This window comes from Lepus europaeus, chromosome 4, assembly GCF_033115175.1.
Source record: "Lepus europaeus isolate LE1 chromosome 4, mLepTim1.pri, whole genome shotgun sequence".
Lineage (NCBI taxonomy): Eukaryota > Metazoa > Chordata > Mammalia > Lagomorpha > Leporidae > Lepus > Lepus europaeus.
The window spans coordinates 85294106-85366194 of record NC_084830.1 but is presented as its reverse complement, the minus strand read 5'-3'; the positions used below and the strand labels follow the sequence as shown (position 1 = coordinate 85366194).

The window sequence follows — 72089 nt, the reverse complement described above, 5'->3', positions numbered from 1 at the left end:
AAGAGACAAATATCATTTCTTTTCCCTGATCGGCGAGTTTCCAGTCTTTTTGCCTCATTTGTGCAGGCTTTTCACTAGCATGGTTGAGAGCTTGGCTGGAGGGACGCTAAAGGGATTGGTTGGTGGTTGGAGAATGGAGAGGAAGGGAAGTTTGAGGAAAGCGGGATCATTGTAATGCTTCCCATTAAATCATCACAGTGCTCACATTTCAGGCTCAGCACAGTCTACCCAGTAAGCTGGCAATATCCCAATGCTCAGTGCTTCCTGAGGTTTCTCAAGCAATGAAGCAGGCGGCTCTTTCTCCTTTCTGATCGCCATCAAAAGAATAAATTACTAAACAATAGGCAACCCTGCTTTGTTTAGAATATATGAAGTGCTTCGCAATAGTAGTGCCGCCTTTTGTGCTCCAATGGAACAGCTGTTTGAAAGGCATAGCATGAGACTTCAAATATTCCTAACTTAATTTATAATAATTTCAGCCATGAAAATACACATTTCATACTATGGGCAGGCTGTCAAATTCAAGAGAGTGGTAAAATTGCCTACACAATTGGTCATGTAAAAATCTGTGATGTTGTGATGAGATCTTTCTTTCGAATGTCAAAGAATCACTAAAAAACTAAATAGGATTTTTTCAACAGCAAGCATCTTTGTTTTTAAAATAGCAATGACTAGATACTTTCTATAAACACAACCCTACTCTGCATGCTTGTGGGGCTGTGCTCTGAGCCTGTAAAGTTTCTCTCTGCTGGGAAGTGTGTTAAATCACTGCTTGATATTCTCTTTAGTCCTTGTATATTCTTCCAGATATCACTGGGTTGAGCAATTTCTGTGAGCCAGTGCAACATGAGCCAAACTTATCTTTCAGTTTCTGAAGTCATATTTATTTTGCAGCCTCAAAAAAAACAAATAAGGAATTTAACTGATTACTAAGCTGGTGGTTAGCAATTTCTAACAACTTAAAATCCTCTGTTGGAGATGATGGTTTCAAATTCAGATTAATATATAGCCATTGAAGCCACAAAGGAAATAAAGACATCTAATCAGGATATTCTTGAAGTGAGGAGAGCTGTCTGCTTCCAATCAGTAACCCTATACACTGAAACATTTTCTGAGAAGTGCATTTATAGATGTATTTTTGAACTTCCTGTGGGTCTTGCTATGAGAAGAAAAACATCCTTAAAAAGTACAGTCCTGAAAAAAAAGAAAAGAAAAAGGCAAAAGTGTTGTGAAGATGACACATGGTGTTCAAGACCTTCTGGGACTTCCTTTTGGGGACAGTTAGCAATATTATGCCACACATGACCTGGCAAAAGGAAGCAATAATCAAATCTAAGCAAGGTATCAGCAAAGACACCTAAAAAGAAAACAAACAGAAATGAAGGGGTGTGTGTGTGTGTGTGTATGTGTGAAAGGGGGGGGGGAGAAAGAGAGAAAGACACACACACAGAGACAAAACAAAATAAAAGAAACTGTAGCTTATTGGTAAAATTTTTCACTAAAGAACTCTATGATTGGGGGCTGGTGCTGTGGCATAGCAGGTAAAGCCTCCGCCTGCAGTGCCAGCATCCCATTTGGCTGATGGTTCGAGTCCAGCTGTTCTACTTCCAATCCAGCAATCTACTTTGGCCTGGGAAAGCAGCAAAATATGGCCCAAGTTCTTGGGCCCCTGCACCCAAGTGGGAGACCCAGAGGAAGCTCCTGGCTCCTGGCTTCAAATTGGTGCAGCTCTGGCCCAGCCATCTAGGGAGTGAACCAGCGGATGGAAGAGTTTCTCTCTCTCTCTCACTCTCTCTCTCTGCCTCTGCCTCTCTGTAACTCTGCTTTTCAAATAAAATAAATAAATCTTTAAAAAAATTCTTTGATCAAAAGCTACTGCTTCAATCAACTGAAATGCTCATATATTTGTGATGTTTGAGCACCTATTCTGTGTGAAGAGTTGGTATAGGAACAATAAAACAGAGAAGAGCAAGAACTTAACTAGGGACCTGCCTTCAAGGAGATGATCACTTAGTGGTGCCAAAAAGACTAACACAGAGAAAGATGACAACTCTGAGAGGCAGAATATAGATGCCCACGAAGTTACAGCAGCAATAAATGTTGTGCATGAAAGGACCACTTGAACGAGAGACATCAGTAAATACACCAGGACCCTGGCTTTGTCACTTAGATGCAAGTACTTTAATTCTAGTATTTTCTCTGGGAGAATTCTTTGATCATTATTGATCATTTAAAAATCCTCTACTCAAGTGATTTCAAGGGAAAAGGAATAAACTATTTTGATAAAACACAGTATTGATAATTCAGAACAGATGTTGAAATAATAACCCAAAGTGCCTGTTTTGAGCTAAATCCAACAACAAATATAAAACCAACAAAAGTGAATATGCTTAGAAAAACATGAGTTGTGAGTTGTTTTTTTTAAACAAACCAACCAAGATTGCACTAAAATGTTTGCCTCTTCAAGACAAATTGCAGAAGAACAGGAAATGAGTGAAGATGGACCCCTCAGTAGAACAATAGGAAAGGTAAACTGGCAAAAACAAGTCAACTTTCAGGTAAATGACATGAGCAGAAGATGGTCATGGCTAGGGGAGGAGAGAGAGGGGGAGAATGGTGCAGTCTAACCACTAACTAATAATTGAGATACCAGAGGAAATGGAAAGAGTCAGAAATACTAACACAATTCTCAACACAATCAAGTTCAACTGGACAGAAAGAGAATCCTAGTATAGACATTATAGAAGAACCACCACTGTGACAACAGTCCGGCCCTAAGATAATAGGTGGTGGGGATAATCATCTGCATGTACTTCTACAAGCAAGCAAATAAAGCAAAGCCAATAAAGAAAAAATGATTGGCAATGAATGAAATGCTTAGATTGTAACATATTTGTCTGAAGAAAAATTAGACCCCGAAGTCACATCAAAAACCACAATAAATTCAAAATGAGTTAAAGGATAAAACATATACTAAAAATTATACATGCTTGAAAAATAGAAAACTACATTTGTGAAATGGAAAAGACAAATAATTATGAAAAGAGATCAATGAGATCCTCAAATTGACAACTAATAAAAGTGTCATAATCTGAACGTACAAAGAACTGATGAAAATAATGTCAGTGCTTAAATTTCACTGGAGATAAGAAATATAAATCAGATTTTGGTTACCACCACACATCTCTGAAACTAACAAATACAGATAATATGACTCAATATAATAATTGTGCAGGAACAGAAAGATGGTCATAACAAGCTACTTGACTTAGTGACAAACAATATTCACAAAGCCATAATAATAAAGGGCCTATTGATAAAATGGGAGAATGTGGGGGCGAGTGTGAAAAGAGGACAAAACCTAAGAGTTTGTCACTCATTAATTTCCAAACTATTAACTAAAGAAATAGCCACTGAAGTAAATTTTCAAGTGACCTGGACCTAATTACCTGAAAAAAAAAAGACAAAAAAGTGCTGCAAGTCATTGTTCTGGAGGTAGGATTTGTGGAACAGAAATTATGTAGTAGAAGACTTGTTTTTAATAAACCTTTTAATACTATCATCGGTGCTGTGATAACACTTGCTTGGAAAATTGAGTTTGTTCTACCACAATTAATTAACTTATTTATTTGGGAACAATTTGAGCATGACTACAATTTCCCATTTTCTTGTGCATGATTTTATCTGTCAGAATCAGTAGAGAATACTGCAGACCAGCTGAGCTGAGTAGTAGGAATCTACAAAACAGACACTCTCTTCCAATGCTTGCTGCCTCCCTCCAGTCACCACGTGTGAGCCACACCCAGCCACAGCCCTTTCGAAGGACCTCCTGTGCCCATCAAGATAAGCAGCAATGAGCAAGGACTCTGTTCTTTGTCTCACCAACATGGGTAGTTTTAGAGTTTAGTTTCAATTTACTCTTAACCATTTTAAAAACATTTCTTGTGTAATCACTATGATTCAAACCAAGTGGTTTTTGTTGAACTATTGGAGCGTCATACCTCAGTCTCATTTTTGTGATGTTCATTTGCTTGTTGCTGATTTTCTTTCATTGTAGTTTTTTTTTTTTTAATTAATGGGCTTTATTTTTTTACAAAGTTTTAGGTTTACAAAAAAATTACATGGAAAATACAGAGTTCCCAAATACAGTTTTCTTAGTACCAGTGAACATATTACCTGAGTGATGGACATTTGTTACTTGCACTATCGCTGATGCCCCCCAGGCTCTGCATTGGTGGGAAGCTGGAGTGGAGAGCAGGAGGCCAGGGGTGGAACCCAGGCACTCCGCCGATGTGGAACATGGGCATGTTAACCACTAGGCTAAATGCCTACTCCTTATTGTTAAGGTTTAAGAGTTCTTTGTATAGCTTCAATGACAGCCCTATATCAGATGTACATTTTTAATATATTGTCATGAAGTCTAGTTTGCCCTTTCATTCTCTAAACAATGTCTTGGCAGAGTAGAAGTTTTTAATTTTTAACAAAATACAACTTTTTATGCTTTATACTACACAATTTTTCACAGCTCAGTGAGCTTTAGGAATTAATCCAGTATGTGTAATGGCCTCCAACAACCTTTTATCTTTTTCAGCCATTAATTTATTTTGCCAGAAAGGTCTATTTTGGATAAACTTTCCAAATAATTGGTATAAAATATTAAGTAGCATAATTTATTGTGGTGAAAAATTGAGGACTTAGTGTCAAGCAGTTAAGAATGGGTAAGTAATACAAGAGAATATCACATGCTAATATACTAACATAGGTTGTAAAAATTGTGCACATATCAACATTCTTTATGATCAAGAGAAGAAAGGATCATGCAAAACATAAACTTCTACTTAGAACAAAGTGTATTTTTACAAAATAGGAATAAAAATCCAGTCACATGTAGCAGGATTAAATAACACCAGTGACAAGGAAACAAATCTCAAGATTTCATAGTAAAGGTCTACTTTTTGCTGAGGCAAAGTTGAACACAAATGGCGAAGGTGAACAGCAGCTAAGGGACCCAGGTCTCTTTTCTCTGTGGCTCTATTCTCCTGTAGGTCCCTGGAATCCAGATCAATTACTGTGCATGGAACCAGGAGACGGAAGAAAAAAAACAGGAGGTGTTTATGAGCTAGGCTCTGAGGGCAAACCCCACTTGTAACCCCATGGCCGTATTGGAACAAGCTGGGAGAAGTGGGCCTGTAGTGTGTCCAGCAGAGCCAGGAAGCACTTTGACCCTTACAAAATGCTTGCTGCACTTGGCAAAACAAACTTTGGTGTTCTCTGGCTCTTGTCTTTTAAATGAGCTTAAATCCATCATCATATATATATGCATCCTTTTTATCTTAATATGTTCAGTTCCTGAGTCTGGATTATTGGAGTTTTGATACCACTGTTCAAGTGTATTAGATTTCTATGTTCAGCTCATAAGAGTCTTAATAACTAGGATTTATTCATTCTTTCTAGAAAGAGAGATGAAGGAAGGAAGGAAGGAAGGAAGGAAGGAAGAAAGGAAGGAAGGGAGGGAGGGAAAGAAATAAAGAAAAAGAAAGAAAGGAAGGAAGAGAGAGAGAGAGGAGGGAGGGAGCAAATAATTGCAGGATTGCTTGGATCCCTGCCACCCACATTGTAGTCACGGACTGAGTTTCCAGCTCCCCTGGCCTCCACCTGTTTTGAGCATTTGGGGAACGAATAATTGGATGAAAGATGTCCCTCTCTCTCACACACCCTCTTTCTCATCTTTTCAAATAAATGAAAATCAATAATTTGATAAAAAAAGAAGAACCAGTGTTTGTATTATGCACTCATCAGTGGCATTCATTGGGGTCAATTCTTGTAAGTGTCTTATATAAATATCAATATGTTATCTGTAAATGACATAAGCACCAGTAAGTATGTTATATTTAAGGAGTGAAATATATTTTTCTTAACAATCAATTCCTGATTGTTTTTAATTTCCATGATCACTTTTAACATTGTTCTCTGGAGTAAGTCAATCTTTGTCAACATAAAAAATTATGTTCTTCACTTGTTTACTGTTTTTTCCAGAAAAGTTTTACAATTTACAGCTTATATGAAATAGTCCATATGGGGCTCTCAATGAATATTTATAGTCGATCTATAACTTAAATAGTATTTTCATTTTTACTATATTGAATCACTGTAAGTATAAGTTTTTTTGTTTTTTGTTTTTGACAGGCAGAGTGGACAGTGAGAGAGAGAGACAGAGAGAAAGGTCTTCCTTTTGCCGTTGGTTCACCCTCCAATGGCCACTGCGGCCGGCGCACCGTGCTGATCCAAAGGCAGGAGCCAGGTGCTTCTCCTGGTCTCCCATGGGTGCAGGGCCCAAGCACTCCCAGGCCATAGCAAAGAGCTGGCCTTGGAAGAGGGGCAACCAGGACAGAATCCGGCACCCCAATCAGGACTAGAACCTGGTGTGCTGGCGCCGCTAGGCAGAGGATTAGCCTGTTGAGCCACAGCGCTGGCCTGTAAGTATTAGTTTTTTCTTTAACTTTTCCTACCAATGTATTATCATACTCTGTTAAAATATATTTTAAGAGTAATCTATCCATTTATGGCATGTTGCTATATTATTACATTTATTTGTTTAACTTTAATTACATATTAATATAAGCATATAATAATTTTTAAAGATTACTTGCACCGTTTTGTGACTTTCCAATTTCTTGGTGGCTGTTCTTGATTTTCTGTATAATTATACAATTGGTGAAAGTTGATTTTCTAACAAGATCGTTGAGGACCTTTTCTGAGGCACTCCTCCAACTATTTATACAGCATTCTTAAAGTTTCGGTAAAATAAAAAAGTCAAATTTGGTTCCACTTTTAGTCCTATAATTAATACCTGAAGTGAAATTATTTATTAAATAAACAGAATTAAGAAATTAGACAGACTGAAAAATCACACTATCTGAAGTTATCAATTAGATTTGGAATTCTGTTTCTATGGACATGAAAAGAAAATGAATTAACAATCAATTGATACCCTAATCGAGAATATTAAATATAATGCAATAAATTTTAGAAGAGCATTCTTTGCATAACATTAAAATTTTGCCACAGTAGCAAAAATATTTCTAAAATGAATCCTGAGAGAAGACTCCTATCCAAGTTACTAGATCAATAGCTATTTTTGGTGTAATAATATCACCACCTACTGGGGAACTAGAATTTGAAGGTTTTTGTTTTGAAAATCCTTATCAACACCAATGTTTATTGAATTTAGACATTCCTTGATTAATACAGTTGCTTAACAGGCTGAGGTCTTAACGCTTTCCTTTACACATATCAGAAAATAGACACAGAAGGCTAGACAGGGTCTAATGCTTTGCTCAAAATCACATCACCAGTTGGACAAAGAGTTTTCAAAAGTTCATGAACAGGTGGGCACCGCGGCTCAATAGGCTAATCCTCCGCCTTGTGGCGCTGGCACACCAGGTTCTAGTCCCAGTCGGGGCACCAGATTCTGTCCCGGTTGCCCCTCTTCCAGGCCAGCTCTCTGCTGTGGCCAGGGAGTGAAGTGGAGGATGGCCCAAGTGCTTGGGCCCTGTACCCCATGGGAGACCAGGAGAAGCACCTGGCTCCTGCCTTTGGATCGGCGCAGCGCACCAGTGGTAGCAGCTATTTGAGGGGTGAACCAATGGAAGGAAGACCTTTCTCTCTGTCTCTCTCTCTCTTACTGTCCACTCTGCCTGTCAGAAAAAAAAAAAAAAGTTCATGAACCATGAAAAAATCAGAAGTGCATTTTGAATTATTTTGCACCAAAATCAGCTTATCTTTTAATCCCATTTTCCACGAACATTTTTAAGTCCCCTCATTTATAAGACTACCATGTAAGACTAATTATATATAAGACGCCAATCCCAGTCTCCTGGTTCTCACTCCTAGAAACTGCTCCAATTAGCTTTCCAACATGCTAGACACTGTTAGAGGTGAGTCTATTTTAATAACAGCTGAAACATTTTTTTTTTGACAGGCATAATTAGACAGTGAGAGAGAGAGAGACAGAAAGCAAGGTCTTCCTTCTGTTGGTTCACCCCCTAAATGGCCGCTACGGCCGGCACGCTGTGCCGATCCAAAGCCAGGAGCCAGGTGCTTCTCCTGGTCTCCCATGCGGGTGCAGAGCCCAAGCACTTGGGCCATCCTCCACTGCGCTCCCGGGCCACAGCAGAGAGCTGGACTGGAAGAGGAGCAACCGGGACCAATCTGGCGCCCCAACTGGGACTAGAACCCAGTGTGCAGGCGCCGCAGGCAGAGGATTAGCCAAGTGAGCCACAGCGCCGGCCTGAAACACTCTTGAAGTGAAAATAAAATTGCTTTTCCTATAAAATTTATCTATCATACTGATAGCTTTCCCTTAGGTTTATTTTTTTTTTATCTTAGAATAATTAAAAGCTGAGTTTCTATTTGTTCTTAAGCTTTCTCCTGCAGGTAACTGCTTTTGATTGAATTATTTAGTACGAGTAATGTGTGTTTCCCATCACATCTTGCTTGTATTTTCTCACGTATAATTAAAGAAAGGAGGGAAGTAGCACCTTCCAATTCTCTGACTGACAATCTAAGTCCATGAGAAATAGTGTGGGGAAGCAGGCTCCCTTATAAACTGTGAGAGAGTAAGTTGGTGCTCAGGTCTGCTAGAAATTAACACTACCCATCAAACACTTAGATTGCTGTGGGCATCCTGGGACAGCAGGCTAAGCTGTTGCTTGGGGTCCCAGTCATTCCACTCAAATCCAGCTTGCTGCTGATGCGTCCTGGAAGTTAGCAGATGATGGCTCAATGGCTCATGTCTCTGCTTGGACCCGTGTGGGGGATCCAGATTCAGTTCCTGGCTCCAAGCATGCCTCTTGAGGGCACTTGGGGAGTGAATTTGTGCATGGAAGATCTCTCTCTGTGTGGGTATCTCTCTCTCTCTCTCTCTCTCTCCCTCCCTCCTTCGCCCTCACTCTGTTGCTCTTCCTTTCAAGTAAATGAAAAATAATTAAGTATTAAAAAAAAAAAAAAAACTCATAGTCCTTGACACTGAGATTCCACGTTTGGAATCTGTTCCCCAGAAACCTTTGCCTTGGAGGTGGGTTTAATAAAAACCATGATGTTTTCTCAGTACTTGAAAAGACATTGCATATAAACATAAGCTTCTGAAAGATATTTCAAATGATTAATGTGTTTATAAGTTTGCTATACCCAGGGAGTAGGAACTTGAGGCTACCTGTGTCTCTCCTGAGATGTTCACTGATTATCACCAAGGTGAAGATCAGCAAGTCCTGCACAGTGAGTGCCATAGTTTGAACCTGATTGGCCTTCTGAGTTCATGCAGTGAAGTCCAAAGTCATGGAAGATGATACTAACAGGGTGGAAACCTAATCCAGTTATGGTGTTTAGAAGCTGGACCCAAGGGAAAGTGCTTTGGTAACTGGAGGCATGGCCTGGGAAGTGGTTCTCCTGAGCGGTTTGGTTCCATAAGCCTCAGTCAGGCCTACCAGCTCTGTGTTCACCATGCGTCCTGGTTCGCCCTGTGATCCTTACCCTGCACCTGCTCTGTCATCCACTGCCCTCGCTAGATGCCAGACAAATGCGCCACCTGATTGTGGACTGTGAACCTCCAAAACCAAGAGCCAAAATCAGCCTCTGTCCTTTGTAAGTAGACTGTTTGGGGGTGAAATTTTATGCATGACTTTCTTGTTTTTCATATCCACTTCCCTAATTCTGGATGGTCCTTCCTGCTGGGAACAGAGAGTGTGTTTGTGTTGGCCTGAGGATACAGGTGTGGGGTAGTAGGTGAAGAGGCCTGTGGGAAGAAGAGAAGAATAATGGGCTTGTCTATTAAATCTCCAGAGTTTCCACAAAAAGATGAAGACTGGAGGAAGTACATCTTGAAATTTTTCCATCAAACCAATTAATAAAATAAAAATCTGGCTACGCTATAAGCCTTCCCTCCCAGGCTGTTAGGAAATAAGTGGGTACAGCAGCTATGAATTCCACACCAGCAGTTCACCTCTTTTTCTTTTTAACCAAGCTCAACTTAGCAGTTCTACATAGTAACAGTTACAGTAAAATATCTAAACCTCTCTTACTGTGATATTGTGTAGTACTGCATTCCTGAAGATTTTATCTTCTGTTCGATTAAGATGAGGCGGATTGGAGCTGGGCTGGATTAAGCACAGCTACGGTGGAAGTCTGTGGTCTTGGACTCCCTCTGGTGGCCACTTGTCATATTGTTCATATCTTAGGGATTGTTTTTAATGTGGATTCTTTACATGAATAGGCCAAGAAACACTTCTTAAAGCCAAGAGAGATCAGGAAATAATCTCAGAATCACCCCCCCATGTGATCAAAAATTCTTGTACCCAATGATATGGAGCTCATAGTGTTCACCAGAACTCTCAGTGAGTTATTTATAAAGAAATGGATTGGAGTAACTTGGCCTAGTAGTTAAGACCCCTGGGTCCCATGACAGATTACCTGGGTTCAAGTCCCAGATCTGGCTCCCAATTCCTGCTTCCAGCTAATGTGGGATTTAGGAAGCAGCAGTGATGGTCCATATACTCAGGCACATGCCACCTACACGTTACCTGGGTTTATTTACTGCTGCCAGCTTTGGCCCTGGCAACAGCTGTGAGAATCTGGGGAGTGGGTCATTGAATGGGAGATCAGTTTTTCCTGCAGTGGAAAACCAGGAGTAAATAATCTATTTGCCTCACTCTATCTCTCTGCCTGTCAAACAGCTACATTTTTTTTTTTTCTTCCATTCTGCTGGTTCATTCCCCAAATGACCACAGTGGCCATAGCTGAGATGATCCAAAACCAGGAGCAGGAACTTCCTCCAGGTCTCCCAAGTGAATGCAGGGGCCCAAGGACTTGGGCCATCTTCTGCTGCTTTCCCAGGCCATAGCGGAGAGCTGGATTGGAAGTGGAGCAGCCGGGACTCGAACTGGCACCTATCACTGCAGGCTGGGGCTTTAACCCACGCACCACAGCACCAGCCCCAAACAGCTACTCTTTTAATGAATTATGAATTGAAGTTAGCCTTCAGTGGGGAATAAAGCTGCAAAGGACAGCTTACTAGTAATTGGTTTTCTTTTTTCTTTTTAATGTTTGCTCTGATTGATAAAGGATGGGGAATTTGGACTTTGGAGTTCAGCAAGGGGAGAAATTCCTCCCTCACCCTGAACTGTGCAGCACAATAGCACAGGAAACATGGAAACCCCAGGTTAAACAGGACGCACACAGTGAAGCACCTGTGCCATGTGAGATGCTGAAGCTTCCTGCCACAGACTTCTGGGTCTCACAGAAAAAGTGAAGGGGCTGAATTCTACATCCTGGGGGAATTGGGAATGCTACAGACAGAGCTGTGTTCCCCAGATTCGGCAAGTTCCATGTATGAAGCCCTGATCCTTAAGATGATGCCATGAGGAAGTGGGGTTTGGGTGGTGTTCAGGCATTAAGGGTGGGGTCTCATGATCAGATTAGTGCCCTTACAGAAAGAGGCACCAGACAGCCTCTCCCCTAACCCCCATCACTGTCTGCTCTTCCAGGTGAAGGCAGCCATCCCTCAGCCAAGAGGAGGGTCCTCATCCCCCACCTCGCTAGCACCCTGACCTTGGATGTGCAGCCTCCAGAACTGTAAGACAATAAAATGCCTGTGGTTTAAGCCCTCTAGTTTCTGGCACTTTGTTCTGGCAGCTGATGGATATGAGGGCTACAGCCAGAGTCTAGAGGTACAGCAGAATGTAGGCATCCAATGCCATTGAACAAGGCACTATGGTCTGGAGCTGACACTAGGCAGAGTGGGTAAAGCTGCCACCTGAGGTGCCGGCATCCCATGAGGGTGCCAGTTCAAATCCTGGCTCCTCCACTTCCGATCCAGCTCTCTGCTGTGACCTGGGAAAGCAGCAGAAGATGGCCCAAGTCCTTGGGCCCCTGCACCCAGGTAGGAGACCTTGAAGAAGCTTCTGGCTTCGGATCAGTACAGCTCCAGCTGTTGCAGCCATCTGGGGAGTGAACCAGCAGATGGAAGATCTTTTCTCTCTCTCTCTTTCTCTCTGCCTCTGTTCTATGTTACTCTGCCTTTCAAATAAATAAATAAATATATTTTTTTAGAAAGTCACCATGGTCCTCCTTTTGGAGGACCTGTAAACGAACACACTCAAGACATCTCTGGTTCAAGACTCCTGCAAGTGGTTGACAAGAGGGAACAGCAACGCTGTGGGGAATTATTCCCTAATCTTTTTCACAAGCCCACACAGGAAATGATGGCCATGTGTATAGCTTGCTGGGAGAGGTGCTTGTTCAAGGCTTTTGGACACCCCAGGACTTGCACAGCTTCCCCGTGGTTCATCATGTCAGGTGTGGCACAGTGGGTTAAGCCCACACTTGCTTTCAACACCAGGATCCCCTATGAGAGTGCTGGCTTGAGTCCTGGCTGCTCCACTTCCAATCCAGCTTCCTATCAATGCACCTAGAAGGCAATGAAAGGTGGCCCAAGTGCTTGGGGCCCTGCCACCCAAGTGGGAGACCTGGAGAGAGTTCTTGGCTCCTGGCTTTGGCCTGGCCCAGTCACCAGTGGAAGGTCATGCTGTAAAAGGACAGTGTTGGGGCAGGTGAGAGGGCAGAGATTGGTGAGAAGAAGCAGTAATTAACCGCTGGACAGGATCTCTGTCTCGGGCCTGTGCTGGTCTTGCAGACCTTCTAGAACTGGCCTCGGGGCCCTCATGTCTGGTGGCAAACCCAGTCCTTCACTGTACTCTGCCTGGCTACCTTCAGCAGGGCCTTTGAGTTCCCTGTGCACTTATTCAGCATCTCTTTCTTGGATCCTGGTACAGAAATGTGTTGGTGCAGTTGTCGTGGTTGCTACCCTATTTGTCACCTGTTATATCTGGTCATTTTCTCTGTGTCACACGTTGTACAACTGAGAACGGAGAAGAATGCACAAAGGGAAAATGCCTCTGAATGGCCAAAATAGACAAAGTCTCCATGATGCTGGCATCATTCTGAAACTGCCGAGAGGTATTCTCGGTCCTGTTGTTACAATGGAGGGAAGACATCAGTGTTAGAGACAAAAAGAACAGTTTTCTGGGAATCCCATGATGCCATGATGATTATTGTCCCAATGACCTAAAAGCCCTTTTTCTTAGTTGCATTTCTTATTCCACCATGAAGTATTCTATCACAACTTCAGAATAGGATGGACGGGGTTGCCTACTCCAAGGACCACTACAGGAAAAGCTATTAACGCTTCCTTGCTCTAAATTCCTGGAATGAAGAGAAGTAGCAGGTGCCACTCTGGGTCCAAAATGAGGCATGCCTTACCCATGTTTCTTCCCTGTGTTGTTCCAGGGGATAGAAGTGGCATCAGGCTCTGAGGACAATGTGAGGCAGAGGCTTTTACCATCTCATCTTCTTCTCTGTTGCTTGTGAATCACAAAGATTCAGGGCTAACTTCTTACCACAGCATGGTCTTCCTGCCTGAAGAGCCCCCAATCATTCCTTGATTTGTGTTCTTACACAGGTCATTAAAACCTGCATTCTGTAATATTCTAAGTTAAAGTCTCTTATTTCTATATGTGGATCAATTAATTGTCTTTTAAAGAAACAGCTGCATGCCACCCATTGCTTGCCTCTGTAACAGAACACCTGGCACTCAGTAATTTATAAAGGGTGGAAATATATTGACTCTGGGAGGCTGGGAAGCCCCCAGATTGAGGAGCTGCATCTGGTAAACATCTCTGGCTGGGTCATAACATGGACGAGGGTATCACAGGGCAAGACAGAATAAGAGAGGCCTGAATTCACTTTTAGGACAAGCCCACTCTTGCAATTAAAGCATTAATCCATTTATGAGGGCAGAGCTTTTGTGGTCTAATAACCTGTTAAAGATCTCACCTCTCTGCACTGGTGCTTTGAGGGTTCAGTTTCCAACACATGAACTTTGGGGGACACATTCACACGGTAGCAAGCTGGTAGCCAGGAGGGACACATATAGGCTGTAATAATCAGATGCAAAGCAAGTGCATCAGCTTGGTGTTATTTAATAGACAGCCAACCCACATAGCTGCTTTAGTAGACTCTGATGTTGCTGATAATGTCATTGTTGTGGTCCTTGAACTTCAAATATCCCTGCAGTCGAAATTTTAGTAGAGGTGGTTTTACTTCTGTATTCCTTTATGTCAACCACAAGATATCTAGACTGCAGTGTTCTCATAGAAATGTCTACTCACGCTTATTGCAGGTGCCTTTAAGACAGTAGCACTAGGGGGCAGTGTTGTGGCACAGAGGGTTAGGCCACTACCTGCCTTGTCAGGGAGTCTCATCTGCTCCACTTGCAAGTCAGATTCCTGCTAGTGCACCTGGAAAGTCAGTGGACTACAGCCCAAGTATTTGGGCTGCTGCCACCTGTGTGAGTTCAGGGAGTTGGGTGGGGGTGTGGCACCAGGAAGGAGTTCCTGGCTCCTGGCTTCAGTCTGGCCCAGACCTAGCTGTTGTAGTCATTTGGGAAGTGAACACAGGGATAGAAGCTCGCGCGCTCACTCTCTCTCTCTCTCTGCCGTTCAACTAAATAAATGATCTTTAAAAAAAAATAGAAGGTGGGGCCAGCCTATGGTAGTTGTGATGTAGCAGGTAAAGCTGCCGCCTGCAGTGCAGGCATTCCATGTGGGTACGGGTTCGAGTCCCGGATTCTCCACTTCTGATAAAATTCTCTGCTATGATCTGGGAAAGCTATAGAAGATGGCCCAAGTCCTTGAGCCCTGGAGCCCATGTGGGAGCCCCAGAAGAAGCTCCTGACTCCTGGCTTCGGATCGGCACAGCTCTGGCTGTTGGGACCATCTAGGGAGTGAACCAGCAGATGGAAAACCTTTCTGACTCTGCCTCTGCCTCTCTGTAACTCTGCTTTTCAAATGAATAATGATAAATATATCTTTTTTTTAAAATAGAAGATAATGCCAGACAATGGGAATAGAAATGTAAAGCAAAACAAATCAAATAGCAAAAGAACAGCTGTATTTGCAGTTAACCTAAGGAAGCATAAGAGACCTTTCCTTAGAGCTTACATCTGAACCCTTCTGAAATTTCAGAGAGGAGGGTCAGGTGCACACAAAACAGGATAACATGGTTTGCTTTGAAATGAAGTTATTGTGAAAAATAGGGCAAATATGTTGTGTGTATAGGGAATTTTCTGACTACATTTTGTTTTAAACTTTGGGTCCTAGGCTAACAGCATTGCTTGACAAGTTAATTTCCAACTGTGTAGATGGTGAAAGAACTCCAGAGAGGGGCCAGGGGGCCAGCGTTGTGTTGCAATAGGTTAAACCACCACCTGTGTTGCTAGCATCCTGTATAAACATCAGTATGAGTCCTGGCTGCTGCACTTCTACTTTTTTTAAGATTTTATTTATTTATTTGAGAGGTAGAGTTACAGACAGTGAGAGGGAGAGACAGAGAGAAAGGTCCTCATTCTGCTGGTTCACTCCCCAGATGGCCTCAATGGCCAGAACTGTGCCAATCCAAAGCCAGGAGCCATGAGCTTCCTCCTGGTCTCCCACATGGGTGCCAGGGCCCAACCACTTGGGCCATCTTCTACTGCTTTGCCAAACTAGAGCAGAGAGCTGGACTGGAAGTGGAGCAGCCAGGACTCGAACCGGTGCCCATATGGGATGCCGGTGCCACAGGTGGAGGATTAACCTTCTGTAACACAGCGCCAGCCCCTGCTTCACTTCTGATCCAATTCCTGGCTAATGTACAAAGGAAGGCAGCAGAAGATGGCCCAAGTGCTTAGGCCCTTGCTACCCACGTGGGAAACCCAGATGGAATTCCAGGCTCCTGGCTCTGGACTGGCCTAGTCCCAGACATTGTGACCATGTGGGGAGCAGACCAGCAGATGGACATTCTCTGTCTCTCCCTCTTTATATCTAACTTTGCTTTCAAATAAATAAATGATGGAGAGAGAGAGAGAAGGAGCGATAGAGGGAGAGGGAGAGACAGAGAGAGAGACAGAGACACAGAGAGAGAGAGAGAACCACCAAGGTTCTCAAAGGAAGAGCTCACATTCCATAGGAAAATGATGCTGAGGATGGAGTAGATACCTGTGGGTGGTAAAAGCCCTCGGGGCTCATGTGGCCCTCAAGTGAGATATCCAATACAAAAGGTGAGGGTGAACCCAGAGTCATTTCCACCTCCTCTCAGAGAAGCAAAGGTTTGTCTCCTCCTCTTCTCCTTTCCTCATCTGTAGAGCAGCTCCAGTCATGTGCCATCCCAGGGGTAAACACTGGGGCAAAGGAGATGACACAGTTGTCACAGCATAAGTAATAATTATTATCCTACCTCTGATCCGGTACACTTCATGTCTGCACTCAGGACAAAAGTCATGGAGATGGACATTAAGAACCCCATACTTGGTGCAAACTGTTGAAATCTTTATTTAGCATATACTAAATTGATCTTCTGTATATAAAGAGAATTGAAAATGAATCTTGATGTGAATGGGATGGGAGAGGGAGTGGGAGATGGGATGGTTGCGGGTGGGAGGGAGGTTATGGCAGGAAAAAGCCACTGTAATCCAGAAGTTGTACTTTGGAAATTTATATTTATTAAATAAAAGTTATAAAAAAAAAAAGAATCCCATACTTGTTTTAGCCAAGCTAAGACAAACATCCCAAATCCTATACAGGGTCTTTGGTTTTCTAAAGTCTTGACATATGTAAAACTTTAAACCTTATACTTTTGAAAATTAAGGATTTTGTGAACAACCTGAATGGGACGTGGGGTTGTCTTGACAAGTGGGAAAAGGAGGCTACCTGTGGGATTTGAGGTTGGCTAGGGGGTTGGGTTTGGATGAGGGTTCCCGTACATGGAGCTTGCATGTTTTAAACTTTCCACCAACACGAAAGGAGAGAGCACAAAGAAATGGGGCAGAAGGAGAAGAATGGCAAGGATAGAAATATGTCAGCAGTCAGACATAAAAAATTAGTCTGGGGGCCAGCACTGTGGAGTAGTGGGTAAAGCTTCTGCCTGCAGTGCCAGCATCCCATTTGGGTGCCGGTTCGAGTCCCCCTTTACTCCACTTCCAATCCAGCTCTCTGCTATGGCCTGGGAAAGCAGTAGAGGTTGGCCCAAGTCCTTGGGTCTCTGCACCCATGTGGGAGAAAGAAGTTCCTGGTTCCTGGCTTCAGATCGGCATAGTTCTGGCCGTTGCGGCCAATTGGGGAGTGAACCATCGAATGGAAGACCTCTCTCTCTCTCCTCTCTCTCTCTCTCTCTCTCTGCATTTTCTCTCTCTGTGTAACTCTGACTTTCAAATAAATAAATAAATCTTTAAAAAATGAGTTTGACTCTTTATTTTAGAAAGTTTGGTTTATTTACATCATGCAAGGCTGGTTAAATAGCCAAAGGTCAATCACACAATTCAGTAGCACAAGGAGGATTTGTGAACAACAGAAATAATTACTTGATCAAATCAACATTCACTCATAATAAAATTGCTTAGTGAGCAGAATAAAAGAGAACTTTCTTAATCTGACAAAGGGTGAATACAGAACTCCTACAGCAAATATCACATGCAAAGAAAAAGTACCAAAAACTAGAAGAGAAGCAAATAATACCACCAGTTTGCTTCGGCAGTGGATGTATGAAAGTCCCAGTTTCTCCACATGCTCACCAACACCTGGCAATCTAAAGGTCTTAATTCTAGCAATTCTGGCAGATGGACGATAGTATTTCCTTGCTGATTAGCTTTGCATTTTCCTGATGACTAATGATGTCGAGCAACTTTCATGTGCTTATTAACCATTCACATGCTTTTTAATAAAGTATTCTTTCAGATTTTTGGCCTACTTAAACTCAGTGTTGTGTCTTCATTACTGAGCAAGGCACTGTAATGTGCTTTATCTAGATGCAACTATGATAACAATCCTTTAAGATGGTTGTTAAGTTTTCCATCTTTGATGGAGAAACTGAAGCTTGCTTTAAAGTCAAAGAACTGCCGGCACCGTGGCTCAACAGGCTAATCCTCCGCCTAGACAGCGGTTCTAGTCCCGGTCGGGGCGCTGGATTCTGTCCCGGTTGCCCCTCTTCCAGGCCAGCTCTCTGCTATGGCCCAGGAGTGCAGTGGAGGATGGCCCAAGTGCTTGGGCCCTGCACCCGCATGGGAGACCAGGAGAAGCACCTGGCTCCTGCCTTTGGATCAGCGCGGTGCGCCGGCCACAGCACGCCGGCCGCGGCAGCCACTGAAGGGTGAACCACCAGCAAAAGGAAGACCTTTCTCTCTGTCTCTCTCTCTCTCACTGTCCACTCTGCCTGTCAAAAAAAAAAAAAAAGTCAAGAACTAATAAGTTGCAGATCAGGATTTGAGATGTCTTTCCAAAAGGTCTGCTCTTACATGATTGCCACATATGTTCAATAAATGAGGTGCTAATTTATAAATAATTGGCAATGAGATGGCCTCTTCTGTCTCAGGTGAAGACAGAAGAGGTTCCAGAAATGGTCACTTGATTTTTTTTTATGAATACCAAAATATTTCAAAAATAAAACAAAATTTTAGGATTTTTCTGGGCCCCAAAAGTGAAAACAACATTTTCTGATATCCTGAAGCTCAGGATAGCTGCAGAGGTTACCTCTCTCTCCTCCTTTTCTTTATTTTAGTTGTAATTCTTTAAAAATAAAGTAAAGCTTGCAAGACATGCACTTCAATGAATTCAGTTTGGCTTCAAATCATGTACTATAAAGCCACAAGCCATTATTGTTCATTTGAGCATAAGCAATGAAAAATTACTTTAGGAAGCATTGACTGGAGGATGTGTTCATAAAAATTACTTGTTTACCCATAATCAAAAAAAAAAAAAAAAACCAAAAAACCTCAATGTTTCTGGTGCCTCTCAATAAGACTGACCAAAGCGCTATCTCATGTGTGTCTTCTTAAAACCTAGAAAAAACTTAATAAATAGTAAAGTTTAAATTATAGAGAGAATAATACAGTGATTCCTAGGCAATATATGAGAATGTATGGATATAAAGGTATTCTGATGGATTAAACCCTGATACGAGGAAATAAATCATGCAGGAATGCTGTAGGCTTACTTTATCATCAGTGGAAGCTCTGAGTCAAGAATATGTAAGAATACAGAAAGGCTTATTTGTAGAAACAAGATATGAAAACACAAGATTTAATGAGAATGTCCACAAGAGCCAAAGACAGAAAATAACTTGACACAAAATAATTCAGGAGTAGGGCTGGCCTACTTCATCTGAAGCCTGAAGCCGCTTCTCTCCTCCACACACACTGTCACTGGGCTTCTTCCTGGCCTCGTACATTCCATCCAGAAGATGCCTCAGAAATGTTCCGCTGGCGTCGCCTCTGACTTCTAGTCTCACACATTCCCAACCATGGGTCCAACATAGCATGTGTCAATACTAAAATATGGTCAGATCATGGCATCCTCACCAAAAGGCTTTCTTTTTTTTAATCGTACAGAAATAAAGGCCAAATTCCTTAACACTGCAGTTGCTACCATACTTCCTGATCATTTCCAGTCCCCTTTTCCTCCTTGCAGATCCCCCATTCAAGGCAGATTTCTCACCATCCCTGAACGATCTAGGAATTCTACCTTTGAATCTTTGCTCTTGTCCTCCTACGTGGAAGCTCTGTCTGTCACCAGCATTTATTGGAAATCTCCCTACCCTTTAACGCTCAGTTCTGACGGCTCTTCTCTGCTACCCCAAATCCTCCAATCAGAATTCATGTCTCCCTTTTTGCATCCACAATTTTTAAAATAATTTCAAAATTAAACTTTTATCAGTATTATTGTGTACAGTGAAATTCAAAGCATGAGAACAAAGGCTAGCTTATTCATTTTTGAGTCCTCTGTGGCACATATTCTATTTCTCTATGCAGACTATTGATCAAAATTGTTAAAGTTTTCATGCTTAATTAAATTTTATACAGTAAATGTCTAATCAGATGGGAAAGCCAGTCCTTTTGATCCAAGTATAAATTCCCTAAAGGCTTTTATACCAGCAAATTTGAAGAAGAGTAATTAATTCCACTTAGCCAGGAGGGGCCCATTTCTACTTAGGCACCACAAATAATGAACACACTGTTGATATATTCCATAGGAATTTAGGTGTGCCAATTACAACCCATACATTTTTAACATGGAAATAATCAAACAAATTTGAGAAAAATAATAAGAAATTTACAAATAATTTAAATAAACTAAATATACTGAATTTTGAAAAGAAGCACATCTAACTAATTATAATTGTGTGTGTTAGTTATTCAGTCATAACACTCACTTTCTAAGCCAAGAAATAAAAGAGAACAGAATACAATCCTTGCTCTTTGAGGATGTCATAGTTTAGAAACACAATAATACACTTTTAAAATATCTCATGAACCAATTGTATATATTCTGCCTCAGGAAAATAATAAAGATTTACCAAAAATAGGTCACATTCTAGTGAATGATTTTGAAAGATGAATATATGTTTATCAGGTATAAAGAGGACAAAAAAATCATGCAAAAGAAATGGTAAGGAAGTACAAAGTAATAGAGGATGTGCAAATCAATTAGTGCTTTGGAACGGCTAAAGGAGGTATATGAGGAAAGAGTGAAGTAACATTAGAACAACAGAAAGTTTCTTATTTTGTAAATGAGAAGAGTTTTATATCCCATGGTAAGGAATGGCATTTTTTCTTCTACTTGGTGGTGGGCTTTAGTTAGAGGAGCAACATGATTATCCTATTCTTTTGAAAAATAATTCTGGGCTCAATGTGCAGGGCAGGGGAAAACCCAGAGCCCAGTTGAGAAGCTGCTCTGACAGCCTAGGCAAAAAACTAAGAATCTGGACTGTGTCTATTGAGCTCAAGGTGATTTTGGAGAAGAGAACGAAAAATGTGGTAAACAATAAATTGTGAGGTTAATGGAAGAAGAGACATTAAAATGATTTTGAACTGAAGCTGGAAGATAATATAATAATAAATGATAATATAATAGATCATAAATAATATATTGAGATACTCAGATAAAAGTTGAAAGCAATTGGAAATGTAAGACTGAAGTAATAAAGAGACCGAATACTGTAAAAAAAAAAAAAAGATCTGGAAACTTCCATATAGTTGATCCTCAATATCTGCTGATTCCATTTTTGCAAATTCATCTACTCACTAAAATTTATTTGTAACCCCCAAACCATTACTTGTGCTGCTTTTGTGGTCAGTTGCAGACATGCAAAGAGAAAAAGAAAATACTGAGTCACTCAATCAACAAGCATTTTCCTAGTTCTTATCCTGTGAACAAAGGTCCTTTTTGAAGTCTAGCTAGTGCCATGTTTTTCACATTGTTAATGGGTTTTTGTTTTTCGTGATGATTTTGCTGTTTAAAAGGGCTCCCAAGAATAGTGCCTGGGCCAAGCCGAGTCAGGAGCCAGGAGCTATCTCCAGGTTTCCCACGTGGGTGCAGGCGCCCAAGCACTTGGACTGTCCTCCACTGCTTTCTCAGGCACATTAGCAGGAAGCCAAATGAGAAGTAGAGCAGCCGGGACTCAAACCAGTGCCCATATGGGATGCAAGCTCAGCAGGTGACGGTCCCTCTATCATCTGATTTATACATATAAGCTGAATAGCTCTTATCCAAAAGCTTAGGACCAAAAGTGTTTCAGATTTCTTAATATTTTGGAATATTTCCATGGACTTTATAGGTTGAAGATCCCCAATGTGAAAATTTGAGATCTGAAGTGTTTCAAAAACTGAAACTTTTTGAGCATTGTATTGTACTGAGTGTTCTCTTCTAGTGTGTATACAAAGACACAGGAAGGTAATGTTCTGAGCTGAAAGTAGAAATGAGTTTTAGTGAGTTGCACAAGCCAGAAGTAAGGTAAACTAACAGGAAAAAAAAAAAAACTGGCTCTCTAAGTAACAAAGAGTCAGTTGTGTTGCACAGTATAATTTCAGGGAGGCCATAGATATTCATTAGGTTGCAAGGAAGTACTGGTAAAAGATAGCATATTCATAAGGGGCAGGCACACATGCCCAGTAACTTATCATGTATGTTACATGCATACTACATTCAACTAAGAAGGAGATTTAGCATTATAATGGGGGAGAGAGGTTGGGGGTAGGGGGTGTTAGATTCCTGTGTCAAAAGGAATCCCAAGAACACCAGGATTGCTGCTTATGCACAGAGTCCTTAACCTGGTTTCTCCTGTGTTGGAGCTCATGGTTTTTTATCAAGGGAAATTCACCACTGGGATGCATTATCACCCCAGTTGTGACCTTATCTGTCCACTTGCAAGGACATCTGGCTGATTTTAACTAAGATTAAAAGAGAGTTGAGGCCAGCGCCGTGGCTCAACAGGCTAATCCTCCACCTTGCGGTGCCGGCACACTGGGTTCTAGTTCCGGTCGGGGCGCCGGATTCTGTCCCAGTTGCCCCTCTTCCAGGCCAGCTCTCTGCTGTGGCCCGGGAGTGCAGTGGAGGATGGCCCAAGTGCTTGGGCCCTGCACCCCATGGGAGACCAGGAGAAGCACCTGGCTCCTGCCTTCGGATCAGCGCGGTGCGCCCGCCACGGCAGCCATTGGAGGGTGAACCAACGGCAAAGGAAGACCTTTCTCTCTGTCTCTCTCACTGTCCACTCTGCCTGTCCAAAAAAAAAAAAAAATTAAAAAAAAAAGAGAGTTGAGTCGTTTTCTCTTGACGGGGGGGGGGGGGGGTTGTTAACGTCAGTGCTCAAAAGTTCAGATTTTGGATTTGGGATTTTTTGGATGAGGGATGTTCAACATGTAATAATACTTCCCTGAGAAAAGGACAGATGAGATTACACATGGAATACACTAATGGGAAGGAAAAATGTTTGCTTCACTTCTCGAGCTAGGCCTAAGAATTAAACTGACATAAATGAGATTAACAAGAGGAAAACATGCAAATTTTATTTAATGAAGTTTTACATGTACATTGGCATCCTCACAGGAAAATGAAGACCCAAAGAAGTGGCCAGGTCTAAGTGCTTACAAAGTAGGTTGAACAAAAAGTAGCAATCATGGAAAAGTTAGGAAGATTTGAGCCTGATTAACAAGAGCATTTGTACAGATTTCTCTTGACCTCAGCTTCCCATCTCTGGTAGTAAGAGTTGTTTTTCCTGGGGCTGGCACTGTGGCATACTAAGCTAAGCCTCTGCCTGCCATGGTGGCATCCGATATGGCTGCTGGTTCATGTCCTGGATGCTCCTCTTACTATCCAGCCCTCTGCTAATGGCCTGGAAAAGCAGTAGAAGATGGCCCAATTGCTTGGACCCCTGCACTCAAGTGGGAGACTTGGAGGAAGTTCCTGGCTCCTGGCTTCGGCCTAGCCCAGCTCCAGCTGTTGCGGCCATTTCGGGGAGGGAACCAGCAGATAGATCTCTCTCCCTCTCTCGTGCACACACTCTCTCTCTCTGCCTCTGCCTCTCCTTCTCTGTACTCTTTGAAATAACTAATAAATAAATCACAAACATAGTTTGGTTAGTTGCAGGAGGCCCTGTAGCCAGTTATCTAGTTACGCTGTAATCAATCGGCTGATTGATTGACTAAGCTGTAGCCATATGGGCACCAGTTCATGGCCCTGCTGCTCCACTTCCAATCCAGTTCCCTGCTAATGGGAAAGCAGAGGAAAACAGCGAAGTCCTTGGGCCCCTGCACCTGTGTGGGAGACCTGCGAGAAGCTCCAGACTCCTGGCTTCAAATCTGCTCAGCTTCAGCCAATAAGGCCATTTGGAGAGTGAACCAGTGGATGGAAGATCTCTCTCTCTCTCTGTGTGTAACTACCTCTCAAGTAAATAAACACAAATTTTTTAAAATTTCTTTTCTCCTGGAGCTGGGAGGGCATCTTCACCTATGAGTTCTGCTTTTACTTTCTGGAAGAAAAAGGAAGGTCAGTGGGCTCTTACACCTATTCTTTCTTAAATGCCTTTAGCCTTAAGTAATCATTGTGCCAAAAATAGCTTATTTTGGGGTGGTATGCTCTGAGCTCCAGCACCTAGCGGGGTGTATACAGCAAGCACCAGAATTCCCCTTGACAGCCCACATTCCTCTCATGACACTTCCTGCAAAGCTTGGTTGCAAATTACATTGTATTATCTATACTTTCCTTTTCCTCCCTTAAATTATGAGTTTTATAACTAGGCCTATTTCTTTTTACATTTGCTTCTGTGGGGGCAAACAAGTGTTTGGAATAAGACAGGAGTTTAATCAATCTCAGTTGAATGCAAAGGTTTAATAGTTTTCGTCCTGATGGTAAGGTTTCCGCTGTGGGGAGCAACGTACCACACCGTCCTTGATAGCCAAGGTAAGGCAATCTGACAATCCCAAGGTGAAGTTGCAATTTTCATCAGATAAAGCCTCATTGCTGAGTTAAATGAACCTGTAAGTCAATGCTGTTCTCTAGGGACATCTATGGAGTCTTCAAGAGTGCAGCAGCCTCCTCTGAGGGGAAATTCTCTGTGCCAATACATCCAACGAAAAATGCCAGACCCGACAGGTTTGCCCGCACGCACCTCTCATGACTCCGCCCCTCCTGCGGGCCCCGCGGTGGCTCCGCCCCTTCCCGCGGTTGCCCGGCAACAAGTCCCGGAAGTCGCGGAAGCGAAGTCGCGGAAGCGCCACCGCGGCCTGCGCCGAGAATTAGCGGAAGATGGCGGAGGGCGGAGGCCCCGAGGCGGGCGAGCAGAAGAGGAGGTCTTCCGGCCCACGGCCCCCGAGCGCGCGGGATTTACAGGTGCAGCGAGCGGTCGAGGGAGGGAGCGCGGCGGCGGGCGCAGGCGCGGGCTGGCGGCCGCGCGGCCGAGGACGGCTCTGGCCGTGGCCGGGGCTGAGGGCGGAATTGTGTCTGGTCTTGCCCGGTGGTTTGGGAAACAGGTGTGGAGGCTCCAGCGCCGCCGGCCGGTGCGCAGTGTGAGAAGCAACGCTCCGCTGAGAATGGCATTTTGTCGGTCTAGTTGTGGGGGTGGCCGGGTTTTGCTTCTACAGAAGAAAGCTTTACTGTGGCCATTGGGACATCAGCAAGTGCTTAGAAAGTAATAACGTGTGTTCTGATTTGTTCTTGTCTTGAATGCCGTGAACCATAAAAAATGGTTCCTTTATTATCACATAGCTTTCCCCTTTTGAAAGGATGAACTAAAGCAATTCAGTCCACAGCTATTATGGCACGGGCGTAAAAGCTGCTGTGAAACGTTGTATTTAACAAACGGGGAAATATAACTTTGTTATTCGTTTGGAAGACTGACATTCATTCCTGAATCCTGTTTTATCGGGTGCTGACACCACTTTGCTCATCTTCGGCGTTTTTGTTTGTCTCTATAAGGTCGCTGTTAAATTCAACAAGTAAACAACTATACAGAGTTACAATTTAAAATAAATGGGACTGAATCGCCAGGTTTTGGTGGGACAACAGTATTACTGTGTGGCCACACTTAACATTCTACACGTTAAGCGGACATTGACGCCCGGCCATAAGCTCTGGAGAGTGCAGAGGTTAATAGGATAGCAGATCCACCACGGCGCTGGACAGTATTAAGGGTACTGCTGAATAAAATTTGTGAGAGGCCATGAATTTGGACTGGCCCCGTAGAGCAAACCAATGTAGAGTTAATCACATACACAGCTTTGGTTATTTGCAAGAGGCCCTGTAGTCAATTAGTTCAGCTGTAACTAGTTGGCTGAGTGATTGACTAAGCGACAGCCAATTAGGTTGTTTTCTGTGCCTTACTCCCCTTTTTGTATAAATGGTGTCAGATGGTGGTGTTGGTTTGCGCTCTCCTTCTCACTGGTTTCTCTGATTCTGGGAGCTGCCTGCTTTCCCAATTTTTTTTTTTTCTTTGTTCAGATAAACACTGCTAATTGTAATTGGTTTAAGGAACTCTCTTTTAACAGTATAGAAGTGTAAATGACATCTCAACCTTTTTGAAACCTTTTTTGGAGAATAGGATATAATAGATTTAGCATATTTTAAAAAATTTTATATAAGGTAAACAAGTTTCATGTATTTCAAATATGCCAATTTAGGAGCATAGTGATACTTCTTACTCTACCCTCCCTCCTCCTCCTTTTCTTATTTTTCTTTTAATTTTCACAGTGATAGGCTTTCAGTTTATCATAAGCTTAACCCTCCAGTATGTATAGAATTTAACACAGTAAGAAGAAAAAAATAATAAAACACTATTCCTTAACAGTAGAAACAAGGGCTGTAAACAATAATCTCAAAATGTCAATTTTGCTCATATATATTATATTTTTTGTACTCTATTACTGCAGATTAGGGAAAACATATTTGTCTTTTTGGGACTGGGTTATTTCACTAGTATAGTGGTTTCCAGTTGCATCCATTTTGTTGTAGAAGATAGGATTTCATTTTTTTTATGGCCAAGTAGGTATATAGTCCATATTTTATTTATCCATTCATCGGTTGTTGGACATCTGGGTTGATTCATTTCATTTCGTTTGGGTAAATTTCCAGGAGCAGGATGGGTGGCTCATATGGGAGGTCCATATTGCGATTTCTGAGAAACCTCCATGCTGTCTTCCACAGTGGCTGTGCTAGCTTACATTCCTACCAACAGTGGGATAGGGTACTGTCTCCCTCACATCCTTGCCAGCATTTCCTGTTTTTTGATTTGTGGATGATAGCCATTTTAACTGGGGTGAGGTGGAACTTCATTGTGATTGTTATTTGCATTTCTGTGATGGCTAGTGTTTCTGAGCATTTTTTCATGTGTATATTGGCCATTTGAATTTCATCCTTTGAAAAATACCTATTCAAGTCCTTTACTCATTTCCCAACTGAATTGTTTGTCTGAGTTTCTTGAGCTCTTTATAGATTCTGGGTATCAATCTTTTATCAATTGCAATGTTTCAAATATTTTCTCCCACTGTGTCAGTTGCCACTTGATTTTGCTAAGTATTTCCTTTGCAGTGCAGAAAACCCATTGATTGCTATGAATTTCCTTTATACTTTTACTCTGAGATTTTCAGTATTTACATCTTTTTTCTTTTTTTTAAAGATTTGTCTTTTTTTTTTTTTTTTTTTTTTTTGAAAGGCAGGAATGGAGGGAGACAAAGAAATCTTCCATCTGCTGGTTTACTCCTCAGTTAGTCGCAACAGCCAGAGCTGGGCTGACCCAGAGCCAGGAGGCAAGAGCTTCCTCTAGGTCTCCTACTTGGGTGCAGAGGCCTAAGCAAGGAGCTAGATCAGAGATGGAGCAGCCATGGCTCAGATGTCACCTGTTTGGGTTGGCTGTGCAGCAGTTGGTGGCTTGACCTGTCAGCCTCCTTCACATTCTTCCATAATGATGACTATTTTTCTGTGTTCTTGTGTGTAGCACATCCTTAAGCATCAGTTGTAAGGCTGGATTGGTGGTGATAAATTCCTTCAATTTCTGTTTGTTATGCAAAGCCTTTATTTCACCTTCATTCATAAGTGAGAGCCTTGCAGGGTATAGTAATCTGGGTTCGCAGTCTTTTAAGACTTGGACTATGTCTCTGCATTCTGCCTTAGCCTGTAGGGTTTATGCTGAGAAATCAGCTGTGAGACTAATTAGAGATCCTCAGAAGGTAATGTGGCATTTTTTCGTGTGCACATTTTAGAACCTTTTCTTTAACTGTGAAAATTTGACTATAATGTGCCGTGGTGAAGATCTTTTCTAGTTTATGTCTATTAGGTATTCTATGTGCTTTGTGTACTTGGGTGTACCTTTCTTTCTCCAAGTTGGGGAAGTTTTCTGTTATTGTTTCACTGAATAGGCCTTCTAGTCCATTCTCTTTCCAAACCTTTAGGAACTCCTAAGACCCATTTGTTGGGTTGTTTGATAGTATCCCATAAATCTCAAACATTGTTTTTAGTTTTTCTAATTTTTCTTCCATTTTTCGGCCTGAGATATTTCCAAAGATTTAACTTGTAGCTCAAGTACTCTTTCTTTTGCCTCAAGTCTGTTGTTAAGGCTTTCCACTGTGTTTTTTACTAGACATAATGAAGTCTTCATTTCTAACACTTAGTTTGGTTTCTCTTCAGCAATGCTATCTCCGGGAAAATTTTTCTTCCATGTCATCTATGGATTTTTTTAACTCATGAATTTGCTTCTCATTGCTTTTCAGTAATTTTATCATCAGTTTTTCATATTCCTTTTCAGGCATTTTATCAATCTCTTCATCTTCATATTTTAAAATTGGAGTGTTTTCTTCCTTTGGGAGGGAATCATATCATCGTCCTTGTTCATGTTTCTACATTTAGTTTTAGGCTTTTGTGGAAACACTTATTTTCTCCTTTGATGGCTTTTATCTTAGAACTATGCCTTGTGGCTTAGTGGAGTGTCTGCTCCTTCAGTGGATAATCAGAGATGTTTGCTGGGTGGGGTTAGGTAGCTCTGCTCAGAACATGGGTATGGTGCAAGAGTCCAGGGTGACACCTGCATTGGGTGTGGTAGATCTCCTCCTCTGTTGTCAGCAAGGGGGAGGGTATGATCATTTAGCTGGTGTAATCACTGCCTCACCACCTCTATGCCAAGGTGATTTATGCCCAGAGTGAGTCCACAGTGGCTACACACTCACCCATGCAGGTGCGTGAACCACACAAAGGATTTGTGAACCACACAAAAGATTTTAGACAGTGTCACTAGTGACTTAGGCTGCTGCAGTATCTTCTCATTTCTCTTTAAGAAGATGACATCTCCTCCTGATATCATAAAATATTTTTAAGAGGTAGTATGATTGCCAAAATAAGCAGTCCATAAGATGGAGAACTTGGAGAATGTAGACATTAGTGTAAGGTTATGAATTGACACCCTCCAATGGCCGCCGTGGCCAGTGCGCTGTGGCTGGTGCACTGCACTGATCCAAAGACAGGAGCCAGGTGCTTCTCCTGGTCTCCCATGGGGTGCAGGGCCCAGGCACTTGGGCCATCCTCCACTGCACTCCCTGGCCACAGCAGAGAGCTGGCCTGGAAGAGGGGCAACCAGGACAGAATCCGGTGCCCCGACCAGGCATGGCTAGTACTCTTATTCACTGTACTACCAAAAGGAATCCTCCAGAGGCCATTGGCAATATTCACATCTGTGGCAACAGTATGTACCATAACCCCAGCCAGCTGCCCCTTGGAAATATACCAATGCTTTCAAAGAGCTCGGAAGGGGCCGGCACTGTGGCACAGTGGGTTAACGCCCTAGCCTGCAGTGCCAGCATCCCATATGGGCACTGGTTCAAGACCCAGCTGCTCCACTTCCAATCCAGCTCTCTGCTGTGGCCTGGGAAAGCAGTGGAGGATGGCCCAGGTGCTTGGGCCCCTGCACCCATGTGGGAGACCCGGAGGAAGCTCCTGGCTCCTGGTTTCAGATCGGCTCAGCTCCAGCCATTGCAGCCAATTGGGGATGGAAGACCTCTCTCTCTCTCTGCCTCTCCTCTCTCTGTGTAACTTTGACTTTCAAATAAATAAATATATCTTAAAAAAAAAAAGGGTTATAAATTGAACTCATTGTAGAATAGTTCCAGTGCCCATAGTAAGTCAGGCTATTACATAGACTCAAGGAATAGGAAGTTACCAGCATAATATACCTTATCTTTTTAAATAGACATAAGCATCCACGAGGCAGTATGAGAAGTTGGGAAAAATGGATTAGTGACCAGAGCAATATTGGTTTCCAACATGGTCTTGTTCCTTAGATAGTGTGTGAAATTAGGAGAAATGTCTTAACTTTATGATTCTCCGTGCCTTCATTTATAAACAATGGTAGTGGTGCTACTGTAAAGATTAAATAATGTCTGAAAGACCAGTGCAAAATAAACTTAGAATTCTGACTCAGGCAGATGAGCTATAACTTACTAATTACTCCATTCTTCTACCATTTAAATTAAAAATATAACTTTTCTTTAAATCCATTTCTTTTTATTTGAAAAGTGAGAATAGCTTGATTCATGACTACCTGATACTTAACAACTTGTCTATAGAATTAATAGTAGATTCAGATACTCTGGTAGATGTTGCTGCTTGTGAGAATGCCTTTGTTTCCACCATAAACAGGAGATAAGGATTTCTGTGTCTATCTCCTGTCTACTCTCTGATAGGTCAGTAGGAAGAGAACTGATTTTGTTATGAACAGAATTTGGTTTGTCAATTACAGCATATCATCTTTTTTAAGAATTTATTGAGACTGAAGAATTTGTAAACCCCTTGAAAACAACCAAAATGGTGATGTGTCAATAAAGTTTGTATCAAAGATTTAAAAGAATCGGATAATGTTCTCCCCAACTGGTTTCTTGGAAATTGATGAATTATGTTACTTTTAACATGGCTGTGCTTATTTTAAAAGTGATTCTAAGAGTCTTTCAGGGTAAGATAAAGGATGATATATTACTAATTGAAACTGACACAAGTAATTAGTGTATGTTCACTGCCATGCAGTGCAGTTCGTCAGGATCTCAGTCACTTGGGAGCATTTCAGGTGCCGTTAGGGGAAAGCGGCATAGTTGCCTCCCTGACTCCAGCACTGGGAGCCGCTGACTTGCACATTTGTGAATCACTGTTGGTTATCAACCCAAGAGCAGCTTTTCTTGACCCCTTCATCCCCCATGGGAAGTGGTCAGTGGGAAAGTTTGTGGTGAGATGAGTTAATGACAAGATTAAGCCTAAAAGCCTGCTCAGTGTTGATTAGTATTTCCGAATGTTTGTCTTTTCTGGTGAGCCTCAGTTCATCTATGCACAGTGCTTTAACAGCTGGTTAAGGTATTCAGTTGTATACTTCCGTCCCGGATCTCCCCCAGCATATGATCGAAAGAAAAAGGCTTTCTGTTTTCCAGTCTGTGCTTCCATATAAGTTGGAAGTTGGTGGAGAGGAGAATAGGAGAAATTAAGGATAACTTCAGGCCAGCACTGATCCCACCTGGTAGCAGTGGATATATGTTATGGTCCATGAGCTCAGCTGGGTGGTGCCCTTGGCAGCTAGTTGGTCCCTCAGTAGTGGGCCAGAGTGGTGCTCAGTGAGCAGTGGTCCATTGCACTACATGCTCAGGATGAAAGAATTGTTCTGGGGCTACAACAAGATGCAAAAGTTCCCCCATGCGCAGCACCAAGGTGTATTCAGTAGCCTGGAGCTGTGACAAGTGTCCCTTAACCTCAAGGTCCTTCAATAAGATAGCCACCAAGGACTAAGTTGATGAAAGAAAACAGTTGTCAGTGCCAGCATTGTGGTCTGGTGGTTTGAGTTTCTGCTTGTGTGACTCTGGCATCTGTATGGGAGTGCAAATCCTGACTACTCCACTTCCAGCCACCTCTTTGCTAATGTGCCTGAGAAAGCAGAAGATGGCCCAAATGCTTGGGCCTGACAACCTACTTGGGAGACCCAAATGGGGTTCTGGGCTCTTGGCTCTGCCCTGGTCCTTTGAGTCATTTACGGAGTGAACCAGTGGATTGAAGACCTGTTTATCTCCCTCTGTTACTCTTCCTTTCAAATAAATAAATAAATGTTAAAAGAAAATTATCAGGGCCAGCGCTGTGGCACAGCAGGTTAAAGCCCTGGCCTGAAGTGCCGGCATCCCATATGGGGCACTGGTTCTAGTCCCAGCTGCTCCTCTTACCATCCAGCTCTCTGCTATGGCCTGGGATAGCAGTAGAAGATGGCCCAAGTCCTTGGGTCCCTGCACCCACGTAAGATACCCGGAAGAAGCTCCTGGCTCCTGGCTGCAGATTGGCATAGCTCCGGCCATTGCAGCCATCTGGGGAGTGAACCAGCGGATGGAAGACCTCTCTCTCTGTCTCTACCTCTTTCTGTAACTCTTTCAAATAAATAAAAACAAATCTTTAAAAAAAAGAAAGAAAATTATCAGGGAGATGGGTATAGTGTTGACCAGCTTTGTTATGAACCAAGTAATCATTGTTATAGCATTTGGAGAAAACACATCTGAGATGTGAGGACTACAGAATGTATTGCTACCATGAACACTAAAGGGGAGAACATTAATACTTGCTGGAGCCTACACAGACCATGGCTGTCAGGAACAAGGATAATGTGGTAACCTTTATTGATGCCAAAATACATTGTGCCAAAGCAGAGGAGCCATTCAAGTTTGAGGTCAACTAAATCTGGTTTAGTGATAGTAACATGTTCTTGACAAGTAGCAATGGTTGTGTCAGTATCCGCAGCTACTGAGAACTGAGTCAGTGCAGTCTATCAACACATATCTTTCCACCTGCATCTGTGTGGAGTTTGACCCCATGGGAAAGTATACTTTGCTCCAGGGAGTACAATGCTTTGGTCAGCCTCTGGGATGTGGACTACTTAGTGTGTTCTGATGCTTTTCCAGGCTGGATTGGCCTGTGTGGACCCTGTTAGCCAGGATGGGAAAATGCATCAGTATCAGATGATCATTTTGTTGACACTGCTGAAGTAGAGACATGAGACAAGACAAGCTAAGGGAGGTACAGTGTGAGTTCCCAGTAATCCCCTTGGCTTGACATCTCAAAATGCTTCTGTTGGTTTTGCCTGTGATGGACAAGATGGCAAATATGACAGTGGCTGGGAAGCCAGAACTGGGAAGCTGTTGGGGCTACTTAATGATTCCGGAGAGGAGACATTAGCAGAGGCCTGCCTATGTGTTGTTTGACATGATCCCTTAGAGTTAGTGAATTCCCTAAATATTTGTAAGTAGGTAAAAATTTTAAAAATCTCCTGTCCTGCTGCCCAGTGCCATTCTGTTCCTGTGTGTGTGTGTACTCAGACAGGAACTGTTTTTATTCCTTCCCCCCAGAATCGCTTAGCTAGCAAAGACTCTGCAGGATGGGTAATGATCCCAGTGTTCCTTGTCCTCTGGGGACTTCTTGGGGTATATGGTGGAGTTCGTTAAGCTTGACACTGCTTGAAATATACCTACTTTGAAGGGAGGGGTAAGAAAGGGTAGAATGGGGATGGAGGTTTTTAAATGAATAATATGTCTGATTTGGAGACTGGAGAAAAAAAATAACTTCAATACTTACTAGGTTAAAGATTCAGCTTGATAGTGGATATTGTGTATGAACAAAGAATGTCTGATACTGTGTTATAATTGCCACAAGTATCCTAATCCTGTTGGGTATCATTAGTTCATATCATCTGGTCTCAGCTTGAGTTGTGATTAGAATCACCCAGAAGGCTTGTTGAACCACAGATTTCTGTTGCTTATAATCTTTATAATGAATCCTTACTGTAGCTTTAAGAACTTGTCACTGTAACGGTGATAATTCCAGTACTTGTAATCTTTTGCCATATTCTCAATATTCTCACTCATTACTTTGTTTTTTCAGATTTCTATTTTTTTTTTTTTTGACAGGCAGAGTTAGACAGTGAGAGAGAGAGAGAGAGAGAGAGAGAGACAGAGAGAAAGGTCTTCCTTTTCCCTTGGCTCACCCCCCAAATGGTCGCTATGGCTGGCGTGCTGCGCTGATCCGAAGCCAGGAGCCAGGTGCTTCCTCCTGGTCTCCCATGCGGGTGCAGGACCCAAGCACTTGGGCCATCCTCCACTGCACTCCTGGGCCACAGCAGAGAACTGGACTGGAAGAGGAGCAACTGGGACAGAACCGGCGCCCCAACCGGGACTAGAACCCGAGTACTGGCACCTCAGGCGGGGGATTAGCCAAGTGAGCCATGGCACTGGCCTCAGATTTCTATTTAAGCTCTTCACATATCAAACTCTAGAGAAAAGATCCTTACATACTTTATTCTCTCTGTATCATTGAAACATCTTCATACTCAAATTTTGGGATTTTGAAATGCTATTGACTTTGACCAGTGGTTACTGATTTAATGTCATTTGACATAAAAAATTTTATTTGTTTAGTTAGTTGAAAGGCAAAGTGACAGAAGGAGAGAGACAGAGATCTTCCATCTTCTGATTCACTCCCTAAATGTCCACAACATTCAGGGCTGGGCCAGGGTAAAGCCAGGATCTTTAAACTCCATCCGGATCTCCCAGATGGGTGGCAGGGTCCCAGGTACTCCAGCCATCATCTGCCTCCAAGGATGTGCATTGGTAGGAAGCTGGGTTAGAAGCAGGGGATGGAACTCGAACCGAGGCACTCAGATATGGGTATCCCAAGTGTCAGCTTATTCCACCATACTACAATGTCTGCTTCTGTGCTACTGTCTTTACATAATTTGATGTGAATTCATTGCATACCTTTTAAGTAACATACGTATTAGAAATAGAAACAATTTAGGAAAGTTAAAATCTAGTACAGAAGATAAAATAACAAAATATACAAATAATGACAATGCAGTGCTTAATACATGAGGGACTTTAGCAAGTGTATGAAATATGTGTATTCTGAAAAAAGTGCATGGATTTTAAAATGTTAAGAAAATTAGAAATCTCTCAAATACAGATAAGGTTTCCATTGATCAGAATAGGAATAACATAGAACTGAATTCATAGAATTTAAATGATACTGGCTCAGGTGGAAATTCATAAAATAGTACTTCTTGAAGAGATTTCAAAGAAGTAAAATTTCTGAAAACTTTGACCCAAGTCATCAATCTTTCTAACTTCTCTTCCTTTCTAACCACATCTGCCTTTTGTGTTATTATTTGGAGGAAATGGGGTAACAGTGGACCATTAAGCAGGTACTAATAACACTGCAGGAATAAAAGAAACCCTGGGGAAAATGAAATGCTGCTTCAGTAAGTGTTTAACATTTTCTGATATCTCCTAGTGATGCAGCACAGGACTTGTGCTATCCCATATATTGTTTAAACCCTGAAGGTGATTGTTTAATGGACATTTAGAACATGCTAACTAAGGCTCCGAAGTTAAGTAACTTATCCAAGATCACACACAGAATGTGCCTAAGCTAGGATTTGAAAAGTCAGATTTTAGATAACAAAGCACTTTTATAATTTGGATTTCTTGCAAAATTGCCATATTGGAGATATAACTGTTGATACATATGTGTGAAGGCAAAAAAAAAAAAAAAAATCCAAAAGGAGAAAAGTCGTTCAACTTTGTTGTATGTATATTTTAAGAGTTGACAATAGAATCTTCAATTAACTGCCCCAATGAGCTTGTTTTCCTACTGAGAAAAGCATTTGTGATGGTACTTTTCTTATCTCTTATGCTTCTAAAGAACATTTGTTCTGTAAAAAGGGAAGACAGACCAAAGATTGTAGTCAAGCCTGTTGTTGTAAGTGAATAGCCACAAGGAGTATTAAGGAAAGTTTTTGAGCTAATTGTCCTAAGATGTCAAAAATGGGAAAAAAGTAATACAGAACTGTTTGGATTACTTTTCAAAATCCTACTTACAAAACAATATAGTTTTATTTTGAAGATACTTAGATGTGTTACATAAAATATAATTTGGTACTATTCTTTTCCAACTCACACGTAAACCATATATACATATATATACACATATACATATATCTATACACACACACACACATATATATATATATAATTCATTGTTTCATTTCTCAGGAACTAAATTTGATGAAATTTATATGGTAGATTTTAAACATTACTTGTGAAATTGTTTTATGTGCTTGGATTTTGAAAACTTCTAACAGTTGAATGAAGTTATTGTATGAGATCCTCATGAAAGAAGCTGATATTAGTGTGAAACGTCTTCAAGCATTAGTAAAAGAATTGTAGGAGAGTTAATTGGTCCAAATTTTAAAATGGCTTGTTGCCTAATGCAGATTTTGCAACTGTTGAATGGTTAGCTGAAAATAATTAAACAATTACTTTTACGACTTCAACTTATTCTGGTATATAATGGCATTTTGGTTCTCTAAATGGAGAGATACAATGAGTTTATTTTTGGGAAAGTCATCCTCAGAAGTAGCAGCCTTAACATAACTTATAAGAAATCTGTAGTGCTCATTTTCAAGTTAATAGTATAGTCATAACTTAAAGCTGCATAGAAGAGCTTATTTCTGGTATTCTACTGTATAACAAGCCTGTTACTATGTAGTTGGCTTTGGCAGAATTATATGAAGATGAAGTGAAATGCAAATCTTCCAAGTCTGATAGACCTAAAACTACAGTCTTCAAGAGTCCACGAACACCGCCTCAACGGTAAGTTTTTTTGTAAAAAATCAAATATCTCTTTTTAGTTCACCAATCCCAAGTTAAAGTAAATGCTCCTAGGGATTTTTTTTTAATTATATTTTCTCAAGTGTTATTTAGGTACCAGGTCTAAAATTTCTATAGACAAAAAGCAAAGACCTTTATGGAAAACTTATCTTAAATACCTGATATTTTTGTTGGCATTATATGAGATTATATCTGAATACTATTTGTCTTGGACAGAATGGTTCTTTGATATTTTAAGCCATGAGACTCATTGAGGATCTTAGGAAACCTACAGACCCTTTTGCAAAGACACATTCTTGCACAAGTTTGTCAGTTATTTTCAAGTATCTGTGTGGTTCTTTAAAGTCCCTCCCTGGAGTCTCTTGAGATTTTTTTTTCCCTTTCATTTGAAAATCTATAGCTTCTGGACCCTGTCTCTGCTGCTGTCTGGTGATGAATCATCTAATAAGTGACCTCCTGGGTAGTATTTGCTGTTGTTAAAATTCCTGAACTATAAAATGAAACAATCTTGAAGATTTAATAGATGAGAACCAGCTATATTTTGTCACCATGAGTAATTTCATTAACATCTTTTTAGTTTTGCAAATATCATCCCTGGGTAGAAACATCTCTTCTGATTATATCTCATTCTCAGAAAGGGTATAATTTTCCAAAAATTGAAAAATTCACATTATTTTCTATTACATTGTTACTATGTCATAGCTTTTTGTAGGGGGAATAAAGATAGCACATCTTTCTAGAACTGAATGAAAAGAAAAACATAGTTTCCCTGATTTTTATTTTATACATTTTCAGACCCTTAGAAAATCAAAAGATTAGTACAGCGGGTAAATACTGTATATGCTTCCACCTGTATGTTCCAGTTGTTAACATGCTGTAACATTGCCCTTGTGTACACTCTTCACTCAACTATGTGAAAAGAAATTGTGGCCATCATGACACTTCAACATGCAGAATTAAGCAAATGCTCCTTTATCACCTTCATAACATGTTACAACTTAAAAACTTAATAGTAAGTCCACAATATCACTTAATACATAGTCTGTGGTCAGATATCTCTTAGGGATTTAAAGTCTAACCAAAGACTGTGCACTGCATTAAAATAATCTTGTTTTGGATTTATAAATCTAGACCATTCTTTCTACCTTTTTGTCCCTTTTTCAGTTCTGCATAATATCAAATTTATTACATTGACTTAGAACTTTTATGGTCTAGGCCAGATGTCTTATAAAATGTCCCACATTCTAGATCATTGTTTCCTTATGATTAGATTTTCTTGCTGCGCATTTTTGTCAGGATTACTAGATAAGTCTGATAATGTCTGGTATTTATTATATCACATCAGGAGCCATGTGATTTCAGGTTTTTCCACTATTGGTGATATGTTCACTTGGTTAAGGTGCTGAAAACCACATCACTCCATTGTAAGGTACAGTTTTACCTTTGTAATAAGCAGGTTGGTATCTTGACACTGTTTGAATATCTTATCTCTTCATTTAGCTCTTATTTGATTATTTATATATATAATATATTTGTTCACTGCTTCTTTAAATTATTCCTCCATCCACATTTTGAAAGTGCTTAAGGTATATTTCTGTAGCTAAGATTTACTCATTCACTATTTGGCCATTGTTCCTCAGTTTGAGCATATTTGGAAGGACTTAATCTGCTTTTTATGTAGCAAATCAGAATATTTGAGTTCTTAGAATAATATGTTATATTAATATTTTCTTTGCTATTCAGATATAATCAAGATATTTTTAATGGATGGATTTCTTTTATACCATCTGAAACAATGTTGTTATTAATCATCATAATTTGGTAATGCAGTTCTTAGGACCTTGTCCCTCAGATTTGATCTCTAGGATTATTTAGATGTTCAAAAGGAGGAACTTCCTTAAAAGATGCTGCTTGAGACTTAAACCATGTTTAATCTACTTGAGATATAATATAAATTATTGGCAATCTCTTTGTAATCACTGTTTTCTAACACTACACACATAGTTCCTTTGATTTCACATTCAGTATCAACATTTGCCCAGTTTCCTTGCATTTCTACTTTTTATTTAGTTCGGAAAATTATGCTTATTGTTGTATCTACCTCTTTGGACAGTGCTAGAAATCACATCAGGAAAGAAACCAGAACTTTGGTAGATTAGTGTGGCAAATAAGGTTGGATAAGTCAGGGTGCAACAAGGACACAAAAGACAGCACCCCCATTTTAAAAAGACCTCATGCTAGACATCGTGCTTGGCTATTACTGTCTTGAAACCCTTAGTATATTTTGAACAAGAGGGTTCACATTTTTATTTTGCAATGGACCCCACAAGTTATGTAGCAAGTCTTGGATGCTGCCACATTGTGGACAGCTTTGAGAACCATTTGTGTAGAAGGCACTGAAAAGCAAATAGGTTTGGTTTATTTAATGTAAATTTAATGATGAAAACTAATTTAGTGATAATAGCTTTGACACACCTTAGTACTAATTTTTTTTTCTCTCTGTTCTAATAGATTTTGCTAATTGGCAAGTTATTTAAACTTGCAGTTCCAGTTTTCTCACCTGTAAGGTGAGGACAATACCATTATTATGAGGATTAAATAAATAACCATAGTTACTCCCTGATAAATTCTAGCTGTTGTTGGCAAGTTCTGGATTTAGGTTTTATCAGTGGGATGGTAAAGAAAGGGTGAAATTGATATAAGATACTTTGAAGGAATTTGTTATAGAAACTTAATGATGGCATGGGATATAGGGAGCAAGTAAATGAAGACTTACAGATTCTTTTTCTCAGATGCCAAAAAATATGATTATAAATGGGAGGATTAATATGTAGAACATAGATTTAGTTTTGGAGATGATGAGTTGGATTCAAGTAGAACTATCCAATAGGGGCTTTTAAATGAGAACTGTGCCAATAGTAAGGGGTTACAAAAAACATAATATTTGAGAATATTTTGTATAGAGTTGGAAGTTATCTTTGAGAGTGACTTAATATTTTGATGATCAGATGAATTTAAGTACAGGAGAATGGGATTCAAGGAACCAGGTATACTTAGTTATGAAAGAGAAGGAGAAAGAAAATAAGACAGAGGAGATGTTGAACCCCACTGGACAAAGGAACAAACAATTTTGGTATCATGAAAGTCCAGGGAAGATGGATTTCAAACATGAATTGAGGAAAGGAAGAAGGGTTCAAACACTTTTACAGTAAGTAATAACCAAGAATGTCTTTTGGGTTTGACTATAGGAAAGTAACATAGAACTTTTAAATAAAATAAATTCAGAAACAAAATCTTACCCCAGGATATGAGTACATGAGAAGGGTGGCTCCCAAGTACAGATAATGTTGTTCAGGATTTGGAGGTAAAGAGATTGGCAAAGGAGATATATACTTCAACAATTTATATTTATTTTCAGTTATTTTTAAAAAAATGTTTGTGAAAAGACTATCCTTTTTCTCTTAGAACTATTCCTCTGAATAGTTCCTGTATTAATTGATGGTCAATAGAAATACTTGTACTTACTGGAGTGATAGAACAGCCTTATCATGACTGAATTGAAGTAATTAATGAAACATTAAAAACTTTTAAGATTTTTTACTAGTGTAAGAAACAACTCCTTTGGAAGCTTGAGAGAGCCAGAAAAAAAGTTCAGATGAAAATAAAACCACAAATTTCAAAACAGTTTATGAATCTATCAGTTTAATTTTGCCTGTATATTCCTCTTTTTTGGATAAAAATGTAGCTAGATAAGAGAAATAAATAATAGGTGTAAAATTATCCTATTATCCTATTTATACCCCATAGTGGCTTTACCTTTACTATTAACATTACAATTTATTTTATATATTTTGAGTTCTTTTTCATTGGAAGTGAGGAAAGTATAATAATCTACGTTAGTCTTTAATAAGTAAATATTTCATGTTGTAATCTTTGGTAAAATCTAAAAGAAATGTACAATATGTAACTAGTTATTAAGGAAAATAAAACCATTATGTGATTCAATAGAAGACAAGTATAAAGCCTAAATATAAATACAAACTGAAACATATCAATAGTTACGTTAAATATAGTCTAAATAGTCTACTTAAAGGACAAAAGCAGATTGAAAGGCAAATACAACTGCATGCAGCTTATGAAAGGTAAATATAAAGACCTAGAGAAATTGGAAGGAAAGGAATGATCTGTGTGAACACTAAACAAAGCGGCTCTTAAAGCGAGAAGCACTACTGAAGTTAAAGAGGAGACATTTCATAGTGATAAAGTGTCAGTCCCTCCAGAAGATGGAACAGTCCTACATTTGATAACATGGGTTTAAAATATGTAAAGCTAAACTCACAACATTTATCGTTTTAAGAAAACATACAGCAGGGACATCTTTGTGGCAGTGAGCCAAGCTGCTCCCTGCAACTGGCATCCCATATTAGAGCATTCTATCCAGCTATTGTGGCCATTTGCAGAGTGAACCAGCAGATGGAAGATGGATGTCTCTCCCAGGCCTTGACCCTCCCCTTCCCTCTTTCTCTCTCTCCCATCTCTCCCCATACCCCTTCACTCTGCTATTCAAATCTTTATAAAACACACACACTTACACATGCAACAGAGTAAAAGGGTTAAATAATCTGATTTTGAAAGATCTACAGACAACCTAACTTGTGGAAAATAAAACATTCAACAGTGAAATAGTGAGACTTTCTTCTAAAGTTGGGAATACATCACAAAGTAACCTCTTTCACCATTTTCATTTAAATTGTTCTAGAGGTTTTAGCACAATGGCATAAGAACAAAAATACACAATTGGAAAGATAGAAAGTTCATTATTTGCACACAGAGAAAACTACAAAAGACCGTATTGAAACTGTTTGATTTAATAGGTTTAGTAAGATCTGACCCTGAATTCAAGATCAAAATTGAGAAGTCAATTTTATTTCTATATTCAAGTAAGAAATAATTAGAAAGTACATTTTTAAAAGATAACATTATATTCAGAAATATCAGATGCTTAGGAATAAATCTAACAAAAACTGTAAAACCAGAACTAGAAAACTATAACTTATATTATTAATAAAGTATCCAAATAAGATGTGACATACCAAATTTTAATATCTAGTATTGACCCATATTGTATAAATAGCAGGAGTTGGCTTTTAATGATATTTGATAGGCAAATTTTAAAAGTTTTACAAAAATACAAAGCTTCAGGAATAGCTTTATTCATGAATAATGAATCATCTACCTGAATATAGGCTACAAAAAGATGAAAAGCATTTTACCCAATGCTGTGTCCTTGGTACAAACAACAGTGGCTTTGCATATAGCAAGCACTCAACAAGTATTTGTTGGATTAACAATATTACCTTGTAGAAATCCCAAATTTTGGAGACTTGTAGTTGGTAAAGGATTACCGACTGCTTTAGGAACCAAAAATTGTGTTTTATTCTTGGTCCTTCTGCTAATTAAGTGAAAAATTTTTAAATGTTTATTTATTTGAATGGCAGAGATTTAGTAAGAGAAGGGGAGAGAGAAAGATCTCTTCCATCCTTTGGTTCACCACCCAAATGTGCCAGGGCTGGGCCAGATGGAAGCCAGGAGCTTCTTTCAGGTCTCCTAATTAGGTGCAAAGGACCCAAGGACTTAGGCCATCTTCCACTGCTTTCTCAGGCGTATTAGCAGGGAGCCGGTTGGGAAGAGAGCAGTTGGGAGTCACACTGGTGCCCATATATAGAATGCTGGCACTGCAGGTAGAGGCTAGTAAGTTGGTGTTAGCATAAAATCATTACATCAATGGTCAGTAAAAATTAACATTCCTCTCCCTTGCAAAAAAAGATAGAACATTCATGAAGAATTAAAGTAGAAGACTTACACTACAGGATAAAAAGACTTAGGTAAAAGCTGCAGTGATTAAGAGTAAGGACTGAGAGTAGGCAATGGACCAAAATGGAGAACTCAGAATCATAGATGACCATGTGATTTAAGACAGAGATGACACGGCCGGCGCCATGGCTTAACAGGCTAATCTTCCTCCTTGCGGCGCCGGCACACCGGGTTCTAGTCCCGGTTGGGGCGCTGGATTCTATCCCGGTTGCCCCTCTTTCAGGCCAGCTCTCTGCTGTGGCCCGGGAAGGCAGTGGAGGATGGCCCAAGTCCTTGGGCCCTGCACCCGCATGGGAGACCGGGAGAAGTACCTGGCTCCTGGCTTCGGATCAGCAAGATGCGCTGGCCGCAGCAGCCATTGGAGGGTGAACCAACAGCAAAAAAAAAGGAAGATCTGTCTCTCTCTCTCACTATCCACTCTGCCTGTCAAAAAAAAAAAAAAAAGATGACACTACAGAGCAGTGAAGAGAGATTTTTTTTTTTGGCATGGCTCTGAGCAAAATAAACATTTATATATGGGGAATAATTTTGACCTCCCCTTTACACCACATGCAAACATCAGTTCCAGGTAGATTGTGAATGAAAACATAAAAATTAAAACAAAGTTTCTGGAAAGTAGAGTATCTTCCTGATTTGGGGACAGGCAAAGATTTCTTAAGTAATAAAAACCATTATCCATGACTAAAAATTACTAGTAAGTACTTCCTATGGCTGACTTCCAGTAATATCTTTCTCATCAAGACAGTTGGGACAGGCATTGGGTACAGTAGTTAAATGCTGCTTTAGGATGCCCACATTCCATATCAGAGTGCCTGGTTTATGTCCTGGCTCTGGTCTCATTTCCAGCTTCCTGTGAGGCAGCAGATGATGGCTCAAGAACTTGGGTCTCTGCTACCCACACTGAAGACTTGGATTGACTCTCTGTTTCATGCTGGCCCAGCTCTAGTTTTTATAACATTTGAGGAGTGAACCAGGGGATGGAAGATCTCTATATCTCTGCCTTTCAAATAAAAATGAAAGATAAATTAAAAAAATTAAGACTAGTGTAAATGATATTTACTTTGCCAGATTAGACAGTTATATCAGGGAGTAAAGAAGCTTACAATAGAAGACAGTCACAGCAGGAAGCTTTCCAGTTCTGTGTTTGTCATTGCTATCTAAAATCATCTGCTCTTGAGCTCCTTCTCTTTAAAACTAACAGTTGTCACTTTTTATAAGTTTAAAATTATTTTTTCCTTTTTTCTTTGTATGTTTTAAGGTGAAGAAATTTCATGTCATTATACAGATTTAGGAGCATAGTGATAACTCCCACCACACCCTACCCGCCCTCCCACCCATGATCACACCCTCACTCCTCCACCTTTCTTATTCTTTCTTTTAATTTTTTACGATTATCTACTTTATTTATTTTATACTCATAAGATTAACTGCACTAAGTAAAGAATTCAACAAATCATAAGAAGAAAAAAACACTGTTCCTCAACAGTAGAGTCAAGGGCTGTAAACAATCATCAAATCTCAAAATGCCAATTTTACTCATATATTACTTTTTTTGTACTCTATTAGTTACCATAGATCAAGGAAAACATATGGTATTTGTCTTTTTGGGACTGGTTTATTTCACTAAGTATATTGGTTTCCAGTAGCATACATTTTATTGCAAAAGACAAGATTTCATTGTTTTTTATTGGCTGAGTAGCATTCCATAGTGTCTATATACCACATTTTCTTTGTCCAGTCATCAGTTGATGGGCATCTGGGTTGAGTCCATATCTTAGGTTTTGTGAATTGAGCTGCAATAAACATGGGGGTACAGATAACTTTCATGTGCTGATTTCATTTCATTTGGGTAAATTCCCAGGAGTGGGTCTCAAGACCCAAAGGGGGTACTGTGTTCAACCTTGCAGAACTGGACCCTGCAGATATAAGCTTGGAAGGAAGCCTTCCATAGGTTCCTGCACTGGTTAAACTTAGACCCCAGTGTTTCCAGAGCCCTTGCAGGATGAAGCCCACCCCTGTCCTTAGGCAGTTAGTGAGTATTGTTCTACTGATAGCCACTTTTGTTCTCCAGTTGGATTTTCTCTTTCACTAGAGTGAATTGAAAACTGTTCTGCTCATGCAAAAAGGGCTCTTTTATATTAACTAGGAGTATGTATGAAGTTGGAGTGAGAGTAGAAATTAATTATCACATAGCTAATTCACTGCAAAGAATTGTGATCTACATTGCTTTAATACAAGAGAGTATGATAGAGCAAGTCTTTTTTTCCAATCCAAAAGTATCGAAGGAGTAAAACTTGTATGTGTAGCCCTACAGTCTAGAATTTGATATTTATGCTGTATAAGTATAGAGGTCTCTTTATTAACTAGATCTGTGCTGCCAGTGGATTTCTTATGCGGATGAGACTATCACTTTTCTCCCACTTTATCCAAAGAAGCGAATTTGAATTTGATAAACAATCACAAGGGACTAAGGAAGGAAAGTAGTAACCCAGGTATTGTGCTGAACTTGGTATCAGAATCTCTGCAAACTTAGTGAGAAAGTACATGAATTATTTCTTATTTAATCTTTTCTGTAATTTCATTTTAAGAATTAAATATTTCCATAGAAGTTACAGGAATTCCTCTTTTCACTTAAGCTCAGTTTCATTTATTTGAAAAGCAGAGGGAGGTCAGGAGAGAGAGATTGATCTTCTATCTGCCAGTTCACTCTCCAAATGCCCACTGGAGCCAGCGTGGGACCAGATTGAAACCAAGAGTTCAGAATTCCATCTAGGACTCCCATGTGAGTGGCAGACTCAAGTACTTAAGAGAATCTGCTGCTTTGCAGGGTGAGCATTAACAGGCAGCTGGATGGGAAATGGAGGCAGGACTTGAACCCAGGCACTCCATCCGATACAGGATGTGGCTGTCCCATGCAGTGACTTAACCTTCCTGCCACAGTGTCCACCCAAAGAATACATCTTTTTAAATAAAAGTGATTTCATAAGACTCTAACTTTTTACTTTAGTTTCCATATGTTATTCTGAGTTTGTTTTTTCATGAGCCATAATGTTTAAAGGTTTTATTCAGGTGAACATGAATACAGTGGATTACATATAGTTCGACCTTCAACTGGGAAAATTGTGAATGAACTTTTCAAAGAGGCAAGGGAGCATGGGGCTGTCCCTCTGAATGAAGCTACAAGATCTTCAAGTGATGACAAATCTAAGGTCAGTGTGCTGTTTCAAAACTAAACTTACTATTTCTATATCTGGTCTCCTATTCTTTTATAAGCAAACTTTGGTTTTCTGAGTGTATATTTTAATATTTCATGTTTATAGGATTATTGCCTGTCTGTTAATTGACAGAAATTTGCAAAAAGTATAGACAGAAGTCTCATATACTGTTCACCTATTTCACATAGTTTCCCCAAATGGTTCCACTTTGCATGATTATAAAAGAGAGGACTTCATGAAATTTGTGGAAAATTAAATTAAAAGATAAATTTATTTCAAAAGGGTAAATTTAATTCAGAGTACTTTGAAATCTCTTCATAGTTTTTTTATCATATGCATTTCTACATACCTTTTAAAGAAACCCTATGTACATGAATTTTGATATTTTTCTGCATGAAAATTTATCAATTAATTCCATTTTTCACAAACTTCTTGAACTTTGTAGGACAATATTTAAGCCATGAATTTGCCATTAATACAGTCTGTGTCAAAAAATTTTATCTTGTAGATTTATATAACTCAATCATGATATCATTCTATCATTACAAAGCTACTCATGTTGTACCCCTTTGTAGTCACGCCCACTATCTTCTCCTACACTAACTCTAACCTCTGGACAACACTACTCTCTTTTTCCATCTCTGTGATTTTGTAACATTAGAAATGTTATAAAAATGGTATCACGCAATAGGTAATCTTTTGGGAGTAGTTTTTTCAGCTGGCATAATGCCCTTGAGGTACTTCAAAGTTATCTTATGTATCAAGACTGTTCTTTCTCTAAGTTGCATTTATGGTATGAATGTACCACAGGTTTAACCATTCATTTATTCAGGGCCATTCTAGTTGTTTCTAGATGCTGATTATCACAAATAAAACTGCTGTGAACAATCATACATAGGTCTGTGTACAGATGAAGTCTAGTTTTTAGAGCATAAATGCCCAGGTGTGTAGTTACTGAGTCATATGATAAGTCCGTGTTGAGTTTAAAGAACCTGCCAAACTGTGTTCCAGAATGGTAGTACCATTCTATATTCTCAATGTATGAGAGACTGTTTCTCTTTATCCTATAAGCATTTGCTATTGTCGCTATTTTCGATTTTAGCCATGTTGATAGTTGTATAGTGATAACACACTGTAGTTTGAATTTACATTTCCCCAATGAGTGATAATGTTAATTTGCTTTTTCTTAATCATTAGTGGTGTTGAACATCATTTCATGTGCTCATTTGCCATATTTTTTACTATTTTCAGTGAAATATCTCTTTCTGACTTTTGCCCATTGGTTATTATTGAGTCTTGAGAGTTTTTAATTTATTGTAATAAATATGGGTCCTTCTTCAAATGATATGGTTTACAGATAATCTCAGACTATAATTTATATTTTCATCCTCTTAATTGGAATTTTGCAGAGCAAAAGTTTTAAACTTTAATACAGTCCAATTTTTCTGTTTTTTTTTTTTTCTTTTGTGGATCATGCTTCTGGTATTGTCTAAGAACTTTCACCAAACCTTAGAACCACTTACTCTTGCCCATGTTATCAAAAAAAGTTACATAGTCTGCATTTTACACTTAAGCTCATGATGCATTATGAGTTAGTTTTATGTAAAATGTGACATTTATATTAAGTTTACTTTTTTCGCTTATAGATGGCCAGTTGCCCCAACGTATTTGTTGAAAAGGTTCACGGTTCTTTGTGGAAGTGCTTTTGTACCTTATTAAATTTCTGTTGAACATTTATATAGCTTTTATATCAGCCATCTCAGTATTGGAGTATCGAAGACTTCAAGTGTCTTTATGTCTAATTGTCATTCATTCCCATAATCAGCATTCTCAGCCTGGAATTCTCCAATCACAGTCACTCGGTGAGGTCTTCTAAACTCCCACCTGACCTCGCATACGATGGCTTAGAAGGTTGGAGGTGTTCCTAGATGTGTGTCTGCTGAAAAAGCCTCTCTTCTCCATACTGATTTTGACATCAATATGGAGAACCACTATTCTGAATGAAACAAATTTTAGTTTTTATTATCTGTCAACAGCTTGAAATGCTTTCTCAGTCAAGTCTTTTTTTTTTTTTTAAGATTTATTTATTTATTTGAAAGGCAAAGTTACAGAGAAAGAGGGAAAAACAGACAGATCTTCATCTGCTGGTTCACTCCCCACATTGCAGGGGCTAGGCTAGACCAATGCCAGGAAGCAGGAGCTTCATCTGGATCTCGCACATGGGTGGCCAGGGACCAGGCACTTGGGCCATCTTCTCTTGCTTTCCCAGGTGCATTAGCAGGGAGCTGGATCAGAAGTAGAGCAGCCAGGACTCGAACCAGCATGCATATAGGGTGCTGGTGCTACAGGCAGTGGCTTAACCCGCTATGCCACAGCACCAACCCCTCAGTCAAGTCTTAAAGTCATTTTTGGTTCTTGCAAGCTCTCTGCTTCCATTTTAAAAAAATGTAGAACTGATGATTTAGTCTGTATGGACAAAAAAAATTTTGACAGTTAGATCATTGAGGATATTAGGAGTGATTAGAACAGTATTTTTACCTTAGAATCCGCCTTACCTGTTGAATGGAAGAATTTGTGATTAGTATAGTAAAATAAAAACTCTAATCATAGCTGACTTGTTACAGTTGAATCCAAATAGCTTATAAAATAAGCTTAAAGCTTTTCTTCAGGGTCATTTAGACTCATTGATAAAATTCTTCCTTTACTCTTAGACTTGTCATAACATTGTAATGGTAGCTTAAAAATACCTTACCTACACTTGAAAATACCCATTCCAGTGCATAAATGCTCATATTAGTTTGATTATCTAGTTTATAGTACATCACAATTTGTAATTACATTTTACTTAATAAACCTTCAACTCAATTTTTATCTTACTTTGTATTGTAGTCTTTTACAGGTGGAGGATACAGGTTGGGAAATTCCTTTTGTAAGCGGTCTGAATACATCTATGGAGAAAATCAGCTGCAAGATGTAGGTATAGTACTCAAAATGAAAATTTATAGATATTTTCCTTTGGTTACTACTTTTAATTTTGAAATTTAAAATCAAGAATATAAATTTCTTTGTTACTTTTGAAGCTTTAGTCAAAGGATCAGTGTGTAAGGTCTCAGTGTAAATTTTTGTATCATGTATCTCATTCATACCTTACACTTAGAGGTACATAACTGATTGTTGAAAGAATGTGTGGGTGACTGTCAGAATGGGCTTACAGGCCAAGTGTCTGGCCTACTGGCTAAGCCCCTGGTTAGGATACCTGCTTCTCACATTTGAGTGCCTGGGTTACATACCAGGCTCTGGCTTCTGATTCCAGTTTCCTGCCAGTGCAGACCCTGGGAGTCAAGGGTGATGTTTAAAATAGTTGACTTCCTGTGACCCATGGAGGAGATGTGGATTGGGTTCTCAGCTTCTGACTGTGGTCTCCGCAGCCATTGCAGGCATTTGGGAGTGAGCCACCGGATAGTAGCTCACTCAGTCTCTCTCCCTGTATGTCTCAATCTCTCTGTCTCTCAAAATTGTTTTTAAAGCTATCATATATTGTAATAATGATTATAGTTGTAAACATAGACACTAAAGTCATTCTTTCTTTCTCTTGCCTTTTAAAATGTTGGAATTATAGTTTCATTTTCAGCATTTATAATTTTCATAGAAGGACACTGGGACTTCTCTTGCCCTTTATCATGAGTATTTAAGCTGTGTAGCAGAGAAGAGGAAGGGTGGGAGTAGTGGGATCATAGCTGGGTGCTGTCTTCTTGCTTTGTCTTACTGGTAGTTGTATTTCGGGGTCAGGGTCGAGCTGTGGAACCTTTGATGTTGGTAGCCATTATCATTTGTTCAGTGGAATGCTAATCTGCTAAGCAAACTGGATAAAGCATAATAGGGATAAATTCCCATTTTAAATTTAGGTAGCAGTGTAGTGTGCTGTGAGACACCACATTTGAAAACTTAGCCTTGTTTGATGGAAATGGTTTCTCCCCTACTCCTTATCTCACAGGTTCAGGTTTTGCTTAAACTATGGAGCAATGGTTTCAGCTTAGATGATGGAGAATTGAGACCTTACAGTGACCCAACAAATGCTCAATTTTTGGAGTCTGTTAAGAGAGGGTAAGATATATTATTTGTATTCTGTTATTTGGAATGAGGCTTTTTTTTTCCCCATTAACCAGATTACTATTTAGTAGTGCGCCCTTCTGCTTTTCAAGAGTTGATTACTAGACAGTATTATGTAAGTGACTGCTGGGGGAATGGGCCTTTTTCCCAAGTATGTAAAGGCTGTATTGCTGTCTCAGTCACTACTTCTGGCTTTGAAGAGAAGGGACATGGGACATTGGATATTGGCCCCGTTTTAAAAATCGTGATGAAACCATGACCCAACTCCAAGCAGAAACATCTTAACGTAAGAGATCAGGGAATTGGTTAGCATGTAGCTGCCCGTCCAGTATAGCATTGTCCTGCTTACTGATGACAGGGTGATACTTGCCTGAAATTCAGCAGCTTATATGAGAACTCTTTAAAGTGTCATTACTACTGGCAGATAATTCAGTTAATTTAAAGTGATAATTTGTGAAAGTAGTCCAGAGAGATAGTACTCTAACCCAACTGAAAAATAATATTAACTCATCAGTCCCTATTGCTAAAGGATGAAGAATCAAGTGAGTTTTGATTTGATGATAAAAACTAAAAACTTTTCTGTGATACAGATTTCACTAGCTGACATGGAATTATTCCTAAGTAGCAGTGCAACCAAGGAGATAAGGATGACAATAAGCTGGAAGATGTAGTAATAGGAAGGGACCAGATGGCTTAGCATGAATTTTTGATGTAAATTTTGCACAAATGATGTCAGGATACCAAACAAAGGCAAGTAGTGCTATAAGCAGTATGCTGAAGACCTCAAGAAAGTTGAGAAGCTATCCTAGGAGGCAGTGTGTGGTAGTGGCAAATACAAGGATATAATAATTTGAATCAATGCTATGGATATGGGAACCTGAGGAATCAGTGAGAAGAGGTAGGAGCATTTGAGGGGCAGAGATGTTCCTCTGTGATGAAATCCAGCATTACTATTTCTATGATGCTGATTTTACAATGGCGGAAGAAAAAATACTGATGATCACAGTACAGTGATATATACCAAGACTAATTTATTGTTAAGTAAAAACCTATAAACTTTGTAGGCTAATATTGAAACAAATGTGGCATATTGAAAGGATTTTTAAATTTAAGCCACACCCATGTCCTCAAGTACAAATTATGAATCAGGAGGAATTTTAGAAAAGACTGAAGAAAATGAATGGTGTCAGATAGTGGTTCTACTATATGTGTCAAACACATCATCTCTTTTTACAGTAAATATTTGGTAGCGCCATCTTTTTAAATAATACAAATTTCATGTATTTCATATATACAGATTCAGGGGCATAATGATACATCTTTACTATCTCAAAGAAGAACCCACAGATAAGATAATCACCTGTGGATGTTATTTACTGCAGTATTGATGACTACTCTACCTTAAAATGTTGAAGAAATAAAAGTAATTCATTGTAAAATAGTAGCTACTTTAATATAAAAATGTCCAGATTTGACCCCACCAGCAGACAGAAGGAGCCAGACAGTTTGTACCTCTGTGCAGACTGGCACTTCCTATGTAAATGTGACAGGTATAAAAATGGAATAATGAGGTATGTGAGGTTGTTAATTACTGTAAGTGGAAGTGCACTCAAGGACTTCATAGAATTCCAAACAAAATATAATCTTCTGACAGTTTATATGATAGATACATTCCTGGAAATTTCAAAGTATGTTATGTAATGTCTCCCAAAATGTTTTTTGTTTATATGATTGTAAGACCCCATTAGGTTTTAGGCTGAGATACTAAAAACAGTGATGTTATCAACGTGAACCTCTGCCAGAGCACTCGGTGGATCTGGAATCCAAGACAAGTCTTCATTGTGCAAGATGAGTCCCCCATGCCATTCATCTCCCCCTTCTCTGACACTGGTAACAGCAGTGCTCAGGAATCACCCACAATCAAAACCATCCCTATCAGTTTTCCAAACTGTCCAAGAGTTTAGAAATAAATATCCACATTAACCATTTATCCTCATAGGTATAAATCTAGCTATAAATTTCATCTTACAATTTAACTTTCTAAATGCCAGAAGCACACTAAGATCACTGGGACAGTGATATTTTGTGTTGAGATATGAAGTATCTTAAAGATTTATGTAAACTAAATTATCATGGAAATTTCTATGCATATTGAATATCCCTAATCTAAAAATCTGAAATCCAGAATTCTCCAAAATCTGAAACTTTTTTTCTTTTTTTTTTTAAATCTTTTATTTAATGAATGCATTTTTTGTAGGTACAACTTTAGGAATATAGTGGTTCTTTCCCCCATACACACCCTCCCACCCTGACTCCCATCACACTTCCTTCTCCTTCTCTCATCCCATTCTTCATTATGGTTCATTTTTAATTTAACTTTATATACAGAGGACCAACTTATGCTAAGTAAAGATTTCAACAGTTTGTACTCACACACACACACACACACAACATATAAAGTACAGTTTGAGAACAAAAGTTTTGCAGTTAATTCTCATAGTACAACTCATTAAGGACAGAGGTCCTACATGGGGAGTAAGTGCACAGTGACTCCTGTTGTTGATTTAACAATTAACACTCTTATTTATGACATCAGTGCGCCTAAGCTCTTGCCATGAGCTGCCAAGGCTATGGAAGGAAGCCTTTTGTGACCACAGACTCAGTATTTGGACAAGGCCATAAGCAAAGTGGAAGCTCTCTCCTCCCTTCAGAGAAAAGTGCATTCTTCTTTGATGGTCCCTTCTTTCCACTGGGGTCTCATTCAGAGATCCTTCATGTAGGACATTTTTTGCCAGTCTTGGCTTTCCATGCCTGAAAGGCTCTCATAGGCCTTTCAGCCAGACCAGGAAGCCTTAAGGGTTGCTTCTGAGGTCCAAAATATGAAACTTTTTTTTTTAAAGATTTATTTTATTTTATTTTATTTTATTTTATTTTGAAAGAGTTAGAGGCAGAGACAGAGAGAAAGGTCTTCCATCCATTGGTTCACTCCCCAGATGGCTGCAATGGCTGGAACTGCCAATCTGAATCCAGGAGCCAGGAGCTTCTTCTGGGTCTCCCATGTAGGTGCAGGGGCCCAAGGACTTGGGTCATCTTCTGTTATCCCAGGCCATAGCAGAGAGCTGGATCAGAAGAGGATCAGCCGGGACTAGAACCAGCGTCCATATGGGATGCCAGCACTTCAGGCCAGGACTTTAACCCACTGTGCCACAGCATCGGCCCCTGAAACTTTTTTTTTTAATATTTATTTTATTTATTTGAAAGACAGATTTACAGAGACAGGTAGAGACAGAGAGGTCTTCCATCCGCTGGTTCACTCCCCAGATGACCGCAATGGCTGGAGATGTGCCGATCTGAAGCCAGGAGCTTCTTCCGGATCTCACAGTGCTGGCCCCGAAGCTTTTTGAGCATTAACACGTTGCCACAATGAGAAATTGCACATTTAACTTCATGTGACAGGTCTAGTCAAAATGCAGGTGCACCTAAAATACAATATAAAAATACCTTGAAGCTATATGTATTAGGTATATATGAAACATAAGTGAATTTTTTGTTTAGACTTGGACCCCATCCTGAAGTTACCTCAATATTCTAAAATAAGTTACCAATATTCTAAAATTTAAAACACTTCTGGTCATAAGCCTTTCTGATAAGGGACACTCAACTTGTTTGATAATGTAAGCAGAAATTGCTGTTCTGCGGTGTAGCTCAGGATTTGATGACAGTAATCTTTAGAAAGCTTACATGTTTTTCCCTTTTTTTAAGAGAGATTCCCTTGGAGCTTCAGCGACTGGTTCATGAGGGCCAACTGAGTTTGGACATGGAGGACCATCAGGATCAAGAATATGTAAAACCTAGGCTGAGGTTCAAGGCTTTCAGTGGAGAAGGGCAAAAACTTGGAAGGTAAGATTCCTAAAATGAGAAAAGTATTCATCCTTGTTCAGATTTTCTTTCAGGACAAAAGAAAAGCTAACATGACCTGTGAAAGAGAAACCAAACTATGAACTGTGAAGACCTTAAATAAACAGAAATCCAGTGGTGGTGTTAGTAGGCAGTACTTAGCAGTTGCACATTCCTGGCTGTCTAAATCCTTTATTTGCTGTTAACTAATCTAATCTTCACAATAGCTGCATTTTGCAGATATAGTAATTTTCCCAATGTGATTTGAGTTAGGAAATGACCAGTGAGTGCCATTCAAACCCAGGCACTCTGGTTCCAGAGTCTGTGCTTTTCACCATATGTCATGTGCCTGTTTCAGATAATGTGGTTTAAAAAGGAGAAAATTAGTGAATTTTTGATTACATAAAACAGTGGCTATCTTAACTTCACAACATGCATGCAAATTACAGAAGCCAAATTAGTAAAACACCTGTAAAACCTGAGCTACTATGACTGAGGATGAAGGAGGGAGTTGTCTCTGATGCGTTTCCAAAGAATTCTGACAGAATTTTATAGAGCACAATTCAAAGACTCGTGTGTGGCATAATGTATGAGAAGGGCCCTTTATAATGGCTATGCCTTGGAGCCAGCACTGTGGTGCAGGGGGTAAAGCCGCCCCCTGCAGTGCTTGCATCCCATGAGGGTGCCAGTTTCCTGTCCCAGCTACTGCATTTCTGGTCCAGCTCCCAGCTATTGTTTCTGGGAAAGTGGCAGAGAATGGCCCAGGTCCTTGGGCTCCTGCACCCACAGGGGAGACCCAGAGGAAGCTTTTGGTTCCTGATATGGACCATCCCAGCTGTGGCCATTATGGCCATTTGAGGGTTGAACCAGAAGATGGAGGATTTCTGTCTCTGCCTCCCATTCTCTCTCTATAACTCTGACTCTCCAATAAATAAATAAATCTTTTGAAAAAATAGCTATGGCTTAGATTTATGACTAAGAATTAATGTTAGAATGTACATCTTTATTAGCAAAACTAAAGTACATCTAGAATTAAAATTGAAGGTAGCCTAACAGAAATACAGCTGAAAAAGTCCAATGGTTATAATATGCAAATTTAACTCTTTGATGATAGTATCTCAGGAAGGCTAGTCTCTTTCTTTATGAGTCAAATAGCTTGGGAAAATGGCAGTAGGGAAAGGAGAAGCTGATGGAAAAGAATAATAGGGATCAGTATTGGTGATGCCATGTTATTCACTGACCATAATCTTCTGGGTTTTGATGATAAAAAGTGGATTTGTTAGCTTAAATAATAAGGGACTTATTTTAAAAAGGTTTATTTATGTGAAAGTCAGTTACAGAGAGAGGGAGAGACAAGAGAGATCTTCCATCCACCATTTCACTCTTCAGATGGCCACAACAGTAGGAGCTAAACCAGGGCATAATCAGGGACCAGGATCTTCTGTGTCCCCCAAATGGGTACAGGGGCCCAAGTACTTGGGCTGCCTTCCGCTGCTTTTCCCAGGCCATTAACAAGGAGCTGGATTGGAAGTGGAGCAGCCAGGACTCTGACCAGCATTGCAATCAGTGGCTTCACCTGCTAGGCCACAACACCTGCCCTGGGATTTCTTATAGGATCTTAGGTTATAGTATTTCTAGCAAAGCCAAGCTTTTTTTAAGAAAACCAAACACAATCAAAAACTGTATGGAAAGCACCTCTTTTGTTAGCTGCTCAGTGCCTGTGAAGCTAAGGATCAGACACTATAGGACAGTCTTTTTTTTTTTTTTTTTTTTAAGATTTATTTTATTTATTTGGACAGAGTTACAGAGAGATGTAGAGCCAAAGAGAGTCTTCCGTTCTGCTGGTTCACTCCCCAAATGACCACAATGGCCAGAGCTGAGCTGATCTGGAGCCAAGAGCTTCCTCCAGATCTCCTATGAGGGTGCAGGGGCCCAAGGAGTTGGGCCATCTTCTACTTTCCCAGGCCATAACAGAGAGCTGGATTGGAAGTAGAGAAGCCAGGACTTGAACCAGCGCCCACATAGGATGCCTGCATTGCAGGCTGAGGCTTTAACCCTCTGTGCCACAGCACCAGCCCCAACACTAGAACATTCTGTCGTGACTGTTCTGGAAGAATTAGGTGGCTCCAACAGAAGAGGTGGCAAAGCTTCCACATCACAGTGATTACTTTCACCCATACAAGTATACATGGAAGGGTATAGTCATACAAAGTTCTAGTTGCAAGAGAGTCTGAGAAATGTAGTCTTTAAAGTTTTCAGCTTCTAGCATACAGAACATGTACATGAGAGACACATTAACATGGAGATGTAAGTCCACATGCACATGAACCTAAATTTTGAATAAGCAAATATAACATACAGAGGCACCCTGATTTACAATTGTTCAGCTTACAGTGGTATGAAAATGATAACACATCTGGTGGAAACTACCTGGAATTTTGAATTTTGAACTCCCAGGCCAGAAATGTGATATCTTCACAAGGCTAGATGGTAGCAGTAGCAACCAGTCAGCCCCATGATCCCAGGGAGAAACAACCTGCACTATGCAGAGTGCCGTGCTGCTGAGCTGTGAGGGTATGTCTAGGTTATGTGTATTAAATATGTTTTTTTACTTAAACCCATCAGAAGTTGAAGACATTATCTGGAAAAACCACTCTTGTAAATTGAGGAGCATCTGTATTCTTTTTTTTTTCTTTTTTTAAATGCAGAAGCTTTTTTTTTTTTTTTTTGACAGGCAGAGTGGACAGTGAAAGACAGAGACAGAGAGAAAGGTCTTCCTTTTCTGTTGGTTCACCCCACAATGGCCGCTGCGGCTGGCGCGCTGCAGCCCGTGCACCGCGCTGATCCTAAGCCAGGAGCCAGGTGCTTCTCCTGGTCTCGCATGCGGGTTCAGGGCCCAAGGACTTGGGCCATCCTCCACTGCACTCCCGGGCCACAGCAGAGAGCTGGACTGGAAGAGGAGCAACTGGGATAGAACCCGGTTCTCCGACCGGGACTAGAACCCGGTGTGCCGGCGCCACAGGTGGAGGATTAGCCTATTGAGCCACGGCGCCGGCCCAGAGCATCTGTATTCTAAAAATGAAGAATTGCACAGAATATTTTAAAGTAAGAAATATATCAAAATAAAAATTTAACTGCTGGGACCAGTGCCTGCGGCGCTGACATCCCATATGGCCGCCGGGTTCTGGTCCCAGTTGCTCCTCTTCCAGTCCAGCTCTCTGCTGTGCCCGGGAATGCAGTGGAGGATGGCCCAGGTCCTTGGGCCCCTGCACCTGCATGGGAGACCAGGAGGAAGCACCTGGCTCCTGGCTTCGGATTGGCACAGCGCACCGGTCGTTGCAGCCATTTGTGGGGTGTACCAACGGAAGGAAGACCTTTCTCTCTCTGTCTCTCTCTCTCTCACTAACTCTGTCAAATAAATTAAAAAAAAAAAAAATTTTAGCTGCTGGAGACCAGCTCCAGCCAGTCCAGGGGCCCCAAGGTGTGAGAAGTGTCTGTGCTCAAAGAAATGAGAAACACACTCACAGCAACGCTAATGGCATGGCTCTGGCTCTCGAGCACCAGACTTTATTTTTATATGATGTCACATAATGATTCTTTCTTCTTACAAAAACAAGTCTGTTGTCCACTTTCATCTAGTTACAATTTCTTTGATTTCCACAGGCGTATTTAGAGCATGGGTTACTATCACAGACAGGTGCAAGATAACAGGCTGCCCTCACAAGCCAAGGCCTAGAGTGCTGTCAAGCTAAGCAGAAATTGGCTACACAAGCTAGAACAGTACCTCCCTAATCTAATCTTGACTAGAAGCCCCAAGTTCAAAGCAAGCTCTTTTTACTCTCCGCGGTTCTTTCTGTAATTCTTTAATTGCTTTATTGTACTTATTTAAGGTTCACTTACATCTGTTCTACAGTTTTGACATCCTAACCATGTATTTGTAACACATATTGAATTAAAACTTTAATAACATTTATCTTCTAGTGGGAAGTATATACCAGGGAGCCTTTTGCCTTTTAATTCTTTTGCACAAACAGCTCAACCTTGCATAAAGCATTAACCCCTTCTCCTATACTAGCATTTTATTTGATTAGAATCCTACACAGCAAAGGACATTTTGGGAATAATGAGACTAAGCATTCTTCCCTAAAATTAGGAATACAGCAGTCATTAGCAGGACCACCAGGAAGCTCCGGCTTTTTTATGCAGAGTGTAGTTCCCAACAAACCTAAAGCCTCAAAGAGGACTGCAGCTGTCCTTCTCACGCCTTGCTGAGACAGACCTTCTGCTGTGACCTTGTCAGCCAGTGGAAGTTGCCTTGGCCTCGCCATTTAACAATGAACCTTTATCTATTTAGAAAGTATCTTTCTAAAATGCCTGATTTCCCAAGCCTTCCAAACAACTATTCTGTGAGCAAGAATAAGTAAGTAAAACAGAATTGGAAATAATCTATAACTCCATCAAAGACAGTCTACAAATGAATATTACATAAATGGAAAGTAACTTTAATTTTTTATTTTGGTATACAATTAATTTTGTGGTAAACCTAAATGTAATTAAAATCTTATCCGGTACCCTCATGTAAATAATAGAAGCAAGAAAGCTAAAAATGTAAAACTAGTAAAATAATCGAATGAACTGTATTATTGGATGAAAGGTAGCTTGGTGAGCCGGAGCAGAGCCCTGGAATATCAGTTGTTTTCGATTGGAAAGACCAGTGAGTAGACGTTCACAAAAGGATTGTGAGCTGCCATGTATGTTGATAAAAGTCATGACTTGAAGCAACTCTCTTTCTGCGTAAGAACACTCATTCATTGTCAAAAGATTCTATGAGCCATTCAACTATTACAGCCACTGCACCTGAAGTCTAACTTCATCTTGGTCCCTGGACCCTTGAGTGCTCTCTTCTCCAGAGCTTAGGAAGCCTGTCCCTTCTGCTTTTCGTTCTTGTCCCACCCCTTTGGCAGCCCACCACCTGGCTGTCACCCTTGGATAGTCCCTGTGTGTCTGCGCTGTGGGTGGAGGACAGTGTCAGCTGTGCTGGACAGACAAGGCTGTGCCTTCTCCATTCTCATTGCCCTGACCCAGTGCTCTCTGCCTTCCTGGGCTCTGTCCTAACCCTGCTTCTTCCTCTCAGCAGGATCCATGCTGTTAACTATTATGCAGCACAGCTTCATGGGTTAACTCCTCATTTTTCATATTGTAATTATATATTGATATATACACACACATATATTCTTAAATTGGTTCTAAAATCTTTCAAGGAATAGCTAAGGAAAAGGCAGAAAGGTTAACAACAAAAACTAGTTCATTTTACCACTTTATCATGTATTTTGAGAGAGAAACTTTTAGATGGAATTTGGAGTAATGGTGAATTAAGTTTACATTGGACAAAAGAATGCTCATAAAACTTTTAAATTAGTATTTACATAAAATTTCATTTTTTCAGAAGAAAATTTATAGGAAGCTATTAAAACTCAGTATTTGAGAGAATAAACATCAATACCATCAAAGAGGAGCAGGCGTATGTCAGTGGTTTAAGTTTCTGCTTGGGATGCTTGCAACCCATATCAGAGTGCTTGATTTGAGTCCCAGCTCCTCTACTTCTCAGCCAGCTTCCCACTAATGTGCATCCTGGGAGGCAGCAGGCAGTGCCCCAATACTTAGGTCTCTGCCAACCATGAGAGAAACCTAGATGGCTTCAGGCTGGCCCTCGCCCTTTCCCTCTGGCTCTCCCTCTCCCTGGCCCTCACCCTGGCCCTCTCCCTCTTCTTCTCCCTCTCCCTGGCCCTCACCTTCTCCCTCTCCCTGGCCCTCACCCTCTCCCTCTCTCTGGCCCTCACCCTCATCCTTGCCCCCGGCCCCCACCCCCGCCCCTCTCCCCCTGTCACTGTCCCTCATTGAAATAAAATGAAAATAAGTTTAAAAAAAAAAAATTAAAAACTTAAAAATCACCAAAGTGAATGAGAGAGTAGAAAATAGTAAGAATTTATGTTTATAAAGAATTTGGATAAATTTGCCTTAATCTTAGCCAAAAGAGCACTCACTTTTTGACATTTACATTCGGGTTAGAAAGACTGATCATTCTGCTGGTATTAGAAGGTACTAAGCAATTTTAAAAGGTTGGAGTGAAATTATTAAGGTAAAATGTTTTGTCTAATAAACTTCATAGTAAGTTTATCACCATGAATAGAATTTCATTCATCACTACTGCTTGGGAGTTACTTGTCTTTTGCAAAAAAAGAAAAAGAAAAAAAATAGCTACTTAAATGTTTTTAAATAATATTAACCAAGTTTAAATTAATAGTTTAGTTCTGATTATATGTGCAAAAATAACATCTACCTATTAAAAAACACTGGTTTAGAACTGTGTTAAGGACTTTCTGGGGTAATATACCTCAATAACATTATTAATCTCTATTTTATAATTAGTAGACTGATATACAAAGAGATTGATTTACTCAAGTTTACAGAATTAATGTAGCTGGATTTGAAACTAAGTCTGTCTCTGCTCTAAGTCATTCTTTGTCATTAGCACAACTTTGCACAAATTGCTTGCTAAAGAAATTGTGCTAAAAGTCTGAAATTGCACAGTAAGAGGAAATGATGCAGTTAGGCTTTTGGGAGAGACTGAAAAATCAGATTCATACCATCTGAAGTAATTTTAACGTAAGTGAAAAGGTTGGGAGAAGTATAGGAACTCAAGTGAAGTCATCCTTCTGCTGGTCCAGAAGTGATGGGATTTTTTTTAAATCGACTATAGATGTACATGTTTATCTGCCGTCTGCCATTGGACATATGTCTCATTTATGAATGTGTATTTGCATTCTATTTCTTACATTCTTCTTTCTTAGTCTTACACCTGAAATCATCAGCACACCTTCCTCTCCAGAAGAAGAGGATAAATCAATACTTAATGCAGCTGTTCATATTGATGATTCGGTGCCAACCACAAAAATTCAGATAAGATTAGCAGATGGGAGTCGTTTGATACAAAGATTCAACTGTACACACAGGTAAGATTTTGCACCAGTAAAGCGTCTAGTTTGCTGTTACATACTGTTCCTTTTCTTACAAAAAAAAATTCATTTATTTGAAAGGCAAAGTTGCAGAAAAAAGAGAAGGAGAAAGAGAGAGAAAGAGCACTTCCATCCTCTGGTTTTCTCCCCAAATGGCCACAATGACCGGGGCTGGGTCAGACAGAAGCCAGGAGTCAGGAGCTTCATCCAGTGGATGGCAGGGGCCCAACCTCTTGGGCCATCTTCCACTGCTTTCTCAGGTACAGTAGCAGGGAGCTGGATCAGAAGTGGAGCAGCTGGTACTCCAGCCTGTGCCCATATGGGATTATGATGTTGCAGATGGCAGCTTTACTGCTACTCCACAACACCAGCCCCCATACTGTTCCTTTTCCACGTAAGACTGTATATGACTTGAGTAATGAAGAATGTGAAATTCATTAGATATACTTTGGAAGTCAATTTTTGACAGAAAAGTCTTTAACAGTATAATAGCTGTATATAAAAATATAAAATAGTATTAAAACAATGTATTTAAACCATTTTAATAACTAATGCAAGTACAGACATCACATAAAAATAAAGAACTTTAGTTTTGCTTATTGCTAACACCATACAAGGTGGAATCAGATTTAAGATCATAAAACCAGGGCATGGGTGTTTAGTCTAGTGGTTAAGATATTTATTAAGATGCCTGTGTCCCACATTGGAGTGCCTGAGTTCAATACTTGGCTTAACTCCTGTCTGTCTTCCCACTCATGCAGACTCTGGGAGGCAACACTGATGGCTCAAACAGTTGGGTTCCTGCCGTGGGAGACCTGGAATGAATTCCAACTCCTAACTTTGGCCCAGTCCAGTCTTGGCTATTATGGGCACCTGGGGAGTGAACCAGCAGACAGGAGTGTATGTCTGTCTGTCTCTGTCAGCTTCTCATATTAGAAAAAGGTTTTTGTTATATTCTTTAAAAATAGTAAAACCTTGGGGCCGGCATTGTGGCTCACTTGGTTGATCCTCTGCTTGCAGCGCCGGCATCCCATATGGGCACCAAGTTCTAGTCCTGGTTGCTCCTCTTCCAGTCCAGCTCTCTGCTGTGGCCTGGGAAGGCAGTGGAGGATGGCCCACGTGCTTAGGCCCCTGCACCCTCATGAGAGACCAGGAAGAAGCACCTGGCTCCTGGCTTCGGATCTGTGTAGTGCCAGCCGTAGCGGCCATTTGGGGAGTGAACCAACAAAAGGAAGACCTTTCTCTCTGTCTCTCTCTCTCTCTCATTGTCTAACTCTATCTGTCAAATAAAAAATTAAATAAAAATAGTAAAAACTTATTTGGACTTTACTCATTTAAATATTTATGATAATTCTGCTTGGAATTAACTTTCTATATAGCAAATTCTTCATACTGTAAATGTGTAGTGTAAATAAAGTTTAATTGTGCTGTGGGCAAATACACCAGTTAAAATTGTCTTAAATTTATATCCCTTAAACACTTATACATCAACAATTGTGCTTATAAGATATTTTTATTTGCTCATTGAAGCAAATGATTTTAGTTATGTGTAGAAATAATTTTTTAAATTATTGCATTATTTTTATAGTCTTACTCATCTCACCATATACCAACCCAAATTACCATTTTTTGTGTCATATGCTAGTAACCTAATCTTATACTGTAAAACCAGTACAGGTACTTTCAGTATAGTTACATCATTAACACTTATTTTTTCCATTACTCACCTGGAAATTGTTGCTGTTTTATAGTAGAATAAATCATAGATCCATTACAAAATTCTACTTGAACTTAAGGCTAAGATAAATTCTTCTATTGAAATAATATAAATTAAAGAAAGTTATGACACTTTTAAATAAGAGTTGAAATTATGTAATTTTTATTCTAGAGATCTAATATATGTAAGTATGTTTTTTGTAAAACAAGTTATTTCATCTTTTTTTTTTTTTTTTTCAGGATCCTGGATGTCCGGAACTTTATTGTACAGTCTCGTCCTGAATTTGCAGCTCTTGACTTTATTCTTGTGACTTCATTTCCAAATAAAGATCTAACAGATGAAAGCCAGACATTACAAGAAGCAGATATTCTTAACACAGTGATTCTCCAACAACTAAAATAATATTATGCCTTTCTATGCAGTAGCTTATTTGGAGAGAAATTGTGTCATATTAATCAGGAAAATACTTCCAGCGTAAAAACAACCAAATTATTTTTTATCATTTTTACAGATAAATCTTGGTTTTGTTGTTATTCTGTCTTCCAGCCTTAGTATAGATGAATTTGGATGAAGTGTCGATCTTGACATAAGTGTGTTTGAGTTTTTAGTTGCAGGCTGGCTTATGTTGATAGATTTTTAAATAGGCAGACCAGTTTCTTGCATATTCAGTGTTAATGTTAACAACATTCATTTGCAGAGAAAATGAACAGAACCACTTTTTGATAAATGTATTTGATAAAATTTGCACTGCAGTTCCTTGATGGAGCATTGACCAACAGCCATTAAGACATCTTTTGATCAAATAAGTTAAAATTTTTCTGTGATATATACTGAGAAGTATCTGTATTCTGATTTTTAAATTGTTTTATCAGACAATAGTTATTTCTCCTATTAAGATTTTGTGCATCTTTTTTACTTACTGATTTAGCTATACTGTGAATGTCAGAAAATATGGTTTGGTCTTAGTTTTTTTCATCTGTGCCCATCATAAACCAGAAACAAAAAGATGAGCAACTCTTGAGAAAATAAGGTAAACAGCACTTTAAAATAGAGAAATTAGAATCCCTTCCGGAACCTGCCTTTAATTACATTCATTTATTCATTCAACCCAGTTTTTTCCCAGGCGTCCCACTGTGTAGATTATCACTCGTCTACTTGTTCAATCCAGAATGTAATCTATTCCAGAACAGGACTGGTGTAGAAATACAGGAATGCACATTCTTTTAGACAGACGGTATCTGAAGAATCACCAGCATAATGTTTGCATTTCTGTTGAAAACAGACATTTCCAGAACGAGGTAGACTATGTCAGGAATAATAGAAAAGCTTTTACTTCTTCCCAGATTCCACTTAATCGTAGGTCACCACTTCAGAGTAATTTGAAAAAAGTATGTTGCTTCAAATAACACAGATTTATTACCTTGGAGTTCTTTAGTTTAGAAGTTCAACATGGAGCTGACCTGTGCTAGGATCAAGGTATGAGTAGGGCTACATTACTTTTGGGATATTCCAAAGGAGAATCATTTCTTTGTTCTTCTTCCAGGGACCTCTCACTTTGCTTTTCTTATAGCTTCCTTTGCCCATCCTAAAAGCCAGCACCTTTGGATCTCTCTGACAACAGTCAGGAAAGATTCTATACTTTTAAAGACTCATGTGACCATCAGACCCACTGGTTAATACAGGGTCATCTCTCAACTTCAAGGCCATATAACTTTAATCACATCTGTAAAGTTGCTTTTATCAGTTCACAGGTTATTTATTCACAGGTTTTGGAACTAGGACATGGACATTTTAGAGTGGACATTATTTTGCCTACCGTAGTCCACCGAGTCCCAAAGATTCACATCCATCCCAGTTAATCCTGTTCAAAGGTGCTCAGAAGTCTCAACCCATTACAGTAACAAAAATCCCAAGTCTCATCGTTTAAATCACTTCGATTTAGGAAAGGATCTGGGTGTGATTCCTAGGGCATAATTGCTCTCCATTTTGTACATATAAACCTGGAAAGCATATTAAATACTTCTAAATAGGACAAGACAGGCATAGAATAATATTACAGATATCCCTGTTCAAAAAGCAGAAAACTGAATGACCAGAGGAACCACCCGGGCCCAGGAGTGTGTACACAAATCCAGCTCGGCACACTCAGTAGCTGTCAGGGCCTAGGGTTAGTCTGTGGCTCACAGCTCAGTCGTCTGCCCTGGGATCCACTTCACAGTCAGTCACCTTTTCTTTTTCACAAAAGGTAGCACATGTTAACAGCTGAATATCATTGGCCTATTTTTTTTGTTCTTATTGTCTACACCTTTCACTAAGGTAGCAGTGTTACTGCTGGCATGATGTTGCCTAAAAACTTGTGAGTCTCCTACGTATGGTCTGGGGAGTCGACTACATTTTACAGGAGGCTTCTCCAAGTTTGTCCTCTACTTCTGCTCATCTCTCCCTGAGATGGCTGAAAGGATCTGAGACTCACCCTCAATCTCAAGGCCTTTTGTATGAGGGAATACTCAGACCTTTAGAACTTTCTGAGGTATTAGCAAAAGGTGGCACAGCCACATCCTCATCTCTTTCTGAAAGACAGGATTTCCTGACAGTGAATCTCTTAATATTAATGTCTCTTGCTGTTTAGAGTAGGATGATAATTTCCTAAATCATCTGGCCATGGTTTCTTTATATTTAACAGGTCTTCCATCAATTTACCTACAAAGGTACTTCAAAAAACTTGTGAGGTTGGGCACGTGGCCTATGGATAAGATGCCTATACCCCATATTAGGGTGCCTGGATTTCATTCTTGGCTCTGGCTCCTAATTCCAGCTTCTTGCCAATGCAGACCCTAGGAAGCGCAAGATGATGATGGCTCAAGTATGTGGGTCTCTCTCACTCACCTACACAGAAGTCCTTTATTGAATTCGTGGCCCCCGTTTCTAGCCCCAGCCATTGTGGACCTTTGGGGAGTAAACCAGCAGATAGATAGTAGCTCTCTCTGTCTGCTCTCCTTCTTACTCCCACCTCTTGAATTAAGAAGAAAAAAAAATTGTGGAAAATGGAATTAAAAGATCGTTTATTTTTGGTGCAAAAATATTTGAAACCTATGCACATTTCATAATATGCATTTTACATAAAGTTTTTGAAGACCCCTAGTATGGATGGATTTTAGAATTTTTTTTGCCCCACAGTAAACTTACCTCTTAATTCCAGTTTTCATGAAATATTATCCTTCTATCTCCTTTTCCTTATTACTGTAAGCAGCCAGAAAACAGGCTGTGCCTTCCATAATTGCTTGAAAATGTCCTCCGCTGAATATTGAAGTTTATCGTTTACAAATTCTGCTTTCCACCTAACTACAGGACACAATTCAGCTAACCTTTTTGCCTCTTTGTGGTCAGGGTCTTTTTCCTCCAGTTTTTCAATGACATTTCTCATTTCCGTCTGACTTCCCAGTGGCAGCACCTTTAATGTCCTGATGTCTTTGATTCTACTGTCTTTTCAGGGCCATTTAGATACTCCCTCTGGTGACTTAGGTATTCTCTACCCTGTGCTCCAAAGGCCTTACTAGCATTAGCATCCTAATGATGTATTTCTGCTAACACTCAAAGGCAATCTAGGCTCTCTCTGTTATGCTCCTTAAAATGCTTCCAGCCGCTACCCACTCCCTAATTCCAAAGCCACTTCACTGTTTTTAGATACCTATCTCCAGGTATCTAGAAAATTCTGTCATGCCTACTCACTGCCAGTTGATTTGAATGTGCTACTTACTAGGAGATTTGGAATGTACCTTTCTCCGAGGTACTGGATATTTCAAGGAGATGAATTTACCTGTGCTATGTGTTTTAATACTGGAAGCGCTGTTAAAAGTACCACAGGATAAAAATGTTGTTGCCTTTCCCCCACTGCATAGAAGTGAAAAAGTTTTCTCAACCTCATGATATGGAGGAGGAAGATTATTCCTGGGTCTCCCCCGCAATAGGAAGACCTGCTGCTTTTCACTTGTTGAAAACAACTTGGATAATGTGAATACATGGGGCTTGAGAAAGGTTGTGGAAAATGGAATTAAAAGATGGGAATTTTCCAGGGATGTTTTGAATCCCCCCTAGTAAAACAGTCTGGGTAAGAAAGATTTCCTAGGGCTAATCTGCCTTTTCACATAGCAAAGTTGTCTTCCTAAAGAAATGATTTCTTGAAAGAAACATTTTAAATGAGCATTTCACTGATGTGGACTAGCAAAAGACAACAACAAAAGAAAATTAACCAACCCTTGTAAAATAATTTGAAGTTTTTTTCTTCTTGTAAATTATTTTTGTCAGTTAAGTGGAGTGCCTATAAGATGCACACACAAAAACACTGCCATTTTTGTATATAATAGTCTTCATTAGGAGAGAAAACTAAACATCCAAAAGGGATGAACAGTACTACCATGTGTGCTACATCGTATCCTGTTTGAGAGCCATTTGCTGGGTTATTTTTTAAATTACAGTAACTAAATTTTAAAATTTATTATCTCCAAAAGATTGTGTCACAGTGAGCAGCTAGACAACCATGTGTGAGGTCAGTCATTTTGCATGATGGATGTAATCAAAAAGGTGGAAATATCCGCTTGCCAATAAAGAATGTTTTCATGAAACTCCTTGAAGATGTTTTTCAAAGTTTCTTTGACTTGTAATTTTATTTATATGGCTAAGTAGATTGTTTTGAACATGAGTAACCTTTTCTGTGGTTTAATTTCCCTTGGTACATGTTTTTCAGGGACAGAAAAGGTCTGAATTGTGTTAGTGTTATCTCAGTTTCCCCCTGCTATTTCATCTTATTCTACGCAAGTAAAAAGTTCAGATGCTTGACTTTTTGTGACAGCAGATTTCTGAAAACCTTGTCACCATGCATATTATTACAGAGCACATTGCATGGCCAGCACCGTGGCTTAACAGGCTAATCCTCCACCTTGTGGCACCAGCACACCAGGTTCTATCCCAGTTGCCCCTCTTCCAGGCCAGCCCTCTGCTATGGCCCGGGAAGGCAGTGGAGGATGGCCCAAGTGCTTGGGCCCTGCACCCGCATGGGAGACCAGGAGAAGCACCTGGCTCCTGACTTCGGATCAACGAGATGCGCCGGCCACAGCGGCCATTGGAGGGTGAACCAATGGCAAAGAGGAAGACTTTTCTGTCTCTCTCTCACTGTCCACTCTGCCTGTAAAAAAAAAAAAAAAAAAAAAAAGCACATTGCGTGTTCCCCTACTGAGTTGGTGTCCCTGATGCCAAGTAATTTATGTGGCTGATATCATCCTAAATACTGGTGACTAGTATCTATAATCTTTGATAAATGCAGGGTCTTATTAGTCCACCCGAATGAGGATGGACTGGGTCCGAAGAAAGGTAAGTGCGCCGCTCGCCCGTTCCCCAGCCTCCCGATACCGGAGACAGTCAGACGCAATGGGGAGTCAAGTCAAACAAGCAAGAACTCGGTTTATTGGCACGTAGCAAAGCCTTTTAAAGCACAAGACCACTTGATTACTGGGGCAGGGCTTAAGGACCAACCAATTACTTAAAAGGTCATTTTACAGGGCAACTTTTTACAGGACCAGCCATATGTCTGTACACTCGTCACCTCCCCTGATGCTGCGTGGCCAATCAGCTTTGGTGGTAAATGACTTTGGGTACTGCCCACCTTACTTCCTTTGGGCGCCATCTTTGAATTGCCACGTGTGTCTAATTTCCCTGCAGGCACCATCTTTCAATTGCCTCCTGTGCCTAATTTCCCCACAGATAAAATGTTCAGTTAAAATGTCTTCTGACTCCAGTTAAATGATCTATGAAGGGAGCCCCAATGCATGTGTACAGAAGCATGTGTTTTTGTAGCACAGGAAGATGACGTGTTAACCTTAAACTAATAGCTGGCTGTAAATCAGTTTAACAGTTTTTACAATGTATAGTTCTGACTTTGTCTTGAAAAAATTTTGGAAATTTGGGCTTGATGACTTTCTATTAGATAAATATTTCTCTTATTTTTAAAATTCATTTATTTATTTGAAAGGGTTAGAGAGAGGGAGAGAGAGCGAGCTTCTACCCACTGATTTACTTCCAGGATGGCTGCAGTAGCTGGGGCTGGGCCAGGCTGGAGCCTGGAGCCAGGAGCTTCTTACAGGTCTCCCATGTGAGTGGTAGCAGAGGCCCAAGCACTTGGTCCATCTTCCACTGCTTTGCCAGGCAGTGAGCTAGATCAGAAGTGGACCAGCCCCCATATGGGATGCTGGTGTCACAAACAACAGCTTTATTCACGATGCCACAATGCTAGCCACTGTAGATAAATATATATATATATATATATATGTATATGTATATAAAGTAGTTACATCCCAAATGACTCTAGGCAGCTGGTATCTTAAAATTTTCTCTGTACTGTTGTTGGTTTCATGTGACTTTATGAGCACAACTCAGGTTAACAGCTATTCAGATGAAAACCAGGAAAGAGTGAGAGTTACTTTTACCGACTGTATCACAGCAGTTCTTTTCTTCAGAGGGCCTGATAAATAACTCATTCATTGTCTTGCACTTAAAGCCGTTTTTTTCTGTAGACTCACTGAATGAGAGTGTGTTAATTAGGCAACATCTGAAAATGGCTAAGAGACTCGAGAAGTGGTGAAACTTCTATCTTTCTTCACTAAATTCTCTTTGTTTCTTTACCATTGTCAGTTTACATTCATTCCATAGTACTGTTTAAAATGGTTTAAATTTATGTAGATATTTAAGCCAGTAACTTTGGGGATAGAAAATGATTTTAAATTAATGTCATTTTAATTTTATTCCTTTGATTCGAGTTTTTGGCTTGTATTTTATAGAATATCTTTTGGTGTACTTTTTAGAACATAATTATAAAAGGCCTTTTAGTCATTGTATTTCCTGTGTTTAGCAAAGTCTTCACTTTGCTTTGCACTTTTACCTTTGTAGGAAAGGCTTGTTTCTTCAAGTGTTGACAGGCTTTAACATTGTTATCCTAGGATCAAGAATGATAACACTGTAGTTCTGATTTTTGTATGAGAAGCTATTGACTAAAAACTAGCAGCTCTGACTGGCCTTCGGTTGCCGGTGGCTTTATCATCATGCCAGCATCCTTTATCACAATGCTGATGTGAGTCATGCTGCTCTGCTTGTGATACGGCTCCCTGCTAATGGCCTGAGACAGCAACTTGAAGAGGGCCCAAGTGCTTGGGACACTGTCACCCACATGGGAGACCCAGATCGAGTTCCTGGGTTCATCTAAGACCTTAGCTGTTGGGGCCATTTGGAGAGTGAACCAGTGAATAGAAGGTCTCTCATATGTCTGTCTCTCATTCTGCCTTTCAATTATGTCTTAAATAAAAAGTAGTAACTGGAAGTACTATAGATATTCAGACAATAGTAGGCTTGAAAGTGAAAGTTGAGTGGCCACACTGTCACAGCAGTTAAAGCCTCCTGCCTGCAGTGCCAACATCCCACATGAAATATTAGAGTCCCAGCTGCTCCACTTCTGATCCAGCTCCCTACAAATACACCTGGGAAAGCAGTGGAAGATGGCCCAAGTGCTTGGGCCCCCGCACCCACGTGGGAGACCCAGAAGAAGCTCCTGGCTTCGGCCTGCCTCAGCCCTCATTGCAGCCATTTGGGGAGTGAACCCGCAGATGGAAGATCCCTAGTCTCAGTTCTCTCATTCTCATTCTCTCTCCCTCTCCCGCTTTCTTTCTTCCTTCTGCCTCTCCTCTGTTTCAAATAAATTAATAAATCTAAAAAAAAAAAAAAATAGTTGAGTAGAAGTGGAGGTCTCCCAGTTGCCTGGAACTTCTAACTGGATCTCAGTTTTTCAGTATAGAAGGCAGTAGGATGAAGTGATGTACAAAGTGGAATTCAATCCAGGTCTCCCATGTGAGTGGCAGGGACCCAACTACTTGAACCATCACTGATGCTTCCCAGGCTCTATATTAGCAGGAAGCTAATGGTAGGGTCCAGAACTAGGTGTCAAACCCATTTACTCCAAAATGGGAGAAGTGTTTTAACAAACATCCTAACAAGCCAAATGCTCACTCCTTAACAGATTAAAACAAGGAGAAGAATGGTTCTAAAAGAAGTCAATCTTGGTTCAGTTCTGGGAGTAGTAGCCTCTGTAGCTGTTAAGTCAAAATGTCCTGGCAGGTCCCTGGCATGAAAAAGACTAAAGAATGACTTCACTGGGAACTGACACCTGGTATTTTTCTGAGTCCTAGTAATTGTAGATGCCATGAGTCTACAAGTTTGAAAATAAGAAAGGACACTGTTCTACGAATACGTGGTTGAAACCTCTCAACTTAGTAACTCTCATTTCATTACTCAGAAACAACCAAAGATTGCCTACTGTATGGTTTTTTTCTTAAGGGTTTTATATCTATATATAGTACATGCTATGTAGTCTTAGCCTATGTAATTGCAATTACTCAGGTTTTTAATTACCATTTCAGCCGTTGGCACCTTATTCCTGAATATATTACCTCATCCTTTGTTACTTTACTGCTGACACCCCAAGAATATGAAAGCGAAGTTAGTGAAATCTTATCACAGTAAGTTTGGAATGCACTGAAGTACATGTTGTAACCGTTTTATTGGAAAGCAGATGCTGCTAAAGACTTTAATCATGTGGCACTCATGTCTGAAATCAAACGGGTTTGAGTATTGTTAACTTTGGCTGCAAAGTGCTGTCAGTTTGGCTGAACTTAAGAAGAAAAGTCTCAGTCGCCTTTAGATATTATTCTTGCTCTTTAAATTAACTCCATTATGCAATCTTCCACGCAAGCAAAGACAGCAGAAATGACCGGGAGTTAAAGATTTCCAAATAACCTTTATCAGTAGATAAGGATACCTGCAAACATGCATGAGTTTCACTGTTCTTGGAATTATTTTTTGGGAGCAAAATGTTATAAAACTCTTAATTTTGATATTTCTAAATAATACTGCCCTTTCTGGTAAGTTACTTTACCAGTGTTAATTTCCATACTTTTTTTCTTATATTTAAAAAAAGATTTATTTATTTAGTTATTTGAAAGACAAAGAGACAGATCTTTCCTCCACTGGTTCACTCTCCAAATGACCACAACAGCCAGGTCTGGACCGCCTAGGCCAAAGCTAGGAGCCGAGAATTCCAACTGGGTCTCCCACATGGTTGGCAATGGACCATCTTCCATTTCCTTCCCAGGCACATTAGCAGAGGATCGGATCAGAAGCAGAGCAGCCAGGATATAGGATGCCATGCCGGCAACATAAGTGCAGCTTCACCCCCTGCACCACAATGCTGGCCCCATCTTTAAAATACAGATTTTAAGTGTATTTATCATATAAAAATTCCCTAAAGCTTGTAACTTTAACTCTGTCCATACTTCTCGAAGTAGGAACTAACACAAGCCTGTTGTACAGGCTTGAATCCTTTTGTTTTGACGTAAGGAAAATGACAGGCTTGATTGCATTCCAAATCATATCCATGCACAACAGTGAGTGTACAACATAGAATAATTGGGTCAAGCCTCAGACACAAAGGACCATTAGATGATTCAAAAACTATTTATTTCTCTTAGTTTTTTAATTAATCCGTTAGGGAAAATAATAAAATTATAAAAGATGTTTGCATTTCTAGAACTCTGTAAATTTGTGACTTAAAATTTTTATGTCTGCAAATATGTCCCTTAATTCCACTTTGTGGTTGGTTTTCCAATCAAACTAAGGTTAGATAATTGCATTTAGGTTTATAGAGAAGCATTTTTACTATTTCCGCTTTATTCTTCCTTCTATGTCTCTTCTCATAGTGTATATGTACTGTCTCTGAAAGTCATAATGATTTGCATGTAGGGGTAAGGTGGAAGTGAGGATTTTGCTTTGCTCATATACCTCTGAATCTTCAACACATAACTTGCTTATTTCTTCTGCTATTTTCTTCTTGGGTTTTCTTCCCTTGGTTCTCCATACTTCTAAGTATCCCTTCCAAATGTTCTGATTGACTGGGAACATTCTCTGGAACAATAAGCATTCCATCCTAACACATGTAGGGAGAAGAGCCAAGTATGGACAGATCTCACTAAGGGCAGGGACCAGATGAATCTTGGCGACTGACTTCTGTTTGTGGCTAGATCAAAGCTGTAGAACACAGATCGGTTTTCAAGGATGTCTTACCTAAAAAATTATATTTGTTTTAGTGCCAATTC

At 40.0% G+C, this 72089-nt stretch overlaps 1 protein-coding gene and 1 pseudogene across 1 annotated transcript; both read left to right on the top strand.

The window, feature by feature from the left end:
* The first annotated feature begins 24615 nt into the window (after positions 1 to 24615).
* Positions 24616 to 66097, top strand: UBXN2B (UBX domain protein 2B). Its single transcript, XM_062188471.1, has 8 exons — positions 24616 to 24743; positions 35949 to 36052; positions 45003 to 45153; positions 48049 to 48132; positions 49154 to 49263; positions 53032 to 53169; positions 60018 to 60179; positions 62139 to 66097. Exons 1-8 carry the CDS (start codon positions 24660 to 24662, stop codon positions 62299 to 62301), a joined length of 996 nt encoding a protein of 331 aa, XP_062044455.1. The 5' UTR covers positions 24616 to 24659; the 3' UTR covers positions 62302 to 66097.
* LOC133758416 (THO complex subunit 3-like) lies at positions 31805 to 33242 on the top strand (annotated as a pseudogene).
* Positions 66098 to 72089: the final 5992 nt, after the last annotated feature.

Bases quoted from the DNA above. Each gene is read 5' to 3' on its own strand.
- UBXN2B (XM_062188471.1), top strand. From the start codon at position 24,660: ATGGCGGAGGGCGGAGGCCCCGAGGCGGGCGAGCAGAAGAGGAGGTCT. The intron at 45,154-48,048 runs GTCAGTGTGCTG...TTTGTATTGTAG, and splicing joins CAAGTGATGACAAATCTAAG to TCTTTTACAGGTGGAGGATA. The intron at 48,133-49,153 runs GTAGGTATAGTA...CTTATCTCACAG, and splicing joins GAGAAAATCAGCTGCAAGAT to GTTCAGGTTTTGCTTAAACT.